We start from the raw sequence: 72089 nt of genomic DNA on the forward strand, positions 1-72089 counted from the left end.
ACAAAAGAAAAAACCTATTGCTTGCCTTGAATGTGTTAAACCGATTCAGGTTTTAACAAGAAAAGAAATAAAAAGAGGGGATCACATCAAATTCCATGGACGAATATATGATCACCATGCAATTGTAGTCGATGTTAAACCTTCAAACGAAAAAGATCATAAAGCAGTCGTAGAATTGGTGCATGCATCAAACACGACAGCTGGTGCAATATATTGTTGTATGCGGCCGTTTGGTAGCAAAGCAAAACTGTTGAGTGAAACGAAACGAATAAATTTAAAAAAGATAAAAGTGATGGTTTATAAATATTCGTATACAATTGAACATTTTTCGCCCAAAGAGATTGTCAGTAGAGCAGTCACAGCGAAATCAAACCCTAATTTCAAATATAATGTGTTAAATAATAATTGCGAGCATTTTGCAACACAGTGCGTTACAGGAGAAAGTCTTAGCTTGCAAGTTCGAAAGATAAGAATGGTAAGGCGACTTTTTGCAAATCGAGGATTTCAAGGTATCAGCGACGAAGTTTTTCGAAATAAAATCGAATATGAAAATGGAATGCTCTGTGTTCCGTGTTACGAGAGAAACAAAAAATTATTAAGTGTCGCAAAACAACCGATCAAATCGAAAGGGGACGTGGAGATCGGTGATATAATTGCATACACCTATTACAGATGTTGGCATTCTGCTGTCGTACTTGAAATCGAATCACACGACAGGTCACTACGGTGCAAAATAGCTCATTATGCTTTTCGTGGTTTACATAGACATAGAAAAATTCGGGAGGAAACATTAAGAATTCCATTCGATGGAAGTGTAAAAGTAGCTAATTATTCTGAGCCTGATTATACTGTCTACGATCCAGAGGAGGTGGTGGAAAGGGCTCGAAGTAAGCTTGGCGAAAAACGTTATGTACATTTTTCAAATGATTCAAGTCATTTTGCTCGTTGGTGTAAACTTAAATTGTATAGAAATTGAAATTTATTGCTATAAAAACCAATAATGTGCATGGAATCCTTACGAAACATATGCATACAATATGTCTTCTTAAAAGAATGTTTGCTTTGTAATTAGCTGCATATTTGATAGTAACAAAATAAAAATGGTAACATAATCCAATCTCCACAAAAATATTAAGCACTGACGGAGGAACTTGGAGCTTTTGTTCAATCCCCGATTTTTCAGTTCAAAAACTTTAAGATAGATAAAATCTTCGATACTAAACATTGGCCTTTAAAATCTGCCAATAGTATATTGGAAACATTGCTTTTCAATTCATTGTACCTTATTATGTGTGATTTTTTTTAAACAATTGAAATGATTTTAATAAAAATTATCAATTTATGACGCATGACTTTAAAGGCATAACACAGACATGATATCACATACTACTTTACTTCAAAGCCAAATCCAAATCAAATCTCAGACAATCAAATATGTTATCGTAGGCAAATGAATGCTATAGTAAAACGTGATGAGGAATATAATTTAAAGGGATAAGAACAAAATAGACGACACTAACTATGAGAAAACTTTGAAGAAAATTTACCGCACAACGTACCAGCTGTAACCTTATAACGGTCACCACAAGTGCGCTAGTGATTGGACCTTCTCAAGAAAACGTTCTTTTGAATAGTAATAGTGGAGAAAAAAATATTAATGAAAACAAAATTTTCTTCTAATGATTACCTTTTTCCTCAAAGTATTACACGCAAAGAGATTAACAGCTACAGGAGGTAGAAAATAATAGTAAAATGTTGCTATGCAATAAAAATCATTACAGAGGCAGTATCTACGAAAGTCATGAATTTTTAAAGCCGTGAAAATGCGGTAACTTTTTAGATATCAATGAAAAAATATGTTTCATGTCATTTTCAACGCTCGGGTAAATGAAATTAAGAACAAAAGCCTTATTTTTGTCACCTGTAAGACCAGACCAAAATGTACACTCACGTCACGAGCAATGGCCTAGACCTTCTTGAAGCACATGTTCACAAATACGAAAAGTAATAACAACTTCAATTTCACTTCAGTGTTCGAATTAAATTAATGTTATTTTGGCCGAATCTCTTTCTTTTTTTTTTTAAAGATTTTTAATAATTAATTAGTAGAATTATTACACTTCTAAAACTATCGTATGTAAATAGGTTATGATTTTCATTCCGAGTCAATGAAGGACGGAAGGGATAATTGTTATTATAGAACTATTTAAAATTCCTAGCAATATTTTTGTGTTAAGAACTAAAATGTAATTGTAAAATTAAAAAAAAACAAAAGTCGGTTTAATGAATGCAGTACATTTTGTGTGCTTGTAACAGTTTCATTTTTGTTATATATTATGTTGTTGTGTAATTTCTACGCTTTGTTCTGTTTTGTACCCTTTATTTGGCCTCTCAGCTGACCACATTTGTAAACAGTGAATTATTCTCCCGTAAAATCTCATTTTCCGAACTTATCTTATTATTTTTTTTAATTACAATATTGCTTAAATCTCGAATATGACTTCTTGTACATACTCGCATCAATCATTTAATCGTTTCTCTAAATAAGTTATTATGAATTCGCGTGCTACGCATTAATCCGATGCGTACATTCAGATGAGGTTGTTGCAACTTCGTTACCAATTCAAGTTCACTGAGGCCTTTAAACTTGTCTACTGGTTGCATTGTTTCCCAATATGTATCGTGGTCCCAAGGACTAACTCGTTAAATAAAGGCAACAGTAGTATTCCGCTGTTCGAAACTCATAAATCGATAGAGATAAAAACAAATCCGGGTTACAAACTAAAACTGAGGGAAACTCATCAAATATAAGAGGAGAACAACGACACAACAAAAACACAACATTAAAATGTAACACACATAGAAACGAACTATAATGTAACAATGCCAATTTTCCTGTCTAAGCTATCTATCTTTTTAGTCAGTTATTCAAAGTTGTCGGTTACTACCATTGCATGTTGATTTGGTAAATACTTTTTCTTAATCAATAGAACTATGTACTACTACACATTTATAAAGTTATTCAATAGTTATATGGATATGGGGATGGTTTTTAAATGATTTATTGTCGGACTGATAAAAGTTCCAATACTTGATTAAAAGGAAATTATCACGAACAGAACGTTAATGCACCAATAGCTTTCCATCGTATTTCGTATTTTATATAACAAAAATACTCTATTCTTGCAAAAATTGTCGAGCAATTTATTTAGTAAAAATCATAGAGACTGCCTCTCTAAGTATGGATACCGATTTCTATTCGGTATATCGAGAAAAAACGATCGTGAAAGAATAAGTAACGGTGGTCAAGTATTGCGACAGGATTGTGCTAGATCTGGTACGAGATAACAAAGGAAATTCTTTCTTGAAGACACATAGATAATTTAATTCATTTAATTATAAGGACAGATTAAAAAATATTTAAAACTGTCCGTCAAAATGGTTCAGCACTATGATTAGTATCTGAGAATATCAAAGTTTAAAAAATCATCGCATTTACAAAACTACAAAAGGCAGATTGCTCTTCAACATTCAATGACATCAATAAAAACTAGACAAATAAGATTTTTTTTATTATATGAATGACTAAATTACTATTTTCTAAATAATACCGTTCTATTTTACTGTTTCAAATGGCTCTAAAAATGATTTTGTAGAAGCTTAACCAAAACGTGGACAGAATTGGAATATTTATATAAATTTGATAAGTATGATCGTGACAGATCCGGTACCACTTTTTATGATTGTTCAAAGGATCGTGAAATATCTTGTGTCTCTTATTTGTCATTCCACAAATCATTGAAATATTTAAATCGTGTTGTAATAGTTTGCAAGTTGTTTATGTCACAATAGAGAAAAATTTTCATTTCACTTTTGTTTGGGTCTGGATTTTTAATGATATGACAGCCCCGACTAGTCCGTGGTGCTCTATAGCACTTACTGTCTGTCCGTTCGTCAACATTTTTATGTGGAATAATAAGTCAAGATTGTCTCATATCAAAATTTTTATGAACAGTAACTTTATCTATAAGAGGATGTTACTTGTCGATTGTTTATCTAAAAAGGGAATCTTTTGTGAAAAGTTTATCTTTTACTGTTAAAAGTCACAAATATTGAGAAATATCGTTTTGAGCTAGAATTTCAATTGAAATTTGCGGATAACAACAATAATGTTATTTAAGAATTGAATGCTTCTTTTTGTTAATCTATTGGGGTGTAAAAAAGTTGACCGAAGTACATTTTGTATAAAGCTCGGAAGCGCTTCATTCTAAAAATCTATCAAGTTTTTCTTTTATTAACCTGTGCACTTTATTGTGGAAATTCGTGTCATCCTGAATGTTACATTTCATTTTGAAATAAAGGTTAATTTCAGAATGACGCGAGGTTGCTGTAAGCCAATCAAAATAACGTATTATAATGAAACATACATGTAATGTAATTATTAAGGTATAATATGGAATTCCAAATTGATGGGCAATGTCAAATATTTGATAAAAATAGTTTTGAATAACAAAATCACAATTTTGAAGAAAACTCTTTCTGTTAAAAGGATTGAGATTAAATTAGGTGTATTCTTCTATTCTAAATTAATTATCGGAGTCAAACTTATGGTAAAAAGTGAGGTTTTAATTTATAAAATCACAAGATTTGAGAATCATCTAATAATGTTCTGGTTTTCAACGAAAAATAAGACACATGCTTTGTATGCTATTTTGAGTTAATCCCCAGTGTCAAAACTTTTCAGTTGGCTGCTCATTTCGAAATGATGGTCACAATGTATGAACTACTTCATAGAAGAAAACTGGCCTTATTATGATATACGTTTATGAAGTCCCGGCATTTTTTTATATTGACATTTACTTATGTTTTTACAAGTGTTAATCATTACTGCTTTTTTTTCATAAACAGGTGAGCTTAGGTGATAAAAATTAATTGTGTTAACTGCAATAATCAATAGAGTTATGTGTAGTTAATTTTCCTTATATATAATTATGATTTTATGGAAAATTTCAATATTTGATATAATAGAAAATATAAAAAAGAAGATGTGGTATGATTCCCAACGAGACAACTCTTCACAAGAGACCAAATGACACAGAAATTAACAACTATAGGTCACCGTATAAAGCACATATTAAATGTTTTATGGAAATCAAAATTTATACAAATTTCCAAATAAGAAGCTGTTGGAGTTCAATTTCATAATAATTTAAGTGGGCTCAATCCCATCCCATTTCCCCCGAATGTGACCTACCGAATAAGACTTATCACCGGGTTTGTATTACATGAGCAACACGACGGATGCCACGTGTGGAGAAGGTTTTACGTAACCTTCCGGAGCATCTGAGATCACCCCCAGTTTTTGGTGGGGTTCGTGTTGCTCAGTATAGTTTTCTATGTTGTGTTTTGCGTACTTTTGTTTGTTTGTCTGTTTTTTTTTCTTTGTAGCCATGGCGTTGTCCGTTTATTTTCGACTTATGAGTTTGAATGTCCCTTTGGTATCTTTCGCCTCTTTTTTAATGTTCTATGCTATTGAGTGTCCACGTAGATGTAACAAAATATTGTTTAAGCTTAAATTGGAATTATTATCAGAAGTGTTCCATCAGAGAACACAAAATGTTCTTCCCCTGTTTCTGAGCCTCATGCAATAAAAGTTGATATACTAGTAAACTGAAATTGACCTAATAGTGTATGCTGTATAAAAATAAGGAGAGGTGGTATGGTTGTCAATGAGACAACTATCCACCAAAGTTAAAATGAATTGGATGCAACCGTACGGCCTTCATATATATTTATGTTTTATAAATAAAATCGGATCGTATGATGACTGACAGTTGTCGATGGTTCATAAAACAGTGTTAAGCCCGCACGTGCTGATACTTTAATACTATTTCGTGCATTGTTTATTGTTGCAAAAGGAAGTTTTGCGACTCTGGTAAATATTTAAGCATTTTATCAATCAAATTAGATGTGTCAGAACGACACGAATGGTCCCGCTCGCAAAAAAGTTTGAGGCCATTTTTTTTAGTTAAAATTTTATAATGAAAAAAAATCAGCTTAATATGTGGAGGTGTTTAGAAAAAAAGTCTGTATAACCGTTATCTTTACGAATTTTTCAATATCCAAAACCCGTAATTTCGGTAATAATCAGCTGATCGGAATCAAACGTATCCTCGATCTGTAACTCATCATAGTAGACTCGCATACTAAAAATCAGCTCAATATGTGAAGGTGTTTAGAAAAAAAGTCCGTATAATTGTTCGTTGTGGAATGACGGAATGATGGAATGACAGAATGACGGAATAACGGACAAGGGTAAAACTATATGGTCCCGACCACTCACTGGCGGGGCCATAATTAAAAAAGTTAAACTATGGTGCTAATGAATTTGGTAGCCAATGATCCTTTTAGTACTTATCTTTTAAAGAAAAACAATACCGCAGAAAGAACCTGTGATCAATTTTCGTGTTTGACCCCAAGTAGAGTAAAGTAGGAGTAATCATGATCATATTGATATAGTAAATATGTCAAACAACAAACAATACTAAAACCACACGACAGGTCACTACAGTGCAAAATAGCTCATTATGCATTCCGTGTTTTACATAGGCATAGAAAAATTCGGGAGGAATCGCTAAGAATTCCGCTTGATGGAAGTGTAAAAGTTACTGATTACTTCAAGAACGGTTATAGTGTATACGATCCAAAGGAAGTGGTTGATAGAGCGCGAAGTAGGCTTGGCGAAACACGATATGTATATTTTTCGAATGATTCAAGTCATTATGCTCGTTGGTGTAAACTTAAATTGTATAGAAAATGAATGATTATTACTGTGAAATCAAAATTGTTGAATGTAATTTTAGAAAACAAACTGCCTTAATATAATTTTAGACTTTGCATAGTTTGTTGCGTATCTAATAACAACATTAAAATGACACAATAAGTCAATCGCGGAAAATACAATACTGTTTAAGGCGGTTTAACCTCAGTTATAAGTAAAACATTAAAAACTTCGATACTTTAAACTGGCCTGACTTTAAAATTGATTTTATCTGATTATGTGTCTATAATTAATCCATTCTAATGATTTTGATATACAAATGCAAATAATGAGACGTGATTTTAAATGATTTTATCACGAAGGTATCAAACATAGACATGATATCATGACTTTACATCCAAATTTATCAAAATCAGATGTCCAACTTTTATTAATTTGAAACCGTGGGCAAATGTTCGAATTGTTATTTCCACAATCCCGTCCTCTTTTCCTCGAGTTTAACCTACCGAATTAGACTTATCACCGAAATTGTACTTTCATGAGCAAATTGACGGATGCCACATGTGGAGCACCTGAGATTTCTATGTTGACTTTTTAAAAACTTTTGTTTGTCTTTTGATTGTTTTTCCTTTTTTGGTATCTTTCGTCTCTCTTTTGCAGTAAAAGTATGGAAATAAGCTAAATTGATTAGAACAGCCCACCCAAAAAAATATATATACACACAAGCAATGATAAAACTTTTAGGAAAACTTAATACCCTTTTAAATTTAACTTTTCAAAGTAATAGTGGGTAAGATTGTCCTGCAATAAAATGTTATCCGCTGGTGATTTGGTCTTGATCGGTGCTGGTGATAGTTGAAAATGTGTAAACAAAGACGAAAATTTGTTGATTTTAACCTTTTTCTCGAATAACAGATGCAAAGAAATAGTTGAATTGTTTAAATTTTTTTCTTGACGGATTCAAAGGCAAGCAGATAAGAAAATGGCCTTCTACTCTGTTTCAGTATACAGTAGCAATTTATAAAAGTGTTCATTTTCTCAGTGTGTACATGTCTTGGTTCTGTGCTGGGGGGTCCGGATACGGTGCTAGTCATTTTTGAAAAGACGTGAAGTATGATTTGAATCAAACGTTGCAGAATCAATAAAATTCGGCAAATAATTGTATTCAATTGGATTTGTTACTCCTATTTCAACTATGGACATCTCTTTGACTGTTATAAGCGTTTCGAAATAATCGTTAATTCATATTACTTGAAATGGCAACATCTTCAGTTCAATATCAGAAGAAAACATATTTAATTAGAACAAAAATATTAAGCTTTTATTTGGCATTAAAATGGTTATTTTCATCAACATAGTATGCTTACTATAAAATACATTTAAAAAACGAATTGAACTTTTGATCTTTTACTTTGATATGTGACTCATCTCACTAGAGACTTTTCTTTTATATCTGGTATTAGATCTGTCGATACCAGAATTGCAGGATACGCTTATCCCATCAAACAGGTGGCGCTTCGTTCGAAGTACAACAGTGCATTTGATTGGTGTGTTCTAAAGTGATTTTCAAGTTTATATGATATAACAACTGTTGCCTCTAATTTTTTCTCTGAATATATAAATTTTCTCCAATACATTTCAACAGAATAAAACAATCGACATTAACTTGCTTTGCATACATGACTGATAAAAGTGACTTGCATGGAGCACAGATGTGAACAATAACAGGTCACCTTATTGCATAAACAACGAGCAAAAACCATATTTTATGAAAAGCTACAAAAATTCGCGGTGAGACAAAATTGAGAAACGATTTAAAAGGAAAGAATATCGGCCTGATTTTACTACAAAAATGATCTAAAAATAAATATGGCAGATAGCAGCCAGCAACATCCACAACTTTGATGAAATTGTGACAGGGTTTAACATTGTAAAGATTGTTCTCAATCTTTCTTACAATACCTTTAGTCTCTAGATATTTATTCTATTCAATAGCTTTTCGAAATACATTAGCCAGGTTTTCTAAATAAAATAACAACTAAACTTTGCACCGATTTGGGAATATAAAGCAGGTAAAATGCAGTTACTACGGAAATGTAGTATTAATAATAAACTGGAAAACAAAAGATGTTATTCGAATGCCACATGTTGGCGGAATTTCGTATCGCAAAATAGGAAACTGTCAATTTTGCCGGGAACAATATTTTCGGCTAAACAAAACTATGAAAGTATAATTAAACGTTCATAACACTGCCCTCCGTCAAATAAAATTTCGTCTCGAAATTACAAAAATTAAATGTGATATATAATTGGAACATTCAATAAAACGATTTTAACAAGCACCTGCCGAGGAGCTTATGGATATAAAAGTAAAATAAAATATTTCTTTCAATTATCTTGAATAAAATATATATATGTATATATATATATATATATATATATATATCTGGCTTTGTCACGATTAATCTGATATCACGACACGACACCTAGTATGCTAAAAATTATATAAATGAAAATAAACACAATATATATACAAATAAATAATGTCAACAAGTTATAGTTTTGTCTCTACTAATATTGTCACTAAAAATGTTTTTATTAACAGTTCACCGTCTTCTCTTTGGCACAACAACTACACTTTGAATTTTTGGTCCCTGAAAAGTCCTTTTTCTGTCTTTTCTTCCCTTTTCTCCACTCTTCTGATTTTCTTTGTTTTTCTGTTTTTCAAGTTGATTTTTAGTTTGATCTAGTTCAGTTTTAAGAGTACTTTTAGTTTTCTCCAGCTTCTTTAAATAATCTTCAAATTGTGTTCTTTCTTTTAATAAAGTGTCTTTCAATTGAAGTATTTCTTCTTCTAGACTAAAAATATTTTGATCTCCCTCCGTCATAGGAACAATCACTATTTCTTCAGAATATTCAGGAACGGGTTCGTCATTGTTTTCACAACAAATATTATTTAATAACGATATATTAGTGCTCTGTTGGGTGGTTCGAACACATACATTTACATTTTCAATGGGTATAAGCTGACCATTTTGACTTATGTCAAGCTCAAATTTCTTGTTAGATTCTTTGCAGTAAGCACTATCTGATAATTTAGTCAGACAAGAATTAATAGCATTAATATGCTTTGGAAAAGAATGCAAATGTTTCTCCCATTCAGATTTATTAACTGCTCTGAATTTGCATAACACACAAAAATATGGAACTTCTTTCTCAGGCAAATGTCCCTTTAAATAATGATCAACAGCATTTTTCCTTTTTCCTTGGTATCTACATAGGGAATATTGAAGGAAAACCATTTTTACTGAAAATACATAAAATTAACCAAAAGTTTTACTTAAATGGTTATATCAACTTATACTACATGTACAAGTTGATTAGTATTTTTCTGAAACTCTTGTCAATCAAAAGTACAAGGCTTAAGTCTGTCAAAATGAACTATTTCAGTTTTGTTCTTATGAGATATTTCATACACAACAGGACTTAAAATTTTTGTAATCTTATATGGACCAACCCAAGGTGACTTAAATTTTTTATTAATGTTTTTGTCAAATTTATAGACAAGGGACCCAACTTCATACTGACTGTGGAAAATCCTCGTATCATGATCACGCTTCTGTCGTTCTGCATATGACTTCAAGTGATTTCGTGCAATACTGTAAACTTCCATCATCTTATCTCGTAATCTTGTTATATATTGATCCTCGTTGTCATATTCTTTAACCTTGGGAAAACGAAACAAAATTGAACTAGAAATGTTGATTTCCCTTCCCAACGTCATAAAATTAGGTGTGTGTCCAGTTGCAGGATGTGGACTACTCCTATAAGCTTCTAAAAGAAGATTAATATATAAATCCCAATTATTTGCATTTGAATTAATGAAACTTTTGATCATTCCAGCTAATGTTCTATTAAATCTTTCTATCATTCCATTTGATGCTGGATGATAAGCTGTGGTTCTAGTCTTGGAGATTTCTAGCAGTTTACAAATAACTGGCTCTCAAAATTCCTTCCCTGGTCAGTATGAATCTCCAGTGGTGCTCCAAATCTAGCTATAAATTCGTGAACCAATTTCTCTGCTATGATGTCTGCATTTTGATGAGGAATTGGATACACCTCCATCCATCTAGTAAAATAATCTCCTATGACTAAGAGATATCTGTTCTTTTTATTTGTAAGAGGCAAAGGTCCCATTATATCAATATAAATGCGGTCCATTGGATTTCCTACTCTGTAGTCCACCAAAGGTGCAGTTGGTTTTCTTGAGGAGTTTTTCCATCTATTGCATATCTGGCACATTTTTATGTGGGATGTCACATCTTTGCCCATTCCATACCAAGTGAAATTTTGTCTCATTTTTTCTTTTGTCTTGGCAACACCTAAATGTCCAGAAAAGGGTGTGTCATGACCATTTATCAGGATTTCCTTTTGTAGAACAGCCGGGACTATAAGCTGTAGATTGTGTCTACCATTTTGGTCTAAAATCCATTTTTGATAAATTACTCCCTCCAAACGTACTATATTCTGCCAATTTAACCAATAACGGCGTACAGCAGGGTTCAGACTTGCTGCCTTATCTCTATCAGGTATAGATCCACTATTTATCCATTGGTGAAGAACTTTTATGTTTTCATCTTCTTTTTGGAAGACAGCCATCTCTTGGTTGGTATATTTGGCTAATCAGGGTTTGTTTGTACTTTGATTATGTTGTTGTCTTGTTGTAACCCTTATTTTTCTCTCTGTATCTTTACTATGATCCATCTTGCTATTTGACCTTGAGGGTCTTTAAAGGAATACAACCATTTTAATGCAGCATGATCAGTTCTGATGGTCAACTTGTTGCCTAACAAGTAATGTTTGAAATGGTGTATGAAAGTCACCATTGCCAAAAGCTCTCTTCTTGTCACACTGTATCTCTGTTGGGTTTTATCCAACTTTTTAGAGGCATAAGCTATGACTTTTTCTTTTCCATCTTGTATCTGGTGCAGGACACCTCCTAAACCAATATTTGAAGCATCTGTATCTAATATGAATTTCCCATCTGGCTTAGGATATGCAAGTACAGGTGTTGTGCATAGTGCTGTCTTTAGAAGGTCAAAACTGTTTTGTACTGCATCTGTCCATTCAAATATGGTATCTTTTCTAGTCAGATGACTCAATGGGGCTGCAATATTACTGAATCCTTTAATGAATTGCCTATAATAATTACAGAGTCCTAGGAACTATTGGGTTTCTTTGGTGTTGCTAGGTGTTTTCCAGGATTGTACTCTTTCTATAATCTTAGGATTAGGTTTAACTCCATCCTTACCAACAATATGCTGCCACCAGTGTAAAGATTGTTCTCAATCTTTCTTTCAATACCTTTAGACTCTAGATATTTATTCTATTCAATAGCTTTTCGAAATACCTTAGCCAGGTTTTCTAAATAAAATAACAACTAAACTACTATTTCAAGAAATAAAAATTATTATTATAACTTTAAATTACTACAAAGAATGAAAGTACAATATGTTTAACGGTTTTCTGTGATTTTCGTGCGTGAAGTATTTACCTATTAAGTTTCTGTAAAGATCAGTTCAAATTCGTTTTGCTATTCGGAAAATCCCCTTTTTATAATACTTAGCACGCCTTATCCTTGCGTGTAAGAAAATAGGTCGCTACCGGTCAAGGTTAACTGTGTGTATTAAAACTAGCGAGAACGTAAACATTGGATTATATTGAAGGAATGGACAATTTCATCCGACTTTGCACCGATTTGGGAATATAAAGCAGGTAAAATGCAGTTACTACGGAAATGTAGTATTAATAACAAACTGGAAAACAAAAGATGTTATTCGAATGCCACATGTTGGCGGAATTTCGTATCGCAAAAAGGAAACTGTCAATTTTGCCGGGAACAATATTTGCGGCTAAACAAAACTATGAAAGTATAATTAAACGTTCATAACAAACATGTTTGTGAACTATCAAAACTCTTCCATTATTGGAGACAGTGGTTTAACAACACAACATAACAACAAACAGTTAAATTTAAAAGTCATGAAATCAGTAAATATCCAACAGATTTCGCACAACTTTCAAATTTATCTTTACAAATTTAAATCTTTTGAATAGAACTTGTAAAATTGGGCAGATAACACACAACGTGAATCACAATAGCCAAAGGTAAACGTATGCATCAGAGCTTCAAAAGTCACATGGAAGATAGTAGTTGACAGTTTAAGTTATTTATCTTAAATGGATGGAAATTGCATGACGGTATACATAACTTAAGAAGAAATGTATTGGGCGCAAACCTTTAAACTTATGTGCACGTATATGTTAAGCAGTTAACGGTTATATATTGCAGTAAGTGGTCAGCAACTCAACAAAATCTCATTGCAATGCATTAGTGGTTTAAATATTTTTGATGGGCATTTCATCCACTTGTGTGGCTCTCCTGGCACACGGGGCCGTACGTAATTTTTTTTTCAATTTCGATACAGTAGCACAGATAGCAGCAATGTAGTTATTCCTCAAACAATAAAAAAAATCTATAAAAGAACAGCATTCCAATTTGCACATTTTATTTCATTTTTAAGGACAATAACGCAAAAATATTTTTTTTTTTATAAACATCCTTTAAGAAACGTAGGCATAATGTCGCGATTGTCGCATAATTTTTTAGTGTCTGATCTGCGACAAAAGTCGCAGAATGCCAGACATAAGGATTACAATCCGATGACAGCAGCGTAAACTATTTGTATTAAGCTTTATAGTTTAAAAGGTAGAAGACATGGATGCTTCATACTTTGTATGTAGATACCGTATGTTAATAAGTTTCCGTCTGTCATATGACAATTGTCCTTGGGCCTTATTTTCATGGTACAGGTACTTCTTGACAAAAATGTATGTTTGTTTGGTCATGTGAAATTTCTCTCATTACGAGTAATAATATAAATATATTTGGCATATGGGATCCTTTCAAGGTCAATATGTCTATCAAACCGGGTTCACCTGACCTCGACCTCATTTCCTGGATCAGTAATTAAGGTTGAGCGTTTGTTGTCAAGTCTGTATCTCACATACTTTAAGAAGTAGGTAAACTATATTTGGTGTATTGAGTTATTGTAAAAAGTAAATTCACAAAAATACCGAACTCCGAGGAAAATTCAAAACCGAAATCCCTAATCAAATGGCAAAATCACATCAAACGAATGGATAACAACTATCATATTCCTGACTTGAAAGGTGTTCATGTCCGACTAGCAGGTTTTATACGACCTTACCTTTATTTCATGGTTTATTGAGCATTGTTTAGTTTTTATGGTTTGGTCTTTTTCTTAGATTCAAAAAGAAAAGGGCCACTATACTTGGTGTATGGAATGATTGCAAGGTGCACATGTCTGTCTGGTAGATTTCATATGACCGTGATTTCATTTTCATGGTTTTATCAGTTTATCAGATACTACATTTTTTAAGCAATAGGCCATCCATATTTGGTTTATGGAATGATTGTAAGGTAAACATGTCTTTCTGGCAGGGATTATCTGACCTTGACCATTTTCTGGGGTTATTGGTCAATGTTTAAGTTTTCATGTTTTTTTCCAGTTATCAGATACTATAGTAATAGGTCAACTAGAATTAGTGTATGGAAAGATTGGACTCTGGACATGTCTGTCTGGCAAGCAGAAACAAGCAGGCAAGACATTTCTGTATGTGCACTTTTGTTCTATATAATTTTTATTTCCATAACTACTGTAAAAAAGTTGGTCTGCACTCTTCCAAGACTTTGCTAATATAAATCTTTGATATAAATTTCATGAAAATCCAACAAGAAATGAAGGCGGTGAAATATCAATACCCAACTTATCAGTTTAAAACCAAGGGACAGACAATATTTTTGATACTATGGGATAACTTATCCTTTACATCTGTCAATAGTGAATAAGAAGCATTGCTTAACAATTATTTGTACCTGAGTGTGTGCGGATTTTTAATTCATTGGAATGATTTAAGTACAAATGTTCAATTTATAACTTTAAATATTTCAACATAGAATTAAAATCACGCTCTACTTTACTTCAAAACTATATCCATATCAAATCTAGACTTGACTTAATCAAATTTGAAATCATAGGCAACTGAGTGATGTAGTAAAATGTGGAGAAGAATATAAGTTTTAGTGATAAGAACACAATATACGACACTAATCGTTAGAAAACTTTGGAGAAAATTTAATGCCCTTCCAGATGTAACAATGTTTTTTGTACCAAGGATTTCCTCAAGAAGGCTAGTGATTTGATCTTGAAGTTCGCAAGAAAACGTTCATTGATTACTAATAATAGACAAAGATAACAGTAAAAAAGTTTTCATCTAATTTTTTCCTATTTACTCAAAATATAACAAACGAAGATAATAACAGGTTATAGAAGTTTTGTGGAAAATAACTTTAAAATGTTGCCATGCAAACAAAAATCCTTATGTATGGATATCAATTCCAATTTATTTTTCTACTGGCTGCATTTTCCAGAGAAACAGTCACACCAGCACTTCTTTATATACATAGCTAGGTAAGACAGGTTAAAGAAAAAACTAACAATAAATTCGAATCACATGCAGCAAAGTTAAACACTTTGTATATAAATTACGACCCTAATCCATATTGAAAGCCAACGGGTAAAAATTCTAAATTCGTAAATTGTCATCTGTGTAATTTCAAAATGCTTACTTCGTAAATTTTCAACTAGTAACTTGTAACTGTGGAATTTATAATTCTTGAATTTGTCAGTTTTTATTGACTTCCCTTTTTTGAATTTACCTTGGAATTTGGTATTTGTGGTATACATTTTTATGCTCAATAACTGAAACCATGTATCAGCTATTTGTTCAGTTATTCACTTTAGATGATGACGTTTAACACAGTTGATGCGGTTTTTGTCTCTACCTTGAAAACTATTATCGAGAGACAGAAATATATACAGCAACAACGATAATCAGCGTTTCAAGATATACAAACACGGCAAAAAATACTAAAAGCAGTCATCGACTCCTTATATGACATATTTCCCTTACTACCAGCTATGGGATATAGACTACTTGGAGCTTTTAGTTCAGTAGGTTTCATAGAAAGTGGTTTTTTAAGAGCATCGGACTGAAGATATTTTTTTATCGTTCGAACATACGAAATATACAAATCGAATCATAAGTTCTAGAATAGATAATGTTGTGCAAAATTAACTATTACTGCATTGAATAAAATGTCAATGTTAATCTTATTTAAATGCCAACCAAGGGTTTATACGGCTACAGTACAGTACTTATTCATTATAAGAATACGAATCCAGAGACCCATATACATACCCGTCCATTTTAACAATTGATGACGGAATAGATTTATGTTACCTCACTTAAATTATAAAAAGCGTCATCTGAAAACAAACCAAAGTTTAATCTCTGTATCTTTAACATGTTCTTATGTCAAACTATATTCTTCTAAAATTTCAAACGACAAACGACAACACAACCATATACGCATAACCAAAGCCACGTAAATGCTAAAAAAACCAAACTGAAGTAACAATTTTAATACTTCATGAAAGTGTCATGTGCTGTTTCGACAAATCATAGTAAGTATTTTATGAAAAAAAAAACATTCATCTAATCAAATATCCATTTTTAAAGGTTTAAGTTGGTCAGACATTTAGGGTATTCGCTCCTCTTGTTTTTGAATTTTTGTCAGATATTCAGAGTCCTCTGGTTTAATCCATGTAAATAATAAATATTTTGACCGCTTACCCCTACTTTTCTTTTCATTATTTTATTACATATAGTTTAAAAAGCCTTATTTGAAAATCTTATAAAATTCTTATTATTTTTTCATAGTTTTTGAAAGAAAATAGGCGCCAATGTTAAATGTATGAAAAATCTAGAGAAAATCATTTTCCACAAAATTGTTAATGGCTTATATCTGGAAAACAAGCACACGGACCTTTCCATTTTTTTCTGCTTTTTTAGTTTCTTTATTCAGATACTTTCAATTTATAACAGTCGTTTAAAAAGCTTGTTATTTTGAAACAGAGTAGCGGACATCCTTCAGATATATCGTAATTAATCCGTTGTCAAGCAGATAAATCATCCTTTTTCACACATATGTACTTTTCATTCTACCCATCTGTAAAACAAATCAAAAAGTCCAAAAAGGCTGTCAGAGCTATCTCGGACTACGCACTAATATTTCGACACCAGCAACATGCTTATGCCACCAATAACTTGCCACAATGATGCTGATACGCGAGAAATGAATATTCAAGTGAGATTTAGAGTTTGGCATATCTGTATGGACAGATAACACTATAGATGAAGAAAACATGAATATCTGAAGATGTCACTACTTTTCTTTTCATTCATATGGTTTATATTTTAGATCTATTTATCAATGAAATTACCATAATGTCAAAAGGATTAACATTTGACTATATTTTAATTTCATGGGTTTTTATCAGACATCCTCCTTTACAACAGTTGAAATGTTAATCTTTTGAAATTTAATTCTTTCATGTTGTATAATGGACTATCGTAAGTCAGGAATTGCAATGATTTATTCTAAATTTAAATATTGCATGTAACGGCTGTTGTTCTTTCGATACACACATCGTATTGTTATATTACTGAATAGATTTGACATTCCAGGCAATTTTTGCTTTGTAGGTGAATTATGCTTCGAAAAATATGCAGACAAAAACAACGTGTATGTTAATATATACCACTTTTGATGACCATAGCAGAAAATATCTGAATGCAGTTAAAACTGGTATGAGGCAAGCCCAATAAGGAACATTTGCTTAAAAGCTGCTGAATAACGTCAAAGACAAGCAAATGAAGAATAACAACAAGACACAGCAATTATCAAAGTCAATTCAGTACTTTGTTCAATCGTCAGAAAGTTTATAAACACTTTGTGAAAAGGACTGGAATGTCATTTCAATGACAGTTTTAGAAACGATCAGAGTTTTATTATATATTATTACAAATACAACCTGCCCGGAACAATTTACGGATATAACAATAGTTGTATGCATTTTATTTCTTTTTACACTGTTCTTCAATTGTATTTGGTTGATCCATTTTTAAATTACTGAACTATAAGTTTAATAACAAAAACAGTTATGTACTTCACACAATACGTAACCCTACTGGTCGAGGACCAGTAACCGTCACTTTTTGTCAATATATTTCATCTATCTTCTTAACGTGAGAAAATTAATAGTTATCCATTGATAAGGAAAGTGGTTATCAAAAATACTGTAATACTTCAATTGGTTAGTGTTTAATATTTGACAAAATTTTCATGAAATTAACTTTTTACGGCGTCGGATTTTTGAAGATTTTTGAAGACGTCAAGGACCAGTATACAATTCTATATTAATTGTAGTTAGATGGCTTTAAGGTAGGTCTCAAACTATTCTTACAAAATGTGGAGTATTGTTTTTTTTATAAAAAGTTATAAGTCAATTTGGAGATAAATGAATATTTTTTTATCGTTGCGTTATCTTCATTACGCAGGAGTTGTCTTTCTTTGCTTACCTCCGCAAATGTTGGGTTCCACTTATGGCTGGATCGATGACAGGATGATGACAGGACACTGACAGGACCAAATGAAAATGCTAATAAATTTTTATGTCTCAAAAGATTTATCTCAAATTTGAAATATAATAAGATTTCATCATTTAATACATAAATATAAGAATGAAAAAAAAACGAAAACAAATATTCAAAGCTTGACCTTGATGAAGTGAAATGATATTTGGTATGCGATTGATTAAGCATTCGCACATCACTTCCATGGAGATAATTGCTCCCTCGCACTGCCCAAGAAATATTACATTAACTACAAAACTTGCAACAACCTAGTATGTTTCATATAAGGAGATTTGTGGTTTATATTGGTGGGACTGGAATCCAGCAACAAAAATGGAGAGACTTTTAGCGTTCGATTTAAATTATAATAAAAACATCAGTGTCTCGACAGCTAAAGTAGGGAGCACATTGACAGAGTTTGTAGTGTCTACAATTGAAGTTGGTTATTGGGTCAGTTTATAGGACGCCATTTGTAGTATATTAACTTGAATAATGTAAGATGTCAAACAGAATAAAAACAAGTCAATGCTCTCTCAACAGATGAATTTGTTCAGCAAACAAAGCTATGGATTTTGATCATTCGAAATAATAAAAGTTGGGAGCAGAAACATTCTATCGTTAAAATATACCGTGACTTCATGTTTTTAGAAAATTATAAAATGGCTCAGTTTCTAATATGAAAATCAGTCATGTTAATTGTTATTTTTTTAAGTCATGTTGATTTCCTGCAGGCGAAAGTTTTATTAAATGTAGCTATAATTTTTGTTTATGATATACTGTTGAATTTGAATCTAAAAAATGTTTATAATAGTTAAATTAAAGGGATGTTTGTATTAACATTTAAAAACATATTATAATTTTTTTTCTTAAGAAACTGATATAGCAAATTTATTTAAGTTTTCAGATGATATCTTCCGAAACATATTTTTAAAAAAGGGCGGAATATATAAAGTGGAAATTGAAAATCATAAGTCGTTGAGAAACTCACAAGGTCATGGTAAAAAACGAAAGACAACGAAAAAACAAACAAGCCCACAAAACACATACAACAATCTGAAAAACGAAACCCATTAAAAATTTGGGTATATCAGCTGTTCCGGAAGGGTGAGCAGATCACACACAATTAGTGGCACCAGTCACCCGTTATGTTGGTAATGGTAAATAAAAATTAGATGATAAGACTAATTCAGTATTGTCACAACTGAGGAACAGAAGACGGAATTGTCCTTACGACAATCGGAATAAATCCATTGTAATCTGTGAAACGGATGGTCCATAACGGTCAACCTACTTATGATGGCGTTCGTAAGACTTTCGAAGGAATGACTTCAACTTTAACAATTGGAATCGATGAATCAAAATATTCTTTGAAAGCAGGAAATTATGATAGGAAACGCAAACTCATGAATACCATATCAACTGTGAGACACATACTCCATATGCAGCCGCTGCTTACACGGATCCTGCATACACTCCGTTCTACTGTCTGTTCTTGTAATTTAGCATCAGCCAATAAATTTCTGCCTCCAAATTTTGATGGTGTATTTCATAACGACAAAACCAAGAGGACCCCGAATTGTCTTTAAAACAGAAAGTAGAAAGAAGCGTTGTCAGGTGGTTAACGTTGTAAGCGAAGCTTCTACGCTTGATCTGTATTTCAATCAAATTGATTCTATATAAAAAAAAGGAGATGTTGTATGATTGCCGTTGAGACAACTATCCACTAAAGTTCAAACGAAGTGGATGTAAGCAATTACGGCCTTCAACAATAAGAAAAACCCATACTGTATGGTCGGCTATAAAAGGCCCCGACATAAAAAATATGAAACAATTCAATTGAGAAAACTAACTGCCTAATTTATAACAAAACAGTTTACGAAAAACAAGTATGACAGACATGAAACAACGACAACCACTGAACTACAGGCTCCTGACATGGGACAGGCACATAAAGAATGTGGCGGGATTAAACATGTTGTATGTATATTTTAGCATATAAAATCCAGGTAAAGCAACCTGATTGGTCCGAACTTTTAGACTTTAAAAAAAATAAAGATTAAGTAATACAATGTATTGGATTAATTTCAGAATTTATCGTCCTGACTACCGTGAACATTTGATATTTCAAACTTGACGTAAAGAATCCACCAATAATTTAATTTATAATAAAATCATCCCCAAATTAAATAGATAAAACATGTAAAATGGTAAAATTTCTAAATGTAAAAGAACATTTCTTAACCTGAACAACAACTGTCATACAAGTCAGAGGTTAAGCTAGCCAGGGTTTAACCCACTATTTTATTCGTAAACTGCCTGTAACAAGTCTGGAATTTGACAGTTGTTTTTCACTCGTTCCGTTGGTTGATAGCGTTTGCATTGTCAGTTTGTATGGGCTTCCTCTTTTTTTAATTTACTTTGGAGTTTGGAAATTTTAATATTTATCTTATTATTGAAGCATAATTTTAATACACTATAACTCTTTTTGAAACATATCAAACATGATTGTATAAGGAAACTGACAAAATTTCAAAACCAGATATTAGTATGTCGAGGAAGACTTAATTATAAAATGTCCGAAAGTAGGAATTCGGAAAACTCTGCTTGAAAGATTGTATCAAAAAATAACAAATTTCAAAACCAAAATTAGGTATTTTGTGGCAAGAGCTAAGATTTCATCATACATTCTCAGAAAAAAAGGAAACCGGAAAAGATGAGAAATGCTACTCTATATTCAACATATCATGTCAAATTACATCATATGAGACATGCATGAGAAGACAAGAATATTACTTGAATGGTCAAAATGGGATGAGACTCTTTCTTAATTTGTATCGTTTTCTATTTTTATTTTTACCTGCTTTGCGACAAATGTAGAAAGAATCTAGGAGAAAATTGAATTACAGCATGACTTTAATAAATAAAAAAGCATCGAGTATGTTAGCATAAAGTACATTTTTTATCTCTTATTTGTGTGGTTCGTAATAGCTTCTTATTAATTGTGGATATCACATTTTTCTTTTTCAGGAAGAGGAAAAAGTTCAAATGCAATACGAAATGGACTGGATATGATAACGCTCTCAGTCAGACTTACCTACAAAGACCTCCGTATGAACAAATAGTGAAACATTTAACCCAGCAACCGAAAAACCTGGTTATATGAAGATAGCTGCTGATGATTAAATTACAGACGATCCAGAAATTGACGAATCTAAAGAAATAGAAAACATTAAGGAAAATCATGATGATCTTGATGTTAGAAAAAAAAAAACTAAAGACAAAACCTGTTGCATGCATTGTATGTGTAAAACCCATACGGGTTTTAAAAAGAGAAGAAATAAATAGAGGAGATCATTTCACACTCCATGGGCGAACATATGATTACCATGCAATCATAGTAGATGTAAAACCTTCATAGCAGAAAGATCATAAAATAGTCGTAAAATTTGTATATGCACTAAACACGACAGCTGGTGCAATATATATGGTTCCATGCGGCTATTTGGTAACAAAACTATTAAACGAAACGAAACAAATAAATTTAAATAATATTAAAATGATTGTTCATAAATATTTGGACAAAATCAAACTTTCTTTCCCCGAAGAGATCGTCAATAGAGCAGTCACCCTGATTTCCAATACAAATTGGTAAATGATAACCGCGAGCATTTTACAACATGTTGAGTTAAGGAGGGAGTCTTAGCTTGCAAGTTCGAAAGATAAGAATGGTAATGCGACTTTTGGAAATCGAGTATTTCAAGGTTACGGCGACGAAGTTCTTCGAAATAAAATTGAATATGAAAATTGAATGCTCTGTGCACCGTGTTTCGAAAGAAATAAAAATTTATTAAACGTTGCAAAACAACCTATCAAATCAAATGGAAACGTGGAGATCGGTGATATTATAAAATACAAATATTACAGATGTTTGCATTCTGCTGTCCTACTAGAAATTGAATTACATGACAGGTCACTGTAGTGTAAAATAGCTCATAATGCATTGCATGGTTTACATAGAGATAGAAAAATTCGGGAGGAATCATCAAGAATCGTGTTCGTTGGAAGTGTAAAAGATACTGATTTCTCCAAGTATGATTATACTGTTTACGCTCCAGAGGGTGTTGTGGAAAGAGCTAATAGTAGGCCTGGCGAAAAGTGATATGTACATTTTTCAAATGATTCGAATCATTATGCTCATTGGTGTACTCTTAAATAGTACAGAAATTGAAACTTATCGATATAAAAACCAATACTGTTATATGGAATCTTTAGAAAACGTATGCTTATATACGTCTTAACAAAATGTCTTAGTTTTTGTAATTGGTTGCAAATCTGATTGTCAATAAAAAGTCATTCTGAAGCATTGGCGGAAGTTTCAATACTCGACATATAAATGAAAAATTAAAAGACACACAAAAAACTTCGATACTAAACATTGTCATTTAAAAATCTGTAAGTAGTATATTGAAATATTTGCTTTACAATCGTTGTACATGATTTTGTGTGAATTTTTTTATCCATTAAAATGATTTAAATACAAATGTCAATTTATGACACATAATTTTAAAGATATAAGACGTAGACATGATAATACGCACCTCTTTAGTTCAAAACTATGCCAAATCAAATCTCAAACTAAATCTAGTTAAAAAAATAAATGTTTCAGGAAACATCTGGAACGGATATTAGCTAAAGGAAATAGAATAAAAAAAGACTACACAACCCGTTGGAAAACATTAGAGAAAAATACCGCCCGTAAACTTTTCAATGAATTGAAATATCGTTCTCTGAAAGACGCTAGTGATTGGAAGTCCTAAGACATTCTTTTAAATAGTAATTGTAAAAACAAATAACCTAATAATAAACTTAACAACACAAATGACGCACCACATCTTTCCATACATAGCAATTTCACAATTAGGGACTTATCATTTTTTACTCCGGGAGGGGGGTGGGGGGGGGGGGGGGGGGGCTGGTCATTTTGAAATCAAAAATACAAAATTTCTTGATCCACCCCATAATATTTCCCCCTGTGAAAACATTTAAAAAATGTGATCCCCCCTCTATTAAACATGCCAAAATTTAACATGCAAAACACTTATCATTTTATTTCACGAACATATTGAAAATGAAATATTCTCAGTGGATTGAGTCCAAAAACATATTTGAGGGAAAATTGCCTTTGTAATAGGGCTCTTCCATGAATATTAGAAGTGTGCTTTGAGTAGCTTATTCTGACTTTTTTTCTAATTTCCTATATTGGGCTATTAAAGAAAACTTGATCCTAAGTAACTCTGTGAAAATTTACATTAAAAAGTTAACTTTTCGAAACAGTAACAACACATTATTTACTAAGAGGGGTCTATTATATTTCCCTCTCTTGAACGCTGCTTAAACTTAAGGCCTTATTGAAACCTCAATTGAGTCGCTAAACTTTTATATGGATAGTTCATTTCAGCTTGAACAATTCAATTACTCATTTATTGTCACATTTCATTCATAAATGTGTGATAGTAACCTCAAAATTTAGATTTATTAGCCTAAAAAGTACAAATTTTGAGGGAGCGTGAGGTATAGATGGAGTCAAAGGGATCTTGTAATGAAAACAAAAAGATACATAAGGGTTGTTCATCATCTCAGAATCATCTTTTGTATCAATATTCAACTGTTTGTATGCAATTTTTAATCATTTATTGGAGAAGATATTGCTCTACACTATATTCTTTTATGATGCGGCGTGATTTGTATTTTTGGACAAAATTTTTGCACAAATCGCTGCATGCAGATTTCGTTTTAATTTATACTTAATTTCTCTCAAACTATTAAGCTGATTATAACAAAACTTGGCAGTAATGCTTGTCAATTTAGTGATCGAAGTGAGTGAAATATAACGACTGAATAATTCGGATTATGAAGCACCTATGCATATTATATGGGACAAAATGACACAAAATGGCAGCTTCCTACATCACCAAAGTCTTGTGATGTCTTACTTAATTGTATATGAATGGTGTTAAAGATATATTTTCGATTTGACTGTTTTTATAATGTTCTTCTTGACATTTTGTCTCTTGAAGCATATGAACTCCTAATTTCCATGTGCAAAAAATATTGATCCCCCCACTTTGAATTTATAAAAAATTTGAACCCCCCTTTTCCACATACAGAAAAAAACTTGATCCCCCCTGCATTTTGACCAGCCCCTTCCCTCCCAGATAAAAAATGATAAGTCCCTTACATGTTTTTGCTAAATATTTGTAAAAAATCTTTCATATTATAAGCATTGAAATTAGGGCAGGGTTTACATAGATTAACACCATTACAAATTTAATTCCAATTTTTTATTCTATTTTTAGAAATTTACCTGTGACATCACTTTTTGTGGCGTTGATACATTCGTGTGACGCACAGTTCATGGTTGTATTGTGGTTTACTGGGATACTGTCGTATATAAATGGGAGTTGTCCGTTGTTGTTCTGTGGTTTGCATGTTGTAATGTACTGTTATATTATTTGTTTGTGTGTTTCTCTGTCCTGGGCCTTCTTGCGTTTGTTTGTGCTGTGTTCCTGTCGCGTACTGTTGTCATTTTAGCGGTGTTTTAGACATTGACATATGGGCGGGAGGTTTGGCTAACCATGGGGCAAGGTTCGGCCCACCATTTTTTTCTTGGGATGTCCTGTGCCAGGTCGGGAGTGTGGCAGCTGATGTCAAATGGTACGTTTCTGTGTGTGTTGGCGTTTGTTTTTGTGGCAGTTCGGTGTTTCTGTTGTTCCGTTGTTTTCCTCTTGTAGTTGATGTTTTTCCCTCGGTTTTGGTTTGTGACCCGGATTTGTTTTCGCTTGGTCGATTTGTGACTATTGAGCAGCTGTATACTACTGTTGCCTTTATTAATGCATTTTCATTTTAGCTATGGGGATTTTAGATCAATTATCTTCATATTAGTCATTAAAGAAAAATTCGATAAAGACACTGAAAATCGATGGCATTTTCGTTGTTTTCATGTGAAAAGGTACACACGACTTTTATTTTTACAAATTTTAAAACATTATTGTATTTGTCTTAATATATTCCTGTTGCAAACAATGACAAGAACAACATAAAGAAAGTTTTTCCTTTTTTACCTACAAATAGTTCCTTGTTATTGTTTTATTTGCATGTTAAAAAGTTGTCGGTTAAAAAAAAACACTCATATATAACATTGAGCTTATAAGATCAAATTGAAAAAGTTCATTTGAACTTTAAAGGAAGTAACTTTTATTTGAAAACACAATTAAAACTGTAGTGCATTTAAAGATTTAAGATATCCATTTCAGTCTAAAATATGTTGCAGTAAAGTTATGATATGAATTGGTTCATATCATAACATTTGTTGTTTTCTCATAAGTGTGAAGTTTGTATTAATTATGTTTCAATATTATTTATGTGACAATTAAAGACAAAAAAAGAGAGCTTAGGTTTAGTTCTCACTTTTAAACATATACTTTGAATGACTGAAAGTACAACTCAAAATAATGCATTCAACAAAAGTTATTAGTTTAAGACATTATTTGTATAATTTTTACCTGTATATCAATGATAGCAATTTGAAAGAATTAGGCTTGCAGAGTTTTGATAAGTAATACAATAAATGAATCTAATAAATAAAGATTAGATTTCATTAATACCTGATTCAGTCCAGAATGTGGCGGCAATGCTTAATCGACCTTTTCATAGAAAAATTAATACTGTCAGTTTTGAAAAAAAAGTTTCTATTTAATGTTCTCTTAGCATTGTAAAAAATATCCTTATATGAACAATAATACAGACCTCAAACAGATGTTGGTATATCCCATTTTATGCATTTGAAGGGATATTAGTTACGAATTAGATAAAATATATAAAATATAATTTTGTTTTTGTTTCAACCATTCATAAAAACAGAATATAGAAATAATATTTAGCTATTAGCAGACAATTTGGTTCAATTTCGTTAAAATAAGCTAAAAGAAACTACAAATTGCTTGCACCGCTAGTGGAGATGGGGGTACGAAGGTGTTCAGCATGTGGTCATAAAGAATGTCTACATTGAAAAGTGAAACAAGGGAGACGCCAGAAATAATAATTTTTTTGACTGATCCAGCCCGCAAAATGATATTCTTATATAAATAAAACGATAATATACATATACTTTTAATCTTTAACATGAAATCAAACAGACGTAGAAAAATCGTCATTATACGATTGCACGTGCTTGACCGTCTAATTATATTTTTTGTTATGCTTGTAGAATAGCGAAATAAAATATGCGAAGTTATATGTTATACGACTATTAGAAAGTTTTCTCTAAAGCTTCTGGCATGGCAACAGATGAAGAAAATGAACAGTTTGTCCTCAAGAAATCCTCCAAACATACCCAACCCCCATCAGGAGATCGGTTTCCCATCACAAAAACTTTCAAAGAGAAATATAATCTTATTGCAATCTTCTTCCACTTGATTGTAACATTTTTATTACTCAGACACTGAAAAAAAATCTACATAAAAATAAAAAGATTACAATGACAAAATCTCTTTTCGTTTAGTTTAGTTCTTCTTAAAAAGTATTTGTATGGCGACTTATTCAAAAGAATAAAAGAACAAGTTGGTAAGAAAAGACGCACAGTTGGATCCCATGGGAATGCCAAATGTTGAATAACACATTCAGCAAATGTATCAAAACGAGTTGTCAATAAAGAATAGGGCATCTGGCAATTGATGATTTCAGTTTCAAAGAACTTCCTGTTTGAGTGTGGGATTTAAAAAAAAAATTCAGCCCCTTCCTTAAACACGATACTTGCATATATGAATATCTTCTGATTCTTTTATATGATAAAGATGGACTTATCCTTTCAATCTTTTTAATGCTTAGAAGAATGTATAATTGTTATAAGGGTATATGCTTAGAAAAATGTATAATTGTATTAAAAGTAGAGTAGTAAAATGTTGAAAACCATCCTATACTTCTAACTGCTAAATTGTACATTTCGACTTTCTCTCTTTATCTTTCCTATATATATATATATAGGTAGTGATTAGTTTCATAGAATTAATGTGGGTCTAGATGGGATTTACAGAAAAGATAATGATGTATCAAATATACCGAAAAATTTACCAAAAAATAAAGAATAGAGAAAATAAGGGCAAAACATTTAAAAGTAGAGAAAAATGTGATGAATAGAAAATAATGCGCAAAAAATATTAAGAATAGAGAAAAATGACCTAAAAAGTAAAGATTAATTAAATGAAGGACCCATCCACACCTTCATAAATAGACGCTACGTCACCGATGCAGAAACAATAAAGACAGTTAAACAATCAAAGGACACTTTAAGATATATGTAAGATAAGTTGGCAGGAAATTATGTAGAAAAAAAGGCATACAATTTCGGAGGCCTGCATAACAAGATCTATAATAAAAAACAAAATGGCAAAAAGGAAGAAAGAAGAAGCATCACACATTTAGTAAGAAGTTATCTCAAGACACAATAGGCCATAACTACTGTAGAAATAGAAGAGCGTACATCTCAAGCTCAAGGAAACTTTTTTTACAGCATCATTTGTATTGCTGTTCTTCATCACAAAGTTGCAGTAAGCACAGCTGTTTGTTTAAAAACACGTCCACCAGACATATCAAATATGTTAATAAAAGATCAGAAATATTGTTGTTGTCTATTATAAAAATTCTTGTTCCCGTGTGAGTTTTTTTTTTTTTTTCTTTTTTTATTACAAAGTATAAGTCCCTTCCTTTAACAATATACTTGCACTTACATTGGTAAAAAAAGTTTGACTAATCATTTTAATCTATTCTTTAAGTTTAGAATGTGAATAATTATGTAAAGGGTTGGGAAATTAAACCTAAACTACGAAATACAATTTTCTATTGAGAAAAGACATTGTCTTCACATAATTTTATTTATACTGTCAAAACAATTTCCAAATGAAAGTTATGCTTTGAAAGATGAATGCTCTATTTTATTATCATCGACTTGAATATGTTAGCCTTTATACTTTTTAACATTGGTGTGTGGTATTTACTCAATGCATTTTTCTAAAATGCCATATCACACATACCAAAAAAACTTCATGAAAGGTATTGGTCTTTTAAACGTAAAATTTAATTAATTAAAACATTGAACAAATACGAACATGAAAAAAATTCACCTGCTTAGGCTAAGATTTGAATCTCAATGAAAAGCGAAAGTCAATTTATACCCTGCATTCACTTTTAATAATCATTATGTTTTAGTAATTTCAAAACATATGTTATTTTAAGACATTTAAAATCTTTTCTTTTCAAAGAAAGCAATACCGTAAAAAGAACTTGGGAACCATGTTTGTGTTTTACCTCAAAATAGATTAATGATAATGATCATGCTGATATTGATAAATTGTGCAAAAAAAAAAACATCAGAACACTCACACCATATATATATCAAGAGAGGTATAAATTTAAGTGCGACCAGGACAACTGAACGTCTAATACGATACTTTGGACAGACTTTAATACTAGGGGTTTACTAGGGAGAGGTTTAGTTAGCTACATAACCTGGTTTAATCCACCGTTTTCTACATAAGGAAATGCCTGTACCAAGTCAGGAATATGACAGTTGTTTTCAATTCGTTTGGTGTGTTTGAGATTTTGAATTTGCCATTTGATAAAAAACTTTCCGTTTTGAATTTTCCTTTGAGTTTGGTATTTTTGCTATGCTACTTTTTACTAGCTTATGGCCTATACCAAACTGTTATTTACAGATCATTAGGAAAACAATAAATGTATAATATCAACAAAAATATATATAACTGCACTTTTTTTCACCTGTTAAGCACATATTTAAAAATATTTTAAATATATGACAATTTACCTGGGTAACTGACGTAATTCAAGTTGAGACATGTACCAGTAGACACGAAGATTATTTAAGTGTGCTACAGTTTGAAAAAATGTGGTAAGATTCAATTTTCTGTATTGGTTTTCCTTTCTAGTTGGTTTGTTTGTCTGCTTTGTAACTGCTGTATAAAAAAGCATCGAGCATCTTATCAAAAAGATATAGATCCAATAATTCGGACGCGGTCAGAAAGAACATTCAAGAAAGTAGTACACATTTTAAACAAAATAGTTCCTACGCATAGCTGTAACTTTGTCAATAAGTAAAGTATTTGGGTAATTTTAGTATTAAATTAAATCTTAAGGACTTGGGATCACTGTAGAACCCTTGTTGGAAGTTTCTTTAGAATAATAAAAAAATATATGAAATTACAATAGGAGGGCACATTTGTTGTTCAGGACAGAAGCACCTGTTTTTGTACTACCAAACTTCCGGGAACAATTGCGCTCTAATATGCATTTGAAGGTATGTTGAATTTTCAGCACAAGTCAGGATAAGGTATAGTTTTGACATGAAATGCCTACCTATTTTATTTGTATTTAAGACAAGGTAACCGTTAATGCTTGAAACTGCAGAATTGACGAAAGAAAGCAATGGACTATGAATTAGTGGTTTTATTCCTAAAGTCCATTTAATCACGTAATTAGAGATCGAGGTTATTGCATTTTTCTTTTTCAGGAAGAGTAAAAAGGACAAGTTCAAAAGAAAATGGACTGGGAATGATTATGCAATCAGACACAGTAACCAACAACGATCTCCATCTGAAGGAACGGTCAAAGTTTTAACAATGCAATCACGTAACGTATCAGAAAAACCTTCTAATTTTATGAAGAAACCTGAAGAGGATGCAATTACAGAATATCCCGAAATTGACGATTCTAACAAAATAGAAAACATTACAGACAACTACGATGATCTTGTTGGTAGAAAAAAACAAGAGGCGAAACCTGTGGCATGCCTTGAATGTGTAAAGCCGATTCAGATTTTCACAAGAGAAGAAATAAAAATAGGGGATCACATCAAATTCTATGGACGAATATATGATCACCATGCAATAGTTGTGGATGTAAAAGCTTCAAATGAAAAAGATCATAAAGCAGTCGTAGAATTGGTGCATGCATCAAACACGACATCTGGTGCAATATATAATTGTATGCGACCCTTTGGTAACAAAGCAAAACTGTTAAGAGAAACGAAACGAATAAATTTTAAAAAGATGAAAGTCATGGTGTATAAATATTCGGATACAATTGAACATTTTTCGCCCAAAGAGATTGTCAGTAGAGCAGTCACAACGAAATCAAATCCTAATTTCAAATACAACTTGCTGAATAATAACTGCGAGCATTTTACAACATGGTGCGTTACAGGAGAGAGTCTTAGCTTACAAATTCGAAAGATACGAATGGTAAAGCGACTTTTTGCAAATCAAGGATTTCAAGGTATCGGCGACGAAGTTCTTCGAAATAAAATCGAATGTGAAAAAGGAATGCTTTGTGCACCGTGTTTCGAGAGAAATCGAAAATTATTAAGTGTCGCAAAACAACCGATCAAATCAAAAGGGGACGTAACGATTGGTGATATAATTACATACACCTATTACAGATGTTGGCATTCTGCTGTTGTACTTGAAATCGAATCACATGACAGGTCACTACAGTGTAAAATAGCTCATTATGCATTTCGTGGTTTACATAGAGATAGAAAAATTCGGGAGGAAACATTAAGAATTCCGTTCGATGGAAGTGTAAAAGTAACTGACTTCTCCAAGACTGATTATACTGTCTACGATCCAGAGGAGGTGGTGGAAAGGGCTCGAAGTAAGCTCGGCGAAAAGCGTTATGATCATTTTTCAAATGATTCAAGTCATTTTGCTCGATGGTGTAAACTTCAACTGTACAGAAAGTGATATTCATTGCCATAGAAAATAACAATACTATCGGATGGAAGCTTTCGAAAACGTATGCCTTATTTTGTCTTAACACATTTCGGTGACGTCAGTCTATTGTTCTAACAGTAGATTTTTTTTCAAGAATCCATTGTCAACCGACATTAACTTTTATTCTAACTGTTTAACTTCAAATTATTAACTGTTTAACTTCAAATTATTAACTGTTTAACTTTAACTTATTAACTGTTTACCTCCCAAAAAAGGACAACACATTTGTGGTTCGAACTTGCGAGCATTTTCTTCAATAATCACAATAGTCTTTGGTCCGTGCACTCGACTACGATCGCTGATATATAATTACTAATACTTTATATTCTTAAAGTACTTTATATGACTTAATGGACTATTGTCCATGCATATGCACACAAATTATGTAGCTGCTGTTTAATTGACACTGAACGTCTTTCGCTTTTACCACTATGTATAATGACTACTAGTTTTTTTTTAATTTTATTGTTTTCATTTTTGATGGCATTTTATTGGGGTGGTTTTGGTACCCTAACCCATGGAATATAATGTTCAACATTCGACATTTCTGTATCTAACATCAATACAACAGAATTTAACTATGAAAATAAAGCAATACAAACATTAAGAACAACAAAACATATACAACGAGAAGAAACAAAGAAATATAATCATTCCAGATACAAGGTTCGAACTCCATATCATATATAATTATCGTTCTAACTTTCGTAAACAACGACTGTACGATCACAGCTATCGGCGATTGGTTTTAAAAAAATATACATCGGAGACTAAAGCACAATTGATTTTTCAGGTTACAATAATTAGTTTTGGTTATATAATAGCCAACAATTGCCTTAATCTTGGTTAAACAACATGTCTAACAGCTATGATTGAATATACTCTCGGAACAATTGCAGAATCAACCGGTAACAGATGTATAAAAGTTTACGTTATATTTAACTTTTGTTAACTTGTCGGAAGCCTAAATATAGATGTGAATCGAGTGGAAACAATCATTTCTAACTATTGAAAAATAAAATAGAGAAAATATGAAATTATTTTAGTGGAATTCCTTTGATTTATTGTTTAAACGTAAAATAGACAGTCGTTATACCAGAAGTTGGTAACGCTTCGTCGCGCGTTGATTATCATTTACGAATCCAATACTTCTTATGAATTCTTTAATGTTTAATAACACATGTTCTCTTTTTAGTCCATTTATATGTTTCGGAGTTAAGTATGACGTCCATTTTCACTGAACTAGTACATTTTTTTGTTTAGGGGCCAGCTGAATCCAGCATCCGGGTGCGGAATTTTCTCTCTGTGTTGAAGACCCATTGGTGGCCCTGGGCTGTTTTCTGCTCTTTGGTCGGGTTGTGGTCTCTTTGACACATTCCCCATTTCCATTCTCAATTTTATTCCTTTGTAATTGGTTGCATATCTGATTGTCAACCTAAATATTTGGCAAAAGAACTTGAAAATGGTTATAAAAAAGACACACAAAAGACTTCGATACTACAAACTGGACTTTAAAATCTGTCAGAAATATATTTGAAGCATCGCTTTACAATTCAATGTAGCTGATTTTGTGTGAATATTAAATCCATTCGAATGATTTTAATACAAATGTCAATTTATGACACATGATTTTAAAGGTATAAACTATATAGACATGTACTACTTTACTTAAAAACTATGTTCTGCTTATCAAATATCAAACTTAATCAAATTTGAGATCAAAGATAAATGCTGTAGTATATTAGAGAACATTTAACTGCAGGAAAACATTAAAGAATATTTAACACCCGTCAAACTGCAACTTTTGAATGATTTGTACTAACGTTCTCTTAAAGGACGCTAGTGATTAAAAAATCTCGAGAAAACGTTCTTTTAATTAGTATTGATAGAGACAAATACCTTTATAATAATTTACTGTTTTCTCAAACAAATACTAACTGAGAGATAAATAGGCTATACTTGTTAAGTGAAAATAAGTTTAAATGCTGATATACGACCAATTTTAAAGAAAAGGATGTCAATTTCAATTCAATCAATACTGGCTGTATATGTCAGACGAACTCACCAAGACTCCGTATATTAACGTAGACAAAATAAGGGAAAACTACAAACAAATTCAATGACATGCAGCAAATATTAGCACATTATTTAATGCAAACCGGTAAAGATTACCATTCATCTATGTGAAATAATGCAAACGACCTAAATTAATGATTATTCAAAAATATTTAAAAAAAAACAACAGATAATCATGTTTGTAAATATATTTCCTTTTTAGATTTAAATCTGGAAAAATATATTATCAAAAAAAATTATTCAACTATGTAGAAAATGTGTGTGACAAAAATTAGTAAACCGAGTTGTTAAAAATTGGTAGTGGTTAGTGTATAATGCTTGTGACTTTTAGGAACACCTTGAAAAATCAAAATATTAGATTTTGTATTGCTGTACACCGGTTTGTGTCAATCATTTGTAGTTTTCAAGTTAATACTTCGATTAAAATACTATCATGAGAACTTTAATTTTACACATAGCATTAACATTTTGTTGCATTTTGTATACTATCTTGAAAAAAAAATGTAGATAGTAAGAATGGTCAGATATTAAAGATAGATACAAATGTCAAATGGCTGAAACCATTAATCGACTCCATATCAGTGTAAAAGAGGGACGAAAGATACCAGAATTGTTCTAAAACGACGATTTTGACAAAGTTTAGAACGTTTGCCTATTACTTTAAAAAATATAAATAAAAGACTGGAAACATAAAACAAAATGTTCACTGGGGTCTGAGGTGGGTTTCGTTTCTGAATTTTTTATTTCAATTTTCTCTGTTCATTAAAAATGAATATTTTTGTAAACGTATATGTTCGTGTTTTTAATATGAACTAAGATCTACTACCATCAAAGTTTAATTTTTGATGCAGAAAGCGCAGAATACATAATACATGTAAGCATTTATTTATGATAACATCATCGTATTGCTGGACTTTTTGATTGACAACATATTCCCAAAGAATCTTCTCAAAGACAAAAAGGAAAAGCATCTTGCCAATTCTTTACTTTCACTTTCAGATATATTGATGATGTCCTGTCACTCAATAACCTACATTTCAATGAGTGTTTACATCTTATATATCATAGTGAATTTGAGATTAGAATACTACCTAAGGAAGAAGGTCTATTTCATATCTTGATATTTTCCTCCATATTGACATATGGAGGACTTAGAACTAAAATCTATGACAAATGTGATGATTTCAATTTACCAATTGTCAACTTCCCAATTCTCAGAAGTAACATACCCTGGGCTTCATCGTATGGCGTTTACATATCTCAGTTGATACGTTTCACTCTGGCGTGTTCATGCAATACGGACTTTGTTAACAGGTGTGGTTTTTACACATGAACTGTTCCAGCTGAGTTATAAATAAGAACGACTGAAATCGACACTTTATTAGTTTAAGGTCACCATCACGAACTGGTTGACCAATACGATGTGTCGGTGTCTCAACTCGCAAGCGACATGTTCTTAGATCTTCAGATACCAGTATTATCGTCTGATCTGTAATTTTACCGACTATGTCCTATTCTAGATTGTGCTATTTTGACTCAGAGTTGCCGGTGATACATGCATAGCAGGAGACCCCCCATCATGTCCACGCACCCGGTATCCCGATTCTCGCGATTTTCTCAGTTTTGGTTTTTACCATGATTTGTCTCTTCGTAAGCGATTTACGAAATTTGGATTTCGGTAAACTACTGTCCCCTTAATTTATGATAGTCACCAGACTTGAATTATTTAGTGATAGGACATCGTTTATGTAGGTTTCGCCGCAATATAGCCTTTCTGTGCTGATGCGGCGTAAAACGTATGAATAAATGAGGAAGTCGGCAAGTAGGGAAGCACAATTGATTACCATAGAAATACCGATGGTTTATTTAAAAGCACGTCTTCCAAACGTTACAGATATGTTATCATTAAAACAAGATATAAAGATATTTGTATCTACGTTGACTGTTCTCTCTCATGAAATAAAGTAGGTTTGATTCTTTTAATATATATATAAGTGTAGAAAAGGGAATACTAGTGTAAAGGGCAGAGAATTCAAATAGTTTTTAAACTATTGCAAGAGGAAAGAGATTTAGACTATATGTGCTCCAATCTCCACCAATCTATCTTCAAAATGCCTCTTGGAAAGAAAAAGAACCTAAACAGAAATTGATGTATAGAAATTGGAGCAAAATGTTGGTTGTCAAATGAAATCTTTTGAACCACATGTCCCACCTCCACCAAAAATAGATTGAAAACTACCTTTGTAAAGAATAAGACGCTACTTGATTTTGGACCGGAAGGGCAAGGTCAATCTCAGTGCCTATGAATAAAAACATTATGGGAAAAGTTTCATTATAAGCATTATCTATTGAGCCATAAATCAATATCAGCAATTACCTTCTTTTAACATGAATTTTCAGCAGACTTTACTATGTGCATTAAGATATAAAAAAAAAAGTTCTCAACACAATACAATTGTTGGTTCAACAAATAAAAAATAGTATTATGCACCTTTGATGCTTCTGTAATTTGTTATTATAAGTGGGAGTATTGTGAATTTAATTGTGTTTTAATGCACTACAAATGTGGATGCAGCATTAATTTTTAAATTTACCTGTCTGACCTCATGCACGGCCCTTAATGTGAAATTTGGTATTTGTCTCAAAACCCATTATGCTATATTTTACCACTGCAGTCCAGCACATGCTCTGATATGTTAGACTCGTTTGTGACTGTAAATGAAATATTATATTGTAATTTCCAAATTTTAAGTTTTATTCTTACTGTTTAACTTCAAATTATTAACTGTTTAACTTCTTCGATCTTAGAACATTAAGCTTACTGTGATGTGTGTGTGCAATACGGATTAAGTAAACTTTGAAAATCAAAAATTTATTGAGTTTTTTTAATAGTAAATTGTTACTAACAAAAACCTCTAATACCAGTTTTTATTATGGGATGCTCGTTCATTCAGGTTTTTCAAATAGATAAAACATGGTGTTTATTTCTGAATTTACAGTATATTCTAAACTACATTTATTACTATTGGTATATGTATTTAAAACTTCATTTACTTGAATATCCAATCAGTACCGCTAATACAAAAAAGTACAGCAATACTTCATTATTTTGTTACAAATGAAAATTTGATAGGATGAATACATATAAATGCTAAGTAATTCCTCCTGCAATAAAAGCTGGTCGCCATGATAGAGCCAAGAGAACTGAAAGTGGCATGAAAAACAATCAATCAGTCAATCAATCAATTGAATGACGGTTTTTACAAATTTATTGTATTTTTTGTTTTTTGCAGAAGCTGTAGAAAGAAACTATAACTAGCATAAAAGATCTGCCCTTAAATGACATTTTTTGTTTGGAAACTAAAGTAGATAGAGAGAAACTGTAAATAACAAAAATGATCACCAAAATAAGATCTACAAATAAGTGAACAGGTGCAACATCTCCATTATACTTTTTTAGGTTTATTGCCCTTGAAGGATGATTTTTCAATTTTATTTGCTAGAAACTATGGGTACTGTAATTATTATATTGGATCAATTCCAAGTTATAATGCCAGGTGAGCGATACCTGCTCCCTGGAGCCTGTGGTTTCATTTCAAAGGCTAATCAAGTAAACACACATCGGAATGTAGATGACAATATGTACAAGATATTTAAAGAAGAAGGACAATTCTAATAATGTAAAGAAATACTAATATGCTATTTCTATCTATGGTTTTGTTGGATAAATAAAATACATATTTTACCCTCCGTCGGTTTTCTTTTGAACTAGTTTTCCCAGTGTATTAATCGCGATTTAACTTCCGCCTTTTATTTGTACACACCATCCCATGATCAAAACACATACAATGCAACACGTCTTCCATTGTTTAATGTTCACGGTATATAACATGTTAAAAGTCACAGAAGTTAAACCCCAGCGGATGTAGTACTTGGAAAAATAAAATAAAAAGGAGCATTTATGTCAGAAAGACTTGTATGTCAACCTCAGTATTAGACCATTACTATACAACCGATTTTTGTCGACTATTCAGCTTTAGGTTGATAGGATTTATTCAAAAATGAAAATTGTGATATTAAATCTATCATTATTCCCATTGCTCTAATTCTGAAAACTGGGCAATATATATTTATACACATAATATAAAATGTATATCTTTATTAGTGTGATTGGAGTAATGGGGCATTCATAATTTATTTATTTCTCTACCCTTAGAGACTATGCTCCAAGGGTAATACCAAAAATATCGACACCAACATTTGTATTCTCATGTGTAATACTAGCTGTGATTTAAGTTTCTAGACAATATCCAAACTAAAAATTTCGGAATTTTGATATTTTTTCTAAGGGCAAATTCATAAGGGAAGACGACGACCGATAAACTGCAATGCATTTGTGACTATCTCCCGATTCATTGAGCGCGGGGATTGTGAAAACTGATTTGTAATATAATGTTATCATTTTCCTTAAAAAAAAATAAAAAGAAGCAAAAAATGAGTATAGCAGGCTTTAGGGGTATTCAGTGAAATTTGTGAAAAATTTTCAAACGGGAACACACAAATTTTTCGCAAATGTATAAAGTTAAAGAAAATAATATCGCGAAAAACAGAATGAACTGCAGAAAAGATTAAAATTGCTTAAATTAAGACTTTCAAGCAAATTAAAACGGACTTTATTCGGACATAAACATTTCATTCGTATAAATCAAGACCCGCAATTATGTGTGCAACAGTACAACAATCGCGACATGATAATCTGTAATATCTTATAGAACTTTTTTAAAATAAAAAAAATTTTCAACGAGTAATATTTTTTGTTAAAATATTTTACTTTCGTATTTGTCCTTGAAAAAAATGCATTTTAGATCAGTGTCTGGTGGTTTATAGTCCAGTCAATATATGCAGAAAAGGTTTAAACATCAATAAAGTTGCAACAGAAACTAATTAAGTGCTTTTGTGTCCAGGATGTTAACATATTTGATATAATTACGGTTTGCCAAGTCAAAAGTGGTTGAAATTGAGTTTAGGTTAAAATCATCCTTTTTGATATTTAAAAAAAATCAATGAAAACTGGGAAATTCTAATATTAATGTAATTATTGGAGCAACACCTTTAATACAATATAAGTATATTTGAAACATCTCAAATTGTATAAAGAAACTGACAAATTTCACGACCAGATATTAGTATGTCGAGGAAGATTTTATCATACAATCTCCGAAAATAGAAAACCGGAAAACTCTACTTGGATTGGATAGGAAACTGACAAATTTCAACACCAGAAATTAGTATTTTGCGGCAAAAGCTAAGATTTCATCAAAAATTCTCCGAAAAAAGGAAATCAGAAAAGTTGTCAGCATATCATATCATATCATATGAGACATGTACGAAAAGATAAAGAAGATTATTTAAGTGTTCAAAATGGGGTAAGGCTCATCTTCCTTTAATTGTATCGTTCTCTATTTTGTTTTTTTTTTTGTTATTTTGTTTTTTTTTTGCCTGCTTTGCGACCACTGTTGAAAGAATCTAGGAGAAAATTGATTTACATGCCTTTAATAAAACTGCATCGAGTATGTAAGCATAAAGTACATTTTATCGCTTATATGTGTGGTTCGTAAAAGCATCTAATTAATTGAGGTTATAACATTAGTTTTTCAGGAAGAGGAAAAAATAAACATATTGCTAGATGATTATTTTTTTATCGTGTTGATCCACATCTTATTGTTAGTAAATATATTGACAGTTTTAGTAAAAATCTGTTGCGTGAAATGTACACTTACAGCCTGCAGGTCTTCGATCTTAGAACATTAAGCTTACTGTGATTTGTGTGTGCAATACGGATTATGTAAACTTTAATCGTTCAGTTTTTATCTTATTTAATGCTGTTATGTCTTTCATGAAAGGTGACTTATTTTAAAGGGAAACAATTTTTAACTCTGATTTTGTCTTATGTATATTTTATTTTATTGTTACATTATTCATTGTATATGCTCTTAGCCGCTTAAGTGGGTACCCTACCTGCCAGTGCAGCCGTTATAAGGGACAGTTTCTTAATAAATATATATATATATATATAAAACATATACATGATATCACGCACTATTTTTACTTCAAACTTGTGTTCTTAACCAATCTCAAAGTTAATCAAATTTAAGATTGGAGATAAATGCTGCAGTAACAATCTGGAACATGAAATAAGTTAAAAGAAATAGAACGAAAAAGATGACACATACCGTAAGAAACATTAGAGAATATTTACCGCCCTTCCTACTGTAACTTTGCGTTCTCTTCAACTACGCTAATGATAGGAAGTTCGCAAAAAATAAACGTTCTTTCAAAACTATTGACTATAGAATAATTTACTTTTTCCTCGAACAATAACTAACGAACAGATAAACATGCTGTAAGAGTTTAGTGATAAATAAGTTTCAATGGTGATATTGGAACAAATTTTAAAGTACGGATGCCAATTTCATTCATTTTGTACTGGCTGAAAACGTCAACGGAACACACCAAGACTATATATACTAACGTAGCTACCCAATAAAAGCTAAAGAAAAACTACCAAAAAAATCGAATGATATGCAGCAAAGAAGAACACATTTGAAAATAAATCAAGACTCAGACTTATAATTTGATGTAAAGATTACAGTTCAAATAAAGATATATACTTAAACCTTTTTTGCTGGCGTCTTTTTCAAATTTATTTATATATAAATAAGAAGATGTGGTATGAGTGCCAATGCGACAACTCTTCATCCAAGTCACAATGTGTAAAAAGTAATCAATTATAGTTCAAAGTATGGTATATGCTTGTTTTGATTGTTTTAAGTCAGTTGTGTTGTATATCTATGATGCATACTTACACAATTTTGAATGTTGGATCCCAATTATTATCACGTAAACCAATTATGTCTGTTTGGGTTGCTCACACAATTTTCTGAATATGACGAAACTATAAACAACTGTCATACAACTGGAAGGTTTGGCAAGCTTTAAAACCAGGTTTAACCCACCATTTTCTTCGGATAATGCCGGTACTAAGTCAGGAATATGACAGTTGTTTTCCATTTGTTCAGTTGGATGATATATTCGAGCATTTGGTTATGTCAGGTTTTATGGACTCCACTTGTGGTAATTTTTCTTTGGAATTCGGTATTTTTGTTAATTCTTTTTTTCGTATATGTGTAATAATAAAAACGACCTAAATTAAAGATTATTCCAAAATATTAGAATCTTAAAACAGATAAGAATGTCACAAAAATACAAATGTATTCCCATTTTAGATTTGAATGATAATGATGATGATGATGATGATGAAGATGATCATGATCATGATGATGATGATGATGATACTATAAAAAAAAAATTCAAGCTTATAGTAAAGTTCGTACAAACAAATCAAAATGTGATGAGAAAATCAGTTCAAGATTATTTCCTTTAGTTTATGATAAAACTGGGTTTCATCTCTCTCATCGAATCAGTTACAAGAATACGTAGCCGGTGCATCCAAAATCTGTCTCTCTCTTTGTTTTCTACCTTGTGTGTTCCAATTTTGTTTAGCCTCTATTATTTGAAAGGTGATATTTTGAAAAGAATGCTTTGTTCTTTAATAAGAGGTGTTTCGCGATTAGCCAGTTTCTTCCTTTGGTATAAAATGACCGATAATCAAATAATATGAATGCCAAATGTCTCCTACAATATCGATCTAACTAAGTTAATTTTAGTGTCATTCATTTAAGTTCATCTATCTTAAAGGTCAAAATGCGATTTTGTCATCGCAAATCGTCGTCGGTCCTAACATTTTCATCTAATGATCTTATCGAAAAATGCTATACCAATTCAAACCAGACTTCCCATAGCTGATCATTAGGAAATCTAGATAAAAGTCTATAAGTCATACTAAGTTTTATCTACCAAAATAGTAGAGTTTGTGTTGCTTATAACTTTTGCTCATTAATCTCTATTCTGTAAATATCATCCACATACTCAAACAAGATCTACAAAAATGCCAATATTACTTAATGATAACTTGACCCGTATAAGAGTTGTTGCTCTTAAAGAACGATGTTTAGCATTTTTGCCTATTACTTATAAAACTATTAAAAAATAGACAAAAGCTTCAAACACCAAAACAGATCGGCAATACAAAGACAACAAAATGTCATACAAGTGGGAGGTTTCGCTAGCTATCAAACCAGGTTTAACAAACCGTCTTCGTCGGAAAGTGCCTATACCAAGTCAGGAATATGATAGTTGTTTTCCATTCATTAGTCTACATTTGATTTTGTCAGTTTTTATGGACTTCCTATTTTTTGAATTTACCTTGGAGTTTTGGCAGCAACGTCCTTATGCCAGCAATATGTTGCCACAATATACTGACGCGAGTGAAATGATTTTTTAGGTGAGATTTTTCTTCAATCTTATGAAAAAGCTTCTTGTAAATGACAATTTTGAACAATGAACAACTTTATGGCGTCAACTGTAACATTTCTGCAACAAATAGGTCATATTTAGAATTTGGCATACCGTATAGACAGATAACACTATAGATGAAGATTACACGTTTATCTCAAGATGTCACCACATTTCTTATCATTCATATAGGTTATATTTTTAGATTTATTTATCAATGAAATAACCAGAATGTTAAAAGGATTGAATATTGAATATTTTTTAATTTCATGGGTTTTCATCAGACATCCTCCTTTACCACAGTTGAAATTTTAATCTTTTGATATTTAATTCTTCCATCCAACACGTTGTAAAAATGGACTATCGTAGGTCAGGAATTGCAATGTTTTATTTTAAATTCAAATATTGCATGTAACTGCTGTTGTTCTTTCGATACATACATAGTATTGTTATATTGTTAAATAGATTGGACAATAAGTTGAAGAGAAACTCACAAAGTAATGGTAAAAACGAAAGACGACGAAAAAACAAACAACCCTACAAAACACTACACAGATATCTAAAGAAATGAGCAACTCATTCAGTATTGTTACAATTGAGAAACAGGAGACGGGATTGTGGTTACGACAATTGGAACAAATCCATTGTCATCTGTGAAACTGATAGTCCATAACGGTCAACCAACTCGTGATGGCGTCTGTAAGACTTTCGAAGGGATGACTTTAACTTTAACAATTGGAATCGTTGGTTCAAAAAAAAAGTAAGGATCAACCATCTATCAAGGAAATCATGATAGGAAACTCAGGTCATGAATACCGTATCAACTGTGATATATAAACTCTATATGCGGCCGCTGCTGATCCTGAAAACACTACATTTTACTGTCTGTTCTGGTAATATAGCATCAGCCAATTAAATTCCTGCCTCCAAATGTTGATAGTGTATGTCAAAACGACAAAACCAAGGAAACCCCGAAAGGTCTTTAAAACAGAAAGTAAAACGAAGCGTTGTCAGATAGTTGTAAGTGAACGACAAAACCAAGAGGACCCCGAAAGGTCTTTAAAACAGAAAGTAAAACGAAGCGTTGTCAGAAAGTTGTAAGCGAAGCTTCCACACATGATCTGTATTTCAATCAGATTGATTCTATGTATATTTCAGCAGATGAAAACCAGGTATAGCAACCTATTTGGTCCGAAATAAAATAAGAATTAATATGATACAATGTATTGGATTAATTTCAGAAGGTATCGTCCTGACTACCGTGAGCATTTGATATTTAAAACTTGACGTAAAGAATACACCAGTCAATTGATTTATAATAGAATCTTCCCCGCAATAAAGCTAGCTATAAAAACCAGGTGTAACCCACCATTTTATTTCGGAAAATTACTGTACCAAGTCAGGAATATGACAATTGCTTTTCACTCGTTCCGTTGGTTGGTAACGTTTGGTTTTGTCAGTTTTTATGGACTTCCACTTTTTTAATTTACCTTTGAGTTCGGTATTTTTGTTATACTTTTTTTCCAAAACTAACCGCAAAACTGACTGGAATTTTTCATGTGCGCTGTTTTCTGTGCGTTGTTTGCATTCAATGTTACCCCCAGTTTTTGGTGGGGTTTGTGTTTCTATAAGTCTTCGGTTTTTTGGTGTATTGTTTTGCGGACTTTTAATGTCCCTTTGGTATCTTCTGCCTCTTTTTTTATACACCATCCCATCGTCAAAGCACATGCAATGCAACACGTCTTCCATTGTGTCTTGTTCACGGAATATTGTATGCTTAAAGTCCCAGCGTATGTAGTTCAGGGGAAAATGTAATAAAAAGGAGCATTTATGTCAGTCAGACGTGTATGTCCATTTTAGTGTTAGACCATTGCTATACATCCTATTTTTGTGACAATTCATCCTGTTAGATATTTGCGAAAGAAATTAATCCATCCATATTTTAAAAACTATCCTTCCAGTCCTGGATTGAGGGGGTGATTGGGAGCAGGTCCGCATTGTTAAGTTATTCGTTCACTATGATTGATACATTGTTGGAAACTAGTTCAAAAGAAAACGGTCGGCAGGGTAAAACAAATGATATGCTATGCATTTAACACGACATACACACTACGTACTTCCGTGCATTCGTTATGTTGATAGTCTTTATTCAAAAATGGAGGCTATGATATTAAATTAAACATTAGTACCATTTCTTAAATTGTGAAAACTCGGAAAGTGCTATTTAAAAACAAGGGTATAATAATAAGTAGATATAAGAAGATGTGGTATGAGTGCCAATGAGACAACTCTCCATCCAAGTCAAAATTTATAAAAGTAAACCATTATAGGTCAAAGTACGGTCTTCAACACGGAGCCTTGGCTCACACCGAACAGCAAGCTATAAAGGGCCCCAAAAATTACTAGTGTGAAATCATTCAAACGGGAAAACCAACGGTCTAATCTATATAAAAAAACGAGAGACGAGAAACACTTATGAACCACATCAACAAACGACAACTACTGAACATCAGATACCTGACTTAGGACAGGTGCAAACAATTGTGCCTTTCTTTGTTAGTGTGAATAGAGTTATTAGACAATCATAATTTATTTTTTTCTCTACCCCTAGAGACCATGCTCCAAGGGATCATAAGAAAAATATCGACATCATTATGTGTATTCACATGTATAATATTGGCTATGATTTAAGTTTCTACTTCCTATCCAAAACAAAAATTTCGGAATTTTGATATTTTCCTTGGGGCAAATTCATGGTCGAAGACGACGACCGATGAACTGCAAAGCATTTTTGATTATCTCCCACTTCATTGAACGTGAAAAAGTGAAAACTGATTTAGTAGTATAATGTTATCATTTTCCTTTAAAAAAAATAATAATAAAAGAAGAAGAAGCAAGAATTGAGTATTACAGACTAAAGGAGTGTTCTGTAAAATTTGTTAAAATGTAGAACAGGAACACACTATACGAAGTTAAAGAAAATAGTATCTCGATAAACAGAATGATAGGCATCAAAGATTAACACTTCTTAATTTAAGTCTTTCAAGCTACTTAAAACGGATTTATTCTGACATAAACATTTCATTCCAATAGACCAAGAAGACTGCAAATGCATGTGCAACAGTACAACAATCGAGACCACATAATCTGTAATATCTTATAGAACTTTCTTAAATAGCAAAATCTAATAATGAGTAATATGTTTTATGAAAATATTTCACTTTCCTATTTGTTCTTGGAAAACCATATATTTTAAATCGGTGGCTGGTGGTTTAAAGTCCAGTCAATTTGAACAGAAAAGGTCTAACACGTCGCTAAAATTGCAACAGAAACTAATTGAGTGTTTTTGTGTCCAGGATGTTATCATATTTGATATAATTACAACAAACTAAGTTACAAATGGTGGAAATTGAGTTTGGGTTAAAATCATCGTTTTCAGTTAAATTAAAATAAATGAAAAAAGGAAAATTTTTAACTTATTATTGGAGCATCCCCTTTAATACAATTTAACTCTATTTGAAACATCTCAAACATGATTGTGTAAGGAAACAAAATTTTAAACCAGATATCAGTATGATAATGAATATTTTATCATAAAATCTCCGACTAAAAGGAAACCGGATTCTCCGAAAAAATGAAACCGGAAAAGTTGTCAAATGTAACTCTATTTTCAACATAACATATCTTATCATATGAGACATGCCCGAGAAGACAAGGAGATTATTTAAGTGTTCAAAATGTGGTAATTTTCATTTTTCTTTAATTATATCGTTTTCCTTTTTTTTTTCTTTTTTTTTTTTTGCCTAGTTTGCGACCACTGTTGAAAGAATTATGAGAAAATGACATAATTAAACAGCTTCGAGTATGTTAGCATAAACTACATCTGTATTGCTTATTTGTGTGGTTATTGATAGCTTCTAATTAATTGAGGTTATTATATTTTTCTTTTCAGGAAGAGGAAAATTTTCAAATGCAAAAAGATAAGGACTGGAAATGATTACGCTCTCAGACAGACTTACCTACAAAGACCGCCGTCTGAACAAACAGTGAAACATTTAACCAAGCAACGACAAAACTCATCAGAAAAACCTGATGTTATGAAGATAGCTGAAGATGATGAAATTACAGAAGATCCAGAAATTGACGAATCTAACAAAATAGAAAGTATTAAGGAAAATCATGATGATCTTGACGGTAAAAAAAAAATAAAGACAAAACCTGTTGCATGCATTGAATGTGTAAAACCCATACAGGTTTTCAAAAGAGAAGAAATAAATAGAGGGGATCATATCAAATTCCATGGGCGAATATATGATCACCATGCAATTGTAGTCGATGTAAAACATTCAGAAGAGAAAGATCATAAAGTAGTCGTGAACTTGGTGCATGCATCAAACACGGCATCTGGTGTAGTATATGCTTGCATACGGCCATGTGCTAGCAAAGCAAAACTATTAAACGAAACGAAACAAATAAATTTGAAAAAGATTAAAGTGATGGTTTATAAATATTCGGATACAATTAAACATTCTTTGCCCGAAGAGATCGTCAATAGAGCGGTGACAGCGAAATCAAATCCTGATTTCCATTACAACTTACTAAATAATAACTGCGAGCATTTTACAACATGGTGCGTTACAGGAGAGAGACTTAGCTTGCAAGTTAGAAAAATAAGAATGGTAGTGCGACTTTTTTTGAAACGAGGATTTAAAGGTATCGGCGACGAAGAACTTCGAAATAGAATTGAATGTGAAAATGGAATGCTCTGTAAACCGTGTTTCGAGAGAAATCGAAAATTATTAAGTGTTGCAAATCAACCAATCAAATCAAAAGATGACGTGAAGATCGGTGATATTATAAAATACAAATATTACAGATGTTGGCATGCTGCTGTCGTGCTAGAAATTGAATCACACGACAGGTCACTGGAGTGTAAAATAGCTCATTATGCATTTCGTGGTTTACATAGACATAGAAAAATTCGGGAGGAAACATTAAGAATTCCGTTCGATGGAAGTGTAAAAGTAACTGATTTCTCCAAGACTGACTATGCTGTCTACGCTCCAGATGAAGTGGTGGAAAGGGCCCGAAGTAGGTTTGGCGAAAAACGTTATGAATTTTTTTCAAATGATTCAAGTCATTTTGCTCGTTGGTGTAAACTTCAATTGTACAGATATCGAAATTGACCGCTACTAAAACCTATATTGTTACATGCAATATTTAGGAAACGTATGCCTAAAATATGTCTTTTAGAAATTTTTGTATGTAATTAGTTGCATATCTGATAGTTACATAGTAAAAATGGTAAAATAGGTCAATCTCAAAAACATATTAAGCATTGATGAAGGATCTTGGAGTTTACTTTCAATCCCAGATTTTTATCCGATAAAACAAATCAATGGGTTTAGTTAGGAATCAATGAACTTTTTTTTTCCTGAATCTTGGAATTTCGACTTCTTCTTGTCCTTCATCAGAGTCGAGATCCCATATGTTCTCATGAGTGTTAATTTTATTGTTGTCCTTGTTTGAAAAGTGTTCCTTGCTTCGGTGAGATTTTGCTAATTCGTCAAAGTCAACTTCCAATAGTAAAGTATCTATTTTGCTCGAATGAAGACCTTTTGACAATGAAGTGGGATAATACTGAACAAGAACTCAATGTGTTTATTCAACATGCCAACGATGCTCATCCCTCAATAAAATTCACTTTTTAAATCGTTGGCTCTAAGATAACATTTTTTGACACAGCCCCGAAAGAGAGGGATGGAACCATATTTACTGATCTGTATTGCAAGCCCACAGACAAACATCAATATCAATCTTCTCCTTTGAGTTGTCATCCTAAACATTGCAATAAGAGCATTCCCTACAGCCAGACAATCCGAATAAAACCACCATTGATACCATAAAAAGGCGACTACAGAAACTTCGCCGACACCTAACATATTGGGCTACAGAAGAAAAGACATTGATAGAGGTTTCACTCGTGCTAACAACATCAGCCGAGGTGAACTTTTATAATATAAAGAAGAAAAGGTCAACAAAAGAGTGCCGTTTGTGCTGACTTACTATCCCAAATTTGACAAGTTATCACACCTTTTCGCGAAAATTGGAAAGAAATCGAAAAACGTCCTACACTGTCTTCCCCAAGCCACCCGTACTGGCTTTCCGTAGGCACAAAAGCCTCAAACACTTTGTCCTCTAAATCAGGCTCTTCGTCAGTGGGATCTTGCCAGGGGTGTGGAAACAAACGATGTCTGATTTGCAATTAAATACTAGTACTGAATACCCATATTTTAACAGTAACTCCACTGGTACGGAATACACCATATTTTGCAACGTAAATTACAAGACTGCAAATGATGTGTATCTTATACTGTGTAAATGTGGTAAACAGTATGTTGGTGAGTCAGAACAGCCATTTCACAAACGTATGTACAGCCATCGTAGTGACTATGAATGCAAGCCAGACCTTTCTCTAAGTCGACATTTGAGATTCCCTCAATCGACTGACTATAACCATCATATACCACAACACTACTTGGTCAGGGGGGACAGACTTACTCGGAAAAGATTTTGGATAAGAAAATTAAAAACGTTGGCACCAAATGGGATCAATGAAAAGATGTAGTTCTAATCGCGCAGTGCTTTTTGTTTAGGTTGTATTATTACGCAGTCTCTGTTGTAATTCCTTTACCTTCGTCAACTGAATTTCTAGCAGTATACCAGTTTAAATCGCACGGTGCTCTTCGTCTGAGATGTATAAATGCGGAGCCATGGTGTAATTACTTAACCTTCTTAAAATTTCAAATATGAAACTTAAAAATTATACCCGTTCAGATCGAAAATTGCTATTCATTTGAGATGTATAAATACGCAGCTTCTGTTGAAATTACTTAACCTCTGTCAACATATCAAAATAAGTAAGACATAACGTGACTTCGATGACGTAGCAATCCGCCATCTTTAGTAAATTTGACTCAGAAATTGCATAGGCCCTTCAATAAACTATATTTTTACCGTTAATCCGACCTGTTTTCTAACTTCGGCTGCTCTTCCCTTTATCTTCGAACATAAATATTTCTTTAAATGTTGACCCTGACAGTTTGAATTTAGATGAAATTACGTCCCTGATCAATTGTAAATATTGCTATTTTTCTCCTCCTCTGCCCGTTGACTGTATTGTCTTCTTCTTCTTCTTCTTCCGGTAAGCGGCCACCGTCAACTGGTTGACTATTCTGCCACATTTTGGAGTGAGCGCATGAAATATTTTTGAAATTTATTAAACAAAAAGAGAATGGGTGCAATTTAATATATATACAGGTGCAATTAAAAACATGGCATTTAATCTAATGACGGAGCTGAGCCTTGAAGGATTCAGGACTCAGGGCGGAGACAGTAGAGTTGGGCAAGGTGTTCCACTCTCTGATTGTTCTGGGATAGAACGACTCCTTCCGTACAGTTGTTTTACATGATGGTATTCTAAGTGCCTTTTCGTTATTATTTCTGGAAGGGCGTTCATTCGGTATTAGCTTACTGGATGTATCGATTTTGACAAAGTTGTTTTGTAGCTTATACATCATTATTAAGCGGCTATGTTTCCTTCGTTCTTGTAGGGTAGACCATTCAAGATGTTCAAGCATGCTACTAACAGATGAGGTGTTGTGATATCTGTTAGTAACATACCTTGCTGCCCGTCTTTGCACCATGTCCAATCTGTGGATGTCGTTTTGTTGGTATGGATCCCATACTGCACTAGCATATTCTAAAGTAGGCCTGACGAGGGACATGTATGCTTTTTCTTTAATTGACTTGTTTGAGATGTTAACATTCCTTTTTAAGAAGCTAATGGTGTTGTTGGCTTTGGAGCAGATGGAGCTTATGTGTTTCCCCCATTTAAGATCTGATGAAATAGTGCATCCCAGGTATTTAGCTGATGTTACATGTTCGAGGTTATGGCCATGTAGTGTGTAATTGTACTTTGATGGAGTTCGCTTCTTGGAGATGGTGAGTACATTACATTTGTCTGGATGGAACTTCATAAGCCATGTTGTTTCCCATACAGCCAGTTGGTCAAGGTCCTTTTGTAAGTTTGCGGCATCTGCATTGGATGAGATGGTGAGATAAGCAATAGTGTCATCAGCAAACAGTCGTACAGTTGATTGAATCCCCTGGGGCATATCGTTTATATAAAACAAAAATAGGCTAGGTCCCAGGACGGATCCTTGTGGTACGCCGGACTCTACAGGTATGGAGGTCGATGTTTCACCCTCTACAACTACTGACTGTATTCTATCACTGAGGAAGTTGTTTATCCACTCATTTGTTTTACCGGTTATCCCATAATGCTTCAGTTTGTGGATGAGAAGGCTATGACTAACCTTATCAAATGCCTTGGAGAAGTCCATTATGAGACAATCTGTTTGTTTCCCCTGATCTAAGTTTTTAGTTACATCATCAATAAATTCAATCAGTTGTGATTCGCATGATAATCCCCTTTGAAACCCATGTTGAAGTGGATACATGATGTTGTGAGTATCTGCATGAGACATGATATGGCTAGTTATGATGTGCTCCATTAGTTTACATGCTATGCAAGTGAGAGAGACTGGCCTATAATTTATCGGATCGTATTTCTTCCCTTTCTTATACACTGGACAGACGTTTGCAGATTTCCAAATACAAGGTACTTCGCTTGTCTGATATGAGCAGCGGAATAATGTTGTCAGTATTGGTGCTATATGTAATGCAAGTTCCTTTAAGACTCTTGGTGTTATATTGTCTGGCCCAGCTGCCTTATTTGGATTAAGGTTATTTAGTAGTTTGTACACACCATTTTCTGTTATATTGATGTCCAAGATTTGTTCAAAGTTTCCGGACATGTTACACTGTTCTTGAAATTCATTTTCTGTTATGGTGGTTTTGTCTGAAAAGGCTTTCTGAAATTGGCCATTGAGTATGTCTGCTTTTTCTGTTGGCTCTGAATGTAAAGTTCCATTTGATTTTAGAGGTGGTATTTTACTCCCATCTGACCTTTTGTGTTTTATAAAGGTCCAGAACCTTTTCATACAGTTTGGTCTTTCTTGAGGTTTAATTAGGTCTGGTGGTGAAACTATACTGTCGATGTAATTCCAGTAAGCTTTCCTAATTTCTCTCTGTGTACGACGCTTAAGTTCTTTAAATTTGTCTCTATCTCCTCCATTACCCGATTTTTTCATTCTTTTGAACCATCTGTCTCTTTTTCGTATGAGACGCTTGATGTCAGATGTGATCCAGGGACTACCATCCTTTTTCCTAGCGGTCTTTTTCGGTACATTTTTTTCTATGCTCTTTTCAAGTTTGGTTTGGAAGTGTGTCCATAATGTATTTACTCCTGCCTTTTGTTCATTCATTAGGGTGATATCATGGTGTAAATTATTCATATCTATTTTCATATTCTCCCAATTAGCTTTTCTATATAACGGTATAATCCTTGGTTTTTGAATAGATTTCCGGGGGTTTAGATTAACTTCTGTGAAAACGATTTCATGGTCGGAGAGCCCAGGTAAGGTTTCAACTCTCATGAAGCTTTCAGGATGATTTGTTACAACAAGATCAAGAGTATTGGGTCCTCTGGTTGGTTTATTTACAAGCTGTGCCATCCCATTATCATCCAATATATCAGCAAATTTTTCATGATTTGTTGCACATTGGGTGTGCATCTTGATCTCTTTGTTAGTCCAATCCCAGCCTGGTAGGTTGAAATCACCAGCTGATATAATGAATGCATTTCGTATTTTACTGGCTCTTTCAATGCTTATTCCATATTCATTATATCCCTTTTCGTTTGATGTTTTGAGGTTGTAGTAACTAGATAGATAGACAGTTTTATGCCCGACAATTTCCATCTTGCACCAAGCAATTTCACAATCAGTTTGAAGTTCTGGTACTGATGAAGTGATGTATGTGTCTTTGACGGCAATAAGTACTCCCCCTCCACTTAAGTTTCTGTCATTTCTGTAAATATTGTACCCATCTGGAAAATATTGCGAGTCTTTTATTGATGAATCAAGCCAGGTTTCAGTTCCCAAAATTATATCTGGTTTTGTGCTTTCAATAAGATTTATAAGTTCACCTTGTTTGTTTCTTATTGACTGGAAGTTGACATTTAATACTCGAATAGTCTTAGGATTTGAATCTTCTTGCTCCTTTTTCTTTTGTGTTTTCCGTTCTGGTGTTGAAGTATGTAATGGTTTTATGATGCTAGATGTTGGACTGCTGATGGATATATTTGATAGTATGCTGAAATGATTTGAAGTACTGAATACCAAAGAATAGCAGAAGGTGGAGTAATTTGGACAATTACACATAATGCAATCCCATGCAATGGCGGAGTCATTCACATGTTCTAGGTAGGACTTAGTTTGCATAGCCTGGCAACTGATGTGGTACCATTGGTTGCATGTATCGCATACTATACCTCGTTCTTGCCATGTCACTGGTTGGTCGCATGTGCCACATGGATATACAGTTCCACTGGTGTTTGAACATTCAGGTCCAGGGTTAAGATTTACATCGTTTGATATAAGAATTAGTATCATTGAAAGATAGGTGAGATGGTTTATCATTTTACGATATATTAATCTTCTCTCATTCATACTACGTATTTCAGTTCTAATGTTGTCAATGATGGTAAAATGGTTTATATACTCTGGGTTGTAGTTGTTAATAATGGTAAACATATGCTCCCCTTGTTTTGATTTTGTCAAAATATTTTGTTGGTCTGTTATTTTGGCTAGACATAGTTGGAATCCAAATGACAATAAAAATAGAAATATAATCAGTTGTGACATCTTTGGGCTGTGTAAGAAGGTGGTGATAAGATGAACTCACCTACACACCTTTCTTAACTTCCACTTGACTGTCGAGCTGTCAGATTTCTATTTCGTATTTGCCGCCATTTTGTTCTTTGTTTACATTGGTAACCGCTTTCTAACTCAGGATTTCGTTGTTGATTGATGTTGGTTGGTCCTAACTTTTATGTTGCAATGAATGTAATAGATAATGGAACACCTTTACCCAACTTACATTGATTTAAATAAATTTTACAAAGGATACAAATAACTTTAGTAAAACTATCAAACCTTCGTCACTTTTTATACATCATTTTTTACAAATTTTTTAAACAAAAGTTTTACTTTGCTGCTGTATTGTAGTATCTGATATATACGTCTATCGCTGCATCCTATTTTAAAGTTTAATTCGTTGGCAAATAACGTCCCTAATCGATTTAAACCATGAACTTTTCGACAATGTCTGGGTTTTTTAAAATGGCGGCGTGTCATTTAATGTGTTTATACTTCAAATAAATTTGCTTTTCTCATTATTTATTCGGCAAATGTCTGATAGTTGCATGGTTTGACCATGATTATTTTTATAGTAGCTTTTTTCGATGCGAACAAATAATTTTGTTACAATCTATAAATATAACATCTTCATTAAAATACAGAAAGGCACAGACATTTTTATGTACATGTGTATTTATGTCTCTGAGAAAGGTAAAACACCAGGTAAGCCTGACAAGTTACTGACAGGTAGATACAAGTCTACATTACACAATTGCTCCGGTATTACACAGGAAACGTATGCCAAACCAAATTACCAATACTTGTTATAATCATCCCGTGTACAAAGTTATTTCCAGGGTTTTAAAGTAATATAAGACATGTTTTGCCCCAGAAAATTCTTCCAAATATCAATAACATAATAATGGGGAAAAAAATATGTTTTCCGCTTCTTAATGTTATAACATAGTTATTTTTTATGAATTATATATCAACTGTAAAGTACATCGATTTTTTTATTTTTTCTTTGTAAAATTTGTCATTTGATAAAAAAGATTAAGCCTAAATTCAATGCAAATGATTTTGAACAGTTTAATACTTTTTTTGGTAATTTTATTTGAGAAAATGTTTAGCGAAATTTGACCTAGTGTAGAGATAAAGTGCACACAATTAAATCAAAAGAACTTGTCGACCCTTTACCGGCCTATCTGTAGCGATAGAGTTATCGAACCTTATTGTGACTTGTATAACTGCGTATGATTTGAAATTTTAGTATTATAGCAGCTCAGATCGGTCAGTGCTATTAATTGGGAATGCATTTCTACGCAGTCTCTGTTGTCATAACTTAACTTTCGTCACAAGTGAAATTTTAGAATTGTACCAGTTCATATCGCTCATTACTTTTCTTTTTAGAAGCATATCTAAGCAGTCTCTGTTGTAATTACTTAACCTATGTCATTTTTGAAACTTTAGAATTATACAAGCGTTGTTCGGTTTTTAATTGTATATTGTAAAGATTGTTTTATTTTAATTAAAAGAGTCTGATATTATTCATTTTACAACATCATAATCATTCTGATGAAGGATATGTTATCCGAAATATTTATAGATACTTACATATAAATTATTGTTTCCTTTTTTTAATATTTGTGTTGTTTTGTACACTTTTTCAGGCGTATATATATAGAAGTCTATAAAAAGGACCAACCAGCAAATTTAATATGTACCGGATCGTCTAGAATAGACGATACTGCGCAGATAACGAAAAAATTATAAAAGTCTTAAAGATTTGCGCAACGGTAATTTACAAAGATAATGTTATAAAATCGTATTAACAAATATTTCGGCTGAACAAATAGCCTTTGTCAGTGTCAGTAATTTTAACAATAGTATTATATTATCTAACATATGAAATATTTACAAATAGAATCTTTATATTTTTGAAAAGAGAATGGTGCATAAGATTTACATTGATTGTATGAAATAAAATGTCAATTTCATTAAAAAAAAAATATTATCAATTGTGTATCAGATTAAGGAATTACAAATTTGACAAGTATACGAATCTCGATTTGACCACATAACCTGGGTGTTAACAGGCTAGAAATACTATAGGTAAACTACTTAGACCACTAGGCCACCAAGGTGTTAACAGGCTAGTATATATAACAGGCTAGTAATACTATAGGTAAACTACTTAGACCACTAGGCCACCAAGGTGTTAACAGGCTAGTAATACTATAGGTAAACTACTTAGACCACTAGGCCACCAAGGTGTTAACAGGCTAGTAATACTATAGGTAAACTACCTAGACCACTAGGCCACCAAGGTGTTAACAGGCTAGTAATACTCTAGGTAAACTACTTAGACCACTAGGCCACCAAAGTGTTAATGTATATTTGATCCGCCTAACAGAAGTTCCCACAGAAACTTTGTTATAAACAATGCCATAATAGCTGTTCCTGTTGGAACAACTATTCTTTACCTTTTACGTAGGAGCCCGATCATATTGAACTTCAAGGAACACTTTGAAAAATCATCACAAAATGCATAGGAAAGGAGGTATGATAAGGGCAAATTTTGGGATATTTATTTTGAAAATTAAAAAGTATTCATACTTACCAAATAAGTACATTAACAGAATCAATTTTACTGCACCAGAAGCGTATGTTGACAATAATGTTTCTTTAGTGATGCTCGAGGCCAAAATGTAAGAAAATCCAAATCTTATTAAAACAATAGTGCACACGTGGAATTTCTCGCCTGCTTTACTGACCATTGATTTTATGATCAAAGTCTTAAAGATAAAGGTTTTACTACAAGCATCACATAAACTTAACATTTTCAAAGATCCATGACAATGAGGTCAAGGTTAGATAAATTATGTTAGACAAACATGCACACCTTACAATTTTTCCATACACCAATATATTTGACCTATTGTTTATGGTAATTGAAAAGCAGACCAAAACAAAAAAACATTCATGAGAATGAGTTCAAGGTCAGATGATACCTGCCAGACAGACATGTTCACCTTAAATTTATTCCATACACCAAATATAGCTGACCTATTGATTTTACTATTTGATAACAGACCAAAATACAAAAGACTTAACATTGAACAATGAACCATGAAAATAAGTTCAAGGTTAGATGATACCTGCTAGACAGACATGTACACCTTACAATCATTCCATACACCAAATATAGTTGACCTATTGCTTATAGTACTTGAAAAACAAACCAAAACAAAAAAAATAACATTGACTAATGAACCATGAAAATGAGGTCAAGGTCAGATCATACTTGCCAGACTGACATGTACCCCTTACAATCATTCCATACACCACATATAGTTAACCCACTGCTTTTGGTATCTGAGAAATAGACATAATCACCTAAATTTTACCTTGATCACTGATCCATGAAATGAGGTCAATCAGGTGAACCCTGTCTGATGGACATGAAGACGTTGCAGGGAACCCATTTACCAAATATAGTTATCCTATTACTCATAATACGTGAAAAATTAACACGATAAAAAAAATTCAAGCAGTCGCTGAACTATGAAAATGAGGTCAAGGACAATGGACACATGACAGACGGAAACTTCGTAACATAAGGTATCTGCATACGAGGTATGAAGCATCCAGGTCTTCTACCTTCTGAAATATATAGCTTTATATAAATAGTTTACACCTCCACCGCCGCCGCCGGATAGTAGCTCCTATGCCTCGCATACTCCGACTAAAAGGCGAGACAAAAGAGCTGATAAACAAAAAAGGACAAAAAGTATAGCCAAAGCCGGGCAAGGAATCAGAGCTTTGAATAATGGAGATATATTCCTTAAATTGAAATAATTTCCACAATTTTGACACAGAAAATTTTAATAACACAATATCCGTATGTTCATACCAGTACTGGCTACTGGGCTGGTTATACCCTCGGGGACTTACTGCCCACCAACAGAGGTATTGACCCAGCGTTAGTAATAATATTAACGGTACCAATTCTACTGCACCAGATGCACTTACGTTTTTCATATTTCTCAAGATATTAGTCTGTTGTGTATAAAAATAGAATTTTGTCTTAAAATGATAATACATCCGTTGTCAAGCAGATAAAATATACACCATTCGTATCCTTCTTCATTCTTTCTCTCAACACGTATGTATATAAAGACTCATCATAGATACCAGGATTAGTATCGTTTACTCACTAACTACCCAGCTGTAGCACAAATTAAAATGCCGTCAGGTGTCAGATTTTTCTCGAACTATTCTGTAACATTTAGATACCAGCAACATCCTTATGCAATAAGATATCTTGCTACATCATGTCTTATACAAAGATACTTGTGCGAGTGAACTGTCTTTTATGCTAAATTTTGCTTATATGCAAATCTTAGCAAACAAGAAATGATTGTAACAGGATGCTGTTACGAAGTCTCCCAAACGAAGCTCCCATAATTCGTAATTCCAAGGGTCGCCTGACATTAGGCAAAGTTCAGTGAAAATTGGTTTGGTCCAGTAAAGTAATATGCATTAGTGATGCCTGGGGACTAACCCTGTATATCATTCAAATCAGCTTGGCATGACAAACCAGAATATATATGGTTTAGGGGTGGGGATCTCGACCATTTACAAGATACTAGAACATTGGGGGTGGGGGAACCCCTGGGGACTGACCCTATACATCATTCAAATGTTCGAAACATGACGAACAGGAATATATATGGTTTAGGGGTTTGGGATCTCGACCATTAACAAGATATTAGAAAATTGGGGGTGGGGGAACCCCTGGTGACGGACCCTATATGTCATTCAAATGTTCGAGACATGACGAACAGGAATATATATGGTTTAGAGGTGGGGATCTCAACCATTTACAAGATAACTTTCTCAGATGGCAGGGGGTCGGGATGACCCCTGGGGACTAACCCTGTGTATCATTCAAACCATCTTCGCATGACAAACCAGAATATATATGGTTTAGGGGTGGGGATCTCGACCACTTCCAAGATATTAGAACATTCGGGGTGGGGGGAACCCCTGGGGACTGACCCTATACATCATTCTAATATTCGAGACATGACGAACAGGAATGAATATGGTTTAGGGGTGGGGATCTCGACCATTAACAAGATATTAGAACATTGGGGGTGGGGGAACCCCTGGTGACGGACCCTATATGTCATTCAAATGTTCGAGACATGACGAACAGGAATATATATGGTTTAGGGGTGGGGATCTCAACCATTTACAAGATAACTTTCTCAGATGGCAGGGGGTCGGGATGACCCCTGGGGACTAACCCTGTGTATCATTCAAACCATCTTCGCATGACAAACCAGAATATACTAGTATATGGTTTAGGGGTGGGGATCTCGACCACTTACAAGATATTAGAACATTCGGGGTGGGGGCAACCCCTGGGGACTGACCCTATACATCATTCAAATGTTCGAGACATGACGAACAGGAATATATATGGTTTAGGGGTGGGGATCTCGACCATTAACAAGATATTAGAACATTGGGGGTGGGGGAACCCCTGGTGACGGACCCTATATATCATTCAAATGTTCGAGACATGACGAACAGGAATATATATGGTTTAGGGGTGGGGATCTCAACCATTTACAAGATAACTTTCTCAAATGGCAGGGGGGTCGGGATGACCCCTGGGGACTAACCCTGTATATCATTCAAACCATCTTCGCATGACAAACCAGAATATATATGGTTTAGGGGTGGGGATCTCGACCACTTACAAGATATTAGAACATTCTGGGTGGGGGAACCCCTGGGATCTGACCCTATACATCATTCAAATGTTCGAGACATGACGAACAGGAATATATATGGTTTAGGGGTGGGGATCTCGACCATATATGCAGCTTTAACGTGTTTTCCCATAGGGTCAATGTTAAACTTTCGCCCTGTTTCCATAACAATGACAGCCATTTTGGAACTTCTTAATATTGCATGCACATCTAGGCATATCAGGTAACACTTCCATAAAGTTTCATCCACTTGGGTCTTATAATGAAATATTTAGAATTTTGAAATTTTTTGCACATTTTGTCAGTTTCCATGACAACGGCCGCCATCTTGAATATGCCATACCCTGTTTGCACATCTGCACATGCTGGGTAACATTATGGTATAGTACTATGCCCATTGGTTCATAAAGTTCCAAGATATCAGCTGGACAAAAAAAGTGGAAGAAAAATAATAAAAACTAGATTTGCCATTGCAAGCAATAGCGGATGGCACCCTTCCCCCATTGCCAGGTGAGCAGCAGCCATTTAGCAAATTCCAAAGTCAAAGAGTGCATCTACACATGCAAATTATCATTTTTATAAAGTTTCATCAAGTTTGGAGCATTTTGAAATTTTTGACATTTTGGCTGTTTCCATGGTTACGGCGGCCATTTTGAAAATTCCAGCTGCAAAATGCAACTCTGCCTATCCAAGTTACCATTTCTGTAAAGTTTCATCCAGTTGCAGCATTTTGATTTTTTGAAATTTTGGACATTTTTGCTGTTTCCATGGTTACAGTGGATAATTCTAAAATTCTTAAAGCAGACATCTCATTGCCACATGTCATGTTGTATATCAATACAGTTTCACTGACTTTGGTGAAATACTCTTTAAGAAAATGCTGATTTTATGCATTTTCCAATAGGGTCAATGTAAAACTTTCCCCATGTTTCCATGACAACGGCGCCCATTTTGGACTATCCAAATATTGTCTTGACATCTTAGTATACTGGGTAACATTTTCATAAAGTTTCATCCAGTTGGGTCTTATACCGAAAGAGTTAGAATTTTTTATATTTTAGCTGTTTCCATGGTAACGGCAGCCATTTTGAAAATTCCAAAGTCAAACTGCAAATCAGCACATGCCAGTTAACATTCCTGTGGAGCTTCTTCCAATTTGGAACACTTTGATTTTTTTCGCATTTTTGCTGTTTCCATGGAAACGGCGGCCATTTTTTACCATTCCATAGCAAGGTGCATAACTTTACATGGGGGTCCTCATTATAGTAGAGTTCAATCAACATTGGTCCATTGGATTCCAAGAACTCGCGCGGACAAAATGTGTGGAAGAAAAATAAGAAAAAAAAGAAACGTAGAATAACAGTATGTCACCCCAACTCCGTTGAGTGTGCCATAATAATAATAATAATAAGAAACGGGACAAAAACATAAAGTCCCCAAAACTCCGTTTTGGCGACTTAACTAGATTTGTAATTGCTAGCAATAACGGATGGCACCCTCGCCCCCTATTGCCAGGATAACGGCAGCCATTTTGAAATTTCCAAAGTCAAAGAGCGTATCTACACATGCAAATTATCATTTTTATAAATTTTCATTAAGTTTGGAGCATTTTGAAATTTTTGACATTTTTGCTTTTTCCATGGTTACGGCCGCAATTTTGAAAATTCCAACTTCAAAATGCAACTCTGCTCATGCCAGTTACCATTTCTATAAAGTTTCATCCAGTTTGCAGCATTTTGATTTTTTTGGAAAATTTGGACATTTTTGCTGCATCCATGGTTACAGTGGATAATTCCAAAATTCTAAAAGCAGACATCTTATTGCCACATGTCATGTTATATATCAGAGCAGGTTCATTGACTTTTGTGAAATACTCTTTAAGAAAATGCTGATTTTATGCGTTTTTCTATAGGATCAATGTTAAACTTGCCCCTAGTTTCCATGACAACAGCGGCCATTTTGGAGTATCCAAAGATCGTCTTGGCATCTTGGCATACTGGGTAACATTTCCATTAAGTTTCATCCAGTTGAGTCTTATAATGAATTTTTTAGCATTTTTCACAATTTAACTGTTTCCATGGTAACGGTAGCCATTTTGAAAATTCCAAGTTCAAAATGCAGCTCAGGCCATGCCAGTTACTATTTTAGTGAAGTTTCGTACAGTTTGGAACACTTTGAATATTTTCGGATTTTTGCTGTTTCCATGGAAACGGCAGCCATCTTGACCATTCCAAAGTCAGGTGCACAACTTCACATGATGGGCCACGTTATGGTATAGTTCCATCAACATTGGACCATTCAATTCTAAGAACTTGCGTGGACAAAATGTGTGGAAGAAGATTAGGGAAAAAAAGAATCGTAGAATAACAATACGTCACCCCAACTCCGTTGAGGGTGCCATAACTAGATTTGTAATTGCTAGCAATAACGGATGGCACCCTTCCCCCATTGCCAGGCGACCGGCAGCCATTTCGAAAATTCTAAAGTCAAAGAGCGCATCTACACATGCAAATTATCATTTTTGTAAAGTTTCATTAGGTTTGAGCATTTTGAAATTTTCAAAATGTTTGCTGTTTCCATGGTAAAGGCGGCTATTTTGGAAATTCCAAAGTGGAACATCTTATCTACATATGCCAGTTATCATTACTGTAAATTTTCAGAAAGTTTGGAACATTTCAATTTTTTTGAAATTTTTGATGTTTCCATGGTAACGATAGATATTTCCAAAATTCCAAAAGCAGACGCCACATTGGCACATGCCATGTTACATATCAATACAGTTTCATTGATCTCTATGTAATATTCTTTAAGAAAATGCAGCTTTTATGTATTTTTCCTTAGGCTCATTGTTAAACTTTCGCCCTGTTTCCATGACAATGTCGGTCATTTTGGAACTTCTTAATATTGCATGCACATCTAGGCATATCAGGTAACACTTCCATAAAGTTTCATCCACTTGGGTCTTATAATGAAAAATTTAGAATTTAGAAATTTTTCACATTTTGTCAGTTTCCATGACAACGGCCGCCATATTGTATATGCCATACCCTGTTTGCACATCTGCACATGCTGTGTAACATTATGGTATAGTACCATGGTCATTGGTTCATAAAGTTCCAAGATATCAGCTGGACAAAAAAAGTGGAAGAAAAATAATAAATATAAGAAAAAAAGAAACGTAGAATAACAATATGTCACTCCAACTCCGTTGAGGGTGCCATAATAATAAGAAAAAAAGAAACGTATAATAACAATATGTCACCCCAACTCCGTTGAGGGTGCCATAATAATAATAATAAGAAGAAACGGGACAAAAACATAAAGTCCCAAAAACTCCGTTTTGGCGACTTAACTAGATTTGTAATTGCAAGCAATAGCGGATGGCACCCTTCCCCCGTTGCCAGGTGAGTGGCAGCCATTTAGAAAATTCCAAAGTCGAAGAGTGCATCTACATGCAAATTATCCTTTTTGTAAAGTTTCATTTAGTTTGGAGCATTTTGAAATTTTGGACATTTTTGCTGTTTCCATGGTTACGGCGGCCATTTTGAAAATTCCAACTTCAAAATGCAACTCTGCCTATGCCAGTTACCATTTCTGTAAAGTTTCATCCAGTTTGCAGCATTTTGATTTTTTTTGAAATTTTGGACATTTATGCTGCAGCCTTGGTTACAGTGGATAATTCTAAAATTCTAAAAGCAGACATCTCATTGCCACATGTCATGTTATATATCAATACAGTTTCATTGACTTTGGTGAAATACTCTTTAAGAAAATGCTGATTTTATGCATTTTCCCATAGGGTCAATGTTAAACTTGCCCCCAGTTTCCATGACAACAGCGGCCATTTTGGAGTATCCAAATATCGTCTTGGCATCTTGGCATACTGGGTAACATTTCCATTAAGTTTCATCCAGTTGAGTCTTATAATGAAATTTTTAGCATTTTTCACAATTTAACTGTTTCCATGGTAACGGCAGCCATTTTGAAAATTCCAAGTTCAAAATGCAGCTAAGGCCATGCCAGTTACTATTTTAGTGAAGTTTCGTACAGTTTGGAACACTTTGAATATTTTCGGATTTTTGCTGTTTCCATGGAAACGGCAGCCATCTTGACCATTCCAAAGTCAGGTGCACAACTTCACATGCTGAGCCACATTCATTTTTATGGTATAGTTCCATCAACATTGGTCCATTCAATTCTAAGAACTTGCGTGGACAAAATGTGTTGAAGAAGATTAAGGAAAAAAAGAATCGTAGAATAACAATACGTCACCCCAACTCCGTTGAGGGTGCCATAACTAGATTTGCCATTGCAAGCAATAGCGGATGGCACCCTTCCCCCATTGCCAAGCGACCGGCAGCCATTTCGAAAATTCCAAAGTCAAAGAGCGCATCTACACATGCAAATTATCATTTTTGTAAAGTTTCATTAGGTTTGAGCATTTTGAAATTTTCAAAATGTTTGCTGTTTCCATGGTAAAGGCGGCCATTTTGGAAATTCCAAAGTGGAACATCTTATCTACATATGCCAGTTATCATTACTGTAAATTTTCAGAAAGTTTGGAGCATTTCAATTTTTTTGAAATTTTTGATGTTTCCATGGTAACGATAGATATTTCCAAAATTCCAAAAGCAGACGCCACATTGGCACATGCCATGTTACATATCAATACAGTTTCATTGATCTCTATGTAATATTCTTTAAGAAAATGCAGCTTTTATGTATTTTTCCTTAGGCTCAATTTTAAACTTTCGCCCTGTTTCCATGACAATGTCGGTCATTTTGGAACTTCTTAATATTGCATGCACATCTAGGCATATCAGGTAACACTTCCATAAAGTTTCATCCACTTGGGTCTTATAATGAAAAATTTAGAATTTAGAAATTTTTCACATTTTGTCAGTTTCCATGACAACGGCCGTCATATTGTATATGCCATACCCTGTTTGCACATCTGCACATGCTGTGTAACATTATGGTATAGTACCATGGTCATTGGTTCATAAAGTTCCAAGATATCAGCTGGACAAAAAAAGTGGAAGAAAAATAATAAATATAAGAAAAAAAGAAACGTAGAATAACAATATGTCACTCCAACTCCGTTGAGGGTGCCATAATAATAAGAAAAAAAGAAACGTATAATAACAATATGTCACCCCAACTCCGTTGAGGGTGCCATAATAATAATAAGAAGAAGAAACGGGACAAAAACATAAAGTCCCCAAAACTCCGTTTTGGCGACTTAACTAGATTTGTAATTGCAAGCAATAGCGGATGGCACCCTTCCCCCGTTGCCAGGTGAGTGGCAGCCATTTAGAAAATTCCAAAGTCGAAGAGTGCATCTACATGCAAATTATCCTTTTTGTAAAGTTTCATTTAGTTTGGAGCATTTTGAAATTTTGGACATTTTTGCTGTTTCCATGGTTACGGCGGCCATTTTGAAAATTCCAACTTCAAAATGCAACTCTGCCTATGCCAGTTACCATTTCTGTAAAGTTTCATCCAGTTTGCAGCATTTTGATTTTTTTTGAAATTTTGGACATTTATGCTGCAGCCTTGGTTACAGTGGATAATTCTAAAATTCTAAAAGCAGACATCTCATTGCCACATGTCATGTTATATATCAATACAGTTTCATTGACTTTGGTGAAATACTCTTTAAGAAAATGCTGATTTTATGCATTTTCCCATAGGGTCAATGTTAAACTTGCCCCCAGTTTCCATGACAACAGCGGCCATTTTGGAGTATCCAAATATCGTCTTGGCATCTTGGCATACTGGGTAACATTTCCATTAAGTTTCATCCAGTTGAGTCTTATAATGAAATTTTTAGCATTTTTCACAATTTAACTGTTTCCATGGTAACGGCAGCCATTTTGAAAATTCCAAGTTCAAAATGCAGCTAAGGCCATGCCAGTTACTATTTTAGTGAAGTTTCGTACAGTTTGGAACACTTTGAATATTTTCGGATTTTTGCTGTTTCCATGGAAACGGCAGCCATCTTGACCATTCCAAAGTCAGGTGCACAACTTCACATGCTGAGCCACATTCATTTTTATGGTATAGTTCCATCAACATTGGTCCATTCAATTCTAAGAACTTGCGTGGACAAAATGTGTTGAAGAAGATTAAGGAAAAAAAGAAGAAAAATTCGTAGAATAACAATACGTCACCCCAACTCCGTTGAGGGTGCCATAACTAGATTTGCCATTGCAAGCAATAGCGGATGGCACCCTTCCCACATTGCCACTAAACTGCAGCCATTTTGAAAATTAGAAACAGTCAAATCACTTAAATGCATTACAACAAATTTGTCTGTAAATTTTCGGAAAATTTGTAACATTTTTTTATTTTTTTTTATTTTAGCAGTTTCCATGGCAAACAGCGGCCATTTTGGAAATTCCGAGGTCCAAAGTCTCATCTCCAATTGTCAGTTACCATTTATTATAAGTTTTATTTAGTTTAGATCATTTTGAAATTTTTGGATATTTTTGCTGTTTCCATGGTTACGGTGTCCATTTCGAAAATTCCAACAACAGTTGCAACATTGACTTATGTCATTTTATATATGCATGATGTTTCTTTGAGTTTGATCTTATATTGCTTTAGAAAATGCTGGTTTGATGTTTTTTTCCCATAGGGTCAATGTTAAACTTTTCTCCAGTTTCCATGGCAATGGCAGCCATTTTGAAAATTCCAAGTACTGTTGGTACCTCATGGCATCACTGCCAACATTTACATAAACTTTCAAGAGATTGCCTCTTATAACGAAAGATTTAGAATTTGCATTTTTTTCACATTTTTTCAGTTTCCATGGCAACGGCAGCCATCTTGATGATGCCATACCCCGTTTGCACAATTTTATATAGTGGTCTACATTATGGTATAGTTCCATCAATACTGGTCATGCCAATTCTGAGAAATAGCATGGACAAAAAAGTGTGGAAGAATAAATATAATAATAAGAAAAAAAGAAACGAACAATAACAATATGTCACCCAAACTCCGTTGAGGGTGCCATAACTAGATTTGCCATTGCAAGCACCCGGATGGCACCCTTCTCACATTGCCACTAAACTGCAGCCATTTTGAAAATTTGAAACAGTATTTACACATAAATACATTACAACATATTTGTTTGTAAATTTTGTAGACAGTTTTGAGCATTTTTTTTCAATTTTTCACATTTTTGCAGTTTCCATGGCAACGGTGGCCATTTTGGAAATTCCAAAGTCCAAAGTCTTATCTTTACTTACCATTTACCATTTATAATGAGTTTCAAGAAGTTTGGAGCAGTTTGAGATTTTTTGCTGTTTCAATGGTCACGGTGTCCATTTTGAAAATTCCAACAACAGTTTCAACATTGACTATTATGCTTTGTTATATATTCATGAAATTTGTTTCAGTTTGATCTTATATTCCTTAAGAAAATACTGCTTTGATGTTTTTTCCCATAGGATCCCATTTTGAAAATTCTGTTGGTACCTCAGGGCACCACTGCCAACATTTACATAACCTTTCCAGAGGTTGCCTCTTATAACGAAAGATTTAGAATTTGAATATTTTTTTACATTTTTGCAGTTTCCATGGTAACGGCGGCCATTTTGTACCATTCCAATGTCTCTTGCACAACTTCACTTGGCGGTTCAACTCCGTTGAGGGTGCCATAACTAGATTTATAATTGCTAGCAATAACGGATGGCACCCTTCCCCCATTGCCTGGGAAACGGCAGCCATTTTGTTATTCCAAAGTCAAAGAGTGCATCTAAACATCCAAATTAACATTTTTGTAAAGTTTCATTAAGTTTGGAGCATTTTCAAATTTTGGACATTTTTGCGGTTTCCATGGTAAACGGCGGCCATTTTGAAAATTCCAACGTCAAACTGCAAATCAGCAAATGCCAGTCACTTATTCTGTGAAGTTTCCTGCAGTTTGGAACAATTTGATTTTTTTCGCATTTTTGCTGTTTCCATGGTAACGGCGGCCATCTTGAAAATGCCATACCCCGATTGCAAATCTGCACATGCTGGTTAACATTATGGTATAGTTCCATAACAATTGGTTCATAGAATTCCAAGATATAAGCTGGACAAAAAAGTGGAAGAAAAAAAATAAGAAAAAAAGAAACGTAGAATAACAATACGTCACCCCAACTCCGTTGAGGGTGCCATAATAATAATAAGAACTGAGCAAAAACAATAAGTCTTCCCAAACTTCGTTTGAGAGACTTAAAAATGCGAGAAAAAAAGACATTTTACTCCTGCCCTACAACTTAGACACCACTGGCGTCAAGGTGGTCATGTTAGTGTTCGAACATTGGTCCGTCGATTTCATAGAGGCTACCTAAGAGCACGTCGTGTTGTCAAGAGACCTGTCATAACAGCCAGGCACCGTATAATCAGGTTTCAAAGGGCTAATGACCATCGACGCTGGAACATGAGAAGCTGGCAAAATGTTCATGGGTCAAATGAGAGTCAGTTTCTGTTACGACCAATAGACGACAGAATACGAGTTTGTCGTGGAAATAAAACTGCCAATGACCAAAACAACATTTGCCCAATGACTGCATACGTTGCTGGTGGTGTTACAGTATGGGGTTTCTTCTCATACTGTTGTAAGGTGGGTATGCATATTCTGCAGGGTAACATGAACGGACAGACATACAGGGATTTGGTGCTTAGAAACATTGTAGTCCCTCATTTTGATAATCCTCTACTTGCTTCAAGTTCCTTGTGCATGTACGAAAATGCTAGACCACACAGGGCAAGGATTGTAACCGAGTACAAAGAGTACAAAGAGCAAGAAGCCATTGACACTATCTTTTGGCCTTCCATGTCTCCAGACATGAACCCTATCGAACATGTCTGGGATGCCTTCGGCAGAAATCTCAATCGCAGAGATCCACCTTTGCAAAATCTTAGCGATTTAAGAAGCGCAATTGTTGCTGAATGGAATAAATTTGCTCAACTAAAGTTCAGAAGGCTTGTACAGAGTATGGGACTCCGTGTTATGGAACTGTACCGGAAGAGAGAGTGTTACACATCCTATTGACTCAAATATTGACATTAAATTTGCCGAACATACCAAAGATTATTTGTAGAGACTTTTAATGATATTGGGTGATTAATTGTTGTAAAAAAATAAAATCACAGTGAAACTTAAATTCCGTTTCTGATTTGTGTAATTTTCACTATTTCTATGAACGCAAATTTCAAATGCATAGAACCTGCATACGTGAACAAACTTAGTCTACGGTTTGTTTATGGTATATGTTAGCAAAATGGCTACATGAATATTTTCTCTTTTTCGAGGATTAACTGATTTTTTTAAATGAAAAAAAATTCGATGCAATAAAAATAATTGGTGCTTAACTTTTGGTGGACTGTATACATTCATTTATTTATCAATGAAATTATCATAGTTTCGAAAGGATTGAATACTAGTATTCATATTTTTGGCTATTTCGTGAGATTTTCATCAAACGTCCTTTACAACAGTTGGAATTTCAATCTTTGGAAATTTAAGTCTTCAACGCAACACGTCCTAAAAAGGCAGCTTTCAATAGCCAGGATTTTTTTTTTTAATTTGAATATTTATTGTAACTTCTGTTGGTCTTCCGATTCAAAAATAGTACATGTATTGTAACATTTAATAAAAATTGATTGGAATTTCAAGGGAATGTTTGCTCCTCTCTTCTCGGTGCATCACGTCTCAACGGATGTACAGATATATATTAAAAAAATAGGTGTATGCTGATATCATCACTTTTGGTCACCATAGAAAATAAAAACCAATAATAACTTTAAAAACAGGCAATTGAAGAATAGCAACAAGACACAGAAAATACAAAGTCCATTCAATATTTTGTTCAAGTCGAAAATAAACTGATAACACCATGGCAAAAAAGCAAAAATACCAAAAAGACAAACAACAGTACACAAAACACAACATAGAAAACGAAAGAGTGAGCAACACGACCCCCATCAAAAACCGGGGCTGATCTCAGGTGCTCCGGAAGGGTAAGCGGATCCTGCTCCACATGTGGCACCCGTCTTGTTGCTCATGTAATTACAAACCCGGTGATAAGTCTAATTTGGTAGGTCGCATTCGGGGAACAGAGGACGGAATTGTCGTTACGACATTTTGAACATATTCGTCTTCATCTCTGAAACAGATATTTCATAACGGTCAACCAATTCGTGATGGCGTCCGTTAAATTTCCGAAGGGATGATTGCAACTACACAGTGCAACTACACCACTTTGAACTCTTTGGTTTAATAGCTGCTTTGTGAACAGCAACCCTCTAGCAAGGAAATCACGATAGGAATACAACCCCTGGAATAATTTATCAACTGAGAGATCTATATTCCGAATGCAAGCGCTGCTGGAACTTAACTGGCAGATTTAACTGTATCCGTTGTATCCTTTATCTCATGTTCGATGGGATAGATGCTTTCAACATTCTCACCGAACTTTAAATTATTTAGTGAGAGACATTTATCTTCTATATTGCGGAAAGTAAAGTTAAAGGATAATGTTAACTTCTTTTCTTTCTTCTTAAGAAGCTGCTGTATGAAGTCAGTCTCATGTGAATAAAGGAATAAGTCGATGTCTCTCTCCCTAGAACAAGATACTTGTATCTACGTAGACCATTCTTTTTTATGAAACAAAGCAGGACCAACTCCTGTAGAAAAATCAAATGTTTTAATACTATTGCAAGATGAAAGAGTCTTAGATTGTATGTACTCTAAAAGATCTTTGGATCTTTTTAGTATCCACATCTGATTCTCACGCAAAATTGGTAGTTTTACAATAACTTTGAAGCCCGGTTTTGATTGCTGATAAAATTGATGTAAATAATTTAGAAAGAGATTTCGAGCACTTGGAAGTCCAAGCAATATAACGTTGTTTGTAAGGACACTTATTTAATTCAGGTATCCAATACAGTGAAGGAAGATCAAGTTCTTCATCTTTAGTTGAAATTCCAAAGGAACATAGAACAGACCTATGATTTTCAAGGATATCCTCCTTGATAAGTGTTGTTGGGGGTATATGTTGAGTTTCCAAGTGATTTTGAATACTTTATTCAAATTAAATTCGTATAATTTATAATCAGGCCCGAGAACACAGTTATAGTGCATTTCTTTTAGACAAAAACGCAAAGAAATCTTACCTGCTCTATCCAAAAAGATTTTTACAGTGTAGTGTACTACTTTTGGGACAAATTATATCAAAATTATAGAAAAGTCTATCGGCTCTAACTTAAAATATGGATAATTTTATGTTAAGGGGGTCTGTTATTCAGTTTGACAGCTTCAGACATACTAATTTTTGATCTTTTCAAACTGGACCAAATCACTACTTTACCTAAAAATTCATGCCCTAATTTTTTTTTATATGTAATTTCATTCCCCTACTTACTATTATAGGCATAAAATATAAAGAAAGAAATGTGGATAGTGTCCACATGTGGACACAGATGATTCCCCCGCTTGATAGCATATAGTTATAAAGGGACATAACTGAAGAACGGTAAAAGTGACGCTACCCAAATTTGAACTTGATCTGAGTTTTGTGGTAATAAGCATTGTGTGTAAGTCTCATAATATTTGGTTGAGGCTAACTTAAGTAGAGAACAGAAACTAAAAATTCATCAATTTTTCTATTTGTAAACACGCATAACTCTAGAACGGTTGTGTATAATTTTTTTAACATTTGGTTGAGACAAACTAAAGTTAGAGAACGGAAACGAAAAATTCAGCAATTTTTATGTTTATAAAGGGACATAACTCAAGAATGGTAAAAGTGTCGCAACCAAATTTCGTACATTATCTGTATTATGTAGTACTAAGCATTGTGTATAAGTTTCATAACATTTGGTTGAGGCAAACTAAAGTTAGAAAACGGAAACAAAAAATGTGTACTTGATCTTAGTTTTGTGGTAATGAATATTGTGTATAGGTTTCATAAGGTTTGGTTGGGGCAAACTTAAGTTACAGAATGGAAACTAAAAATTTTGCAATCTTTCGATTTATAAAGGGGCATAACTCAATAATGGTTAAAGTGACACTACCCAAATTCAACTTGATCTGTGTTTTATCAGTGGGAGACAAAATTAAACATTGCAATGTATAAAGAATTGATTGTAGTTGATTCAACTATAATCATGGACAAAGGAAGATAACTCCAATTTTAAAAATTACTTGATATTAAGAATAAAATAAAAATTTTGCAATTTTTCCATTTATAAAGGGCATAACTCTAGAACGGTTAAAGTGACGCTTCCAAAATTCAAACTTGATCTGTGTTTTGTGGAAATAAGCATTGTGTATAAGTTTCATAACATTTGGTTGAGGCAAACTTAAGTTAGAGAACGGAAACTAAACATTATGCAATTTTTCCATTTATAAAGGGGCATAACCCTAGAACGGTTAAAATGACGCCACCAAAATTCGAACTTGATCTGTGTTTTGAGGTAATAAGCATTGTGTATAAGTTTCATAACATTTGGTTGAGGCAAACTTAAGTTAGAGAACGGAAACTAAAAATTTTGCAATTTTTCAATTTATAAAGGGGCATAACTCTAGAATGGTTAAAATGACGCCACCAAATTTGAACTTGATCTGAGTTTTGTGGTAATAAGCATTGTGTGTAAGTCTCATAATATTTGGTTGAGGCTAACTTAAGTAGAGAACAGAAACTAAAAATTCATCAATTTTTCTATTTGTAAACACGCATAACTCTAGAACGGTTGTGTATAAGATTTTTAACATTTGGTTGAGACAAACTAAAGTTAGAGAACGGAAACGAAAAATTCAGCAATTTTTATGTTTATAAAGGGACATAACTCAAGAATGGTAAAAGTGTCGCAACCAAATTTCGTACATTATCTGTATTATGTAGTACTAAGCATTGTGTATAAGTTTCATAACATTCGGTTGAGGCAAACTAAAGTTAGAAAACGGAAACAAAAAATGTGTACTTGATCTTAGTTTTGTGGTAATGAATATTGTGTATAGGTTTCATAAGGTTTGGTTGGGGCAAACTTAAGTTACAGAATGGAAACTAAAAATTTTGCAATCTTTCGATTTATAAAGGGGCATAACTCAATAATGGTTAAAGTGACACTACCCAAATTCAACTTGATCTGTGTTTTTATCAGTGGGAGACAAAATTAAACATTGCAATGTATAAAGAATTGATTGTAGTTGATTCAACTATAATCATGGACAAAGGAAGATAACTCCAATTTTAAAAATTACTTGATATTTAGAATAAAATAAAAATTTTGCAATTTTTCCATTTATAAAGGGGCATAACTCTAGAACGGTTAAAGTGACGCCACCAAAATTCAAACTTGATCTGTGTTTTGTGGAAATAAGCATTGTGTATAAGTTTCATAACATTTGGTTGAGGCAAACTTAAGTTTGAGAACGGAAACTAAACATTATGCAATTATTCCATTTATAAAGGGGCATAACCCTAGAACGGTTAAAATGACGCCACCAAAATTCGAACTTGATCTGTGTTTTGAGGTAATAAGCATTGTGTATAAGTTTCATAACATTTGGTTGAGGCAAACTTAAGTAAGAGAACGGAAACTAAAAATTTTGCAATTTTTCAATTTATAAAGGGGCATAACTCTAGAATGGTTAGAATGACGCCACCAAAATTCAAACTTGATCTGTGTTTTGTGGTAATAAGCATTGTGTATAAGTTTCATAACATTTGATTGAGTCAAACTT

At 33.3% G+C, this 72089-nt stretch overlaps 3 protein-coding genes and 1 long non-coding RNA gene across 5 annotated transcripts in view; all 4 read left to right on the forward strand.

Annotated features, from left to right (window-relative positions):
• The window catches only part of LOC127726376 (uncharacterized), a 1836-nt gene extending 494 nt beyond the window's left edge, over positions 1–1342 (forward strand). Inside the window, exon 2 of the mRNA XM_052233757.1 lies at positions 1–1342. This exon is cut by the window's left edge and continues 228 nt beyond it. Within this exon, the coding sequence (XP_052089717.1) occupies positions 1–976 (976 nt within the window). The 3' untranslated portion in view covers positions 977–1342.
• Positions 1343–12158: 10816 nt separating this feature from the next.
• On the forward strand, positions 12159–18309 carry LOC127726512 (uncharacterized). The gene is made up of 2 exons (XR_007993553.1): positions 12159–12556; positions 17474–18309. It is a non-coding gene; the product is annotated as an uncharacterized LOC127726512 (long non-coding RNA).
• Positions 18310–29288: 10979 nt separating this feature from the next.
• On the forward strand, positions 29289–31703 carry LOC127726368 (uncharacterized). 2 transcript variants are annotated; one of them, XM_052233733.1, is made up of 2 exons: positions 29289–29366; positions 29985–31703. In XM_052233733.1, exons 1-2 carry the CDS (start codon positions 29362–29364, stop codon positions 31213–31215), a joined length of 1236 nt encoding a protein of 411 aa, XP_052089693.1. In that variant the 5' UTR covers positions 29289–29361; the 3' UTR covers positions 31216–31703. The 2 variants fall into 2 exon arrangements, with proteins under 2 accessions (XP_052089693.1, XP_052089703.1); XM_052233743.1 differs by having other exon boundaries at positions 29989–31703.
• Positions 31704–45424: 13721 nt separating this feature from the next.
• Positions 45425–48913, forward strand: LOC127726357 (uncharacterized). Its single transcript, XM_052233720.1, has 2 exons — positions 45425–45478; positions 45689–48913. The coding sequence occupies exons 1-2, from the start codon at positions 45474–45476 to the stop codon at positions 46920–46922; spliced, it is 1239 nt and encodes a 412-aa protein (XP_052089680.1). The 5' UTR covers positions 45425–45473; the 3' UTR covers positions 46923–48913.
• Positions 48914–72089: the final 23176 nt, after the last annotated feature.

The sequence above is a fragment of the Mytilus californianus genome, unplaced genomic scaffold, assembly GCF_021869535.1.
Source record: "Mytilus californianus isolate M0D057914Y unplaced genomic scaffold, xbMytCali1.0.p SCAF_1, whole genome shotgun sequence".
Lineage (NCBI taxonomy): Eukaryota > Metazoa > Mollusca > Bivalvia > Mytilida > Mytilidae > Mytilus > Mytilus californianus.